A 72,089-nucleotide genomic window follows, 5' to 3' on the forward strand; every position below is an offset into this window, starting at 1 on the left:
ATTGCTTGGGTTTTTTGGTCGCTTGTTTGCCTTCTATGAATATATGGAGTATCAGTGGCTTCAATTCGTGGCTTCTGTCACTTAGGTTGAAAAAAAAATTGGGTTTTTTGCAATGGTCAGGTTTTTCGATGGCTTGTTTACCTTCTGTTAATGTATGGATTATTTGTGGCTTCAATTTGTGGTTTATGTGGCTTAATTGGTGGCTTAGGTTGATTATTTTTGGGGTTAATGCACTGGTTGGGTTTTTCGGTGGCTTGTTTGCCTTTTGAGAATGCATGGAGTATATGTGGCTTCAATTCATGGCTTCTAGTGGCTTATGTGGCTTAGGTTGAAAAAAAAAATTGGGGTTTTAGTACCATAATAATTAGTTTGTATAACAGTCTCTGCATATTCCACTGAGTTGCTCAAGCCAGTCTATGCATAAAAAATCATTTGTATAATAGTCTCCTGAGATTCAAATAAATTATTATGATTGAAGTCTCTTGAGATTTGTTTGTATAACTGATTATTATTACAATCAAATTATTATGCAACTGATTATTATTACAAACAATTTGCAAATTAGTATAACTCTTTGTTGCAACTGATTATTATAACTAAAGTCTCCTGAGATTTGTTTGTATAATTGATGGGGCTTAATTGCTATGAATTCACATTGCTATAATGGCCACCTTCATCTCTCTTTAGCGTTGCAACGAAAACCTTGGGTATTTCTTATTGGAGACGGTTTCTTTCTGATTACTGTTATTGTGTACAGAATCCTGAGCCTTGGCACTCTCAGCATGGATTTTTTGTATGCCTCATATGTATTGTCTCTTTCTTAGGAGTTTAATTGCTATGAATTCACATTGCCCTCATGGATACCTCCATCTCTCTTTAGATTTGCAATGAAAACCTTGACTATTTCTTATTGGAGACAATTTCGTTCTGATTACTGTTGTTGTGTACAGAATCCTGAGCCTTGGCACTCTCAACATGGATTTTTTGTATGCATCATATAATTATGAAAGAGAGACTTATACTGTAGTGGATGAATGAAATTTTACTTTAGGTGGTCTTGCGATTTAGTTATAGATTGAGCCAAAACATGTACTAGTGTTGGGTTCAGCATGCACGAAATATTAATATGTGCACATGCTATACATATCAACAACTTGGAAAAACGTTGAAATAATGTACTTTAGGTTGTACTAATATTTGGTTCCATCTAGCACCAAAAAGCATTTTCACAAGCTTGATAAGGGATGTGATACAAGTGTGTACTATGGGCATAAAGGCACAGTGGTCATGAACCATGACAATTGGGTCTACTAGACTACAACTTATTAAAATCTGCATACCGTAAAGGAATTTTGTTATGTAAATCACAATTACTTACTTATTTAAACCCTCCTTGCATGTGGGAACCCATCCTATTGAAAGTTCTTGCATGTAGGAACCCATCCTACTGAAAATGTTAGGTATGTTACAGGTGGTATCTATTGAAATATATCAACAAGAATATTCCAATTTAATTTGTCCTTGAATTAAATTGTGAATTAAAACCGAATTTAGTCTTAACAGGGACTTGGAAATAATTAATTAATTTATTTTAAATTAATTAGTTGGAGAAATTCAAGTTAGAAGTCTTTCTGAAGTCATGCAAGAGTTATCCCTTAAATTAAGGAGATAAGATTGAGTTATATTTGTGTTGTAATTAGTTAACTCAGTTTACTGAGTTAAGTCCAGTTAAATTAGTTCCAAACTGTTTGAGGAACTAATAGTGAGTTAACAGTCAGTTGATGCATTAATGCACTCAACTAGTGCTACTCCACTTAACTGAAGATTCCCTCATTAGAAACTCATGAATGTCTATTATGAGAAAGACCCAGTTGAGATTAATGTGCAAGGACAGTTTACTATTAGTTGTATGTTTTTTCTCATTGAGAAAACTTATGCATGTAGTCAAGGATTTATCCTTTAGGATTGCGCAGTTTTGAAGGTTTGGTTTTCCACTTGGTAACAAGAAAATCATCCAAAAGGAACAACGCAAGGAAATAGGAGCTTGAAGGGCAGATAGGAAGGTTGGAGAGAAGCCAAGATTGCATGTGAGCATCTGTGAGGATTGTACTAAGAGGTGGCTAGCTGTGAGAGCTAAGGATTTGTATAATTCCTATGTATTTCCACCATGTATGATAATACAATAGTGTGGGGTTTTTAATTGAGGATTTCCCCAAAAGTATTTTCATGTGCATTATGCCATCGATTCTTCTTCTTCTGGTTATATTGTTCAGCTCAATATTTAGTCTTCTACAAACTGATAGTAGAAGTAGGTTATAGTATTATGCTTTGATTTATATTGCATTATCAGGTTAACCTACCATCAGATTTTCTACATGGTATCGGAGCTGTGAACAGTATACTAAGAAGATAATTCGAAGTTTGAAGTTTGAGGTTGCAGGTGCAAATCAAATTCATATCATACTTCAAGGTTGGCCAATGGCACTCTAGGGCTTGAGACTTGAGTATGCCTTGGAAGCTAGCTTGAATTACATAGCATGGAAAGATAGAATGGAGGTTGTATTAGAAGACAATGGCTTGAAGGAATTCATTGATCAAGAAATCCCAAAGCCAGCTTCAGCTAATGCACAAGAGTTGGCTGAGTGAAAGAAGTGTGTGGTGAAGATGAGACAGATCATCCTTGAGGGAGTTCGAGACAATATTGTCTCGAGTCTCCATGGGAAGGATAATCCATTTTCAATGTGAAAGACATTGAAGGACCTCTACCAGAATAGTAGCGACCAGAGGAAATTGGTGCTCAAGGATAAGCTTCAAAGAATCAAGATGGAGAAGGGCGATACTATTTCCACATATCTGAACATGCTCACCACCTGCAGAGATGATCTTGGCAGTGTGGGAATAACTGCTGCCAATGATGATATGGTGAGCCTTGCTCTCCTTGGCCTTCCAAAGAGTTGGAATAGCTACCAGGGCTCTGTGAATGGAAGGGAGAAACTGTCGGATTGGAACAACTGTGGTCAGTTCTTATGCAGGAAGAGATCAGGAGCAGCACACGAGATGGTTCTTCTTCGATGAATGATGATGAAGAAAATTTGGCCTTAGCAAGTAAGGCAAGGAAAGGGAAGGGGAAGGCTTCCCATTTCAAATCGAATTATTCTCATGGAGGGAAGAAGGATGACATGTCTAAAGTAAGATGCTTTAATTGTCACAAGATGGGACATTATGAGACTAATTTCCCATCGAAGAAGTCCAAGAAGGGATCCTTGGAAGGATCATAAGGTGAGGCATTAGCCTCTCAGTTTGAAATGGACTTTACCCTCATCGCATGCATGGTGTCATCGATGATGGGCTGTGTCTGGTATCTTGACAGTGGAGCCTCATTCCACATGACCGGTGATAAAAATTTATTTAGTGTCTTAGAGGAGAAAGACCTCAAGATGTGCATAGAGATGGGTGACGATGGAAGGTATAGTGTTTCAAGGGTGGGCACGGTTTCTTTCCAGAGGGAGCATGGAGCTCCTCTCACCTTGACAAATGTGATGTATGTGCCTAGACCGAAGAAGAACTTGGTATCGGTCGCGATGTTGGAGGAAAAAGGCTACAATTTTATCTTCAGTAAAGGAAAGGTGTTCCTAAGACACATAGACATGGGTTAGACCAAGAGGATAGGGATTCAGGTGAATAACCTCTATAAACTAGAGGTAGATGATTGTGCAACATTAAGTACAAAAGCAGAATTGGTGCAAAGCCAAGACATTGGTGAGTTGTGGCACAGGCGGTTGGGCCATTTGCATCATGGGGATTTGAAGATAATGCAGCAGATATCTATAGGACTTCCCAAAGGTAAAATTGAGCAAGTTGACACATGCAATGGTTGTACCTTGGGAAAGTACACCAAGTCTTCCTTTCATGATCGAGACAGTTGAGCAGAGGCTATCTTAGAGCAAGTTCATACTAATTTCTGTGGACCATTCTCGATGGCATCCAAAATGAAGCAAAGGTATTATGTGATTTTCATTGATGACTATCTCATAAATGCTAGATTTATTTCATGCAGAAGACACAAGGGTATGTTATGGTGTATTGAACGGGGCAAGGGGACACAAGGGTAGCATGGATGGTAGAAGTCAGAGATAAAAGCATGGTTTACTAAGATCTATAATCTAGGGGTCGAGTTCCATCTAAAGAGGCTGAGTTATCCTGGGTTTTTCTGGTCGAGTTGCTTGGTATTTGTGCCGAATCTCCCACTACTAAAGAGACTAAGTTGCTATTTTTAGACAGGTCGAGTTTCTCTTTATTTCTGAGCTGGGAGTGTCATTTCAAGAGCTGAATGTGAGTTCTCTTGCTGGTCAAGTACATATTTCCTTGTTGGAAGAGAGATGATAATAAAAAGGAGGGTCAAGTATTATAACTTTAGAGGATCGAGTCCATTCTTTCATGCTAGAAAAGTGATAGGGAGAGACCACGATACTGTGACTAAGTTTTCCAATTGAAGGTGTAGAGAATCTTACTCGTGTTGTAGTGACCACAAATTACCTACTTTGCTGGTTATGTGAACCAAAGTGAAATTATAGTTAATCTAGAAGCCAGACATGAAAGATGAGGTCAACTTGCTTCCAGGTTAAAGGCTAGTGTACATACAATCTTTGCATGCACTGATATTTCTAGGTGAAAGGGGAACGAGCTAAGCCATCTGGAAACCTATTTCTCTTAGTATTGTATTGTTGGAACCACGTTATAAAGCACTTAATATATTGAAGTTCACATTGTTGAGTTATTACCAAGTTCCTCTACTCCTTTTGCTCACTGTGTATTTATGTGCCATGTTAATGAAATGATATATTATGTTCAAGTTATGGTTATACAAACTTGTATGGGAAATATATGAATTTATGGGTTTAGTCCAAAGAACATAATTTTGCCTTGAAGCATTTCTTTGGCATGTGTTAGCCACTATGTATATCTATTTGAAATTAAAACCAAGATAGTGCATCTATATAGCCAAGTACACATAATCTATTTTAGAAAATGCCACACTGAACACTAAGACCAGACTCAGAAAATTTAATGGAAAATTTAAGATACTTTAGGGAGGGTATCTTACACTTGTCCTACATTCTAATCAAATGAGGAGATACTTATATACATATTGAGTGAGTGCATTCACATAGATTCAATTGCAATAAATCTATCCCAAAGAAAGATTAATTACACCAAGCACTAACTAAATGGGACTCACATGCTTTGAGGAGATAAATACAAATGAATCTAAATTAGAACAACACACCATGCAATCACATTCCAAAAATTATTACAACCATGAATATGGAAATTTCATAAAACTTGCATATACCAGCCAAAATAAAAATAAAAATGTTATATTAGAGAATTGAGAATAAAATAAAAACCTTTATAAGTAAATTTATAAATAAATAAAAATCATTAAAATAAAACATCAACTATGATTATGAATTTAATCTTTAAAAATATAGACCATAAAACCCATTTAACTCATAAAAACTTAAACATACCTTTAAAACTATAGATAATACTTACATATATAATCCAATTTATGTAATGACACTTTAACAATTTAGAAAAATATTTATTTCTACAAATAAAGACTCCATTGTCCTAGAAATAAATAAAAAAAACTCGTTCCCAGTTGTTTAGTGTATCTGTTTGGAGTGTTTTTGGGCATATCCACTAAAGATTTATTGGAATCACAAGTTTGAATTGTGAACTCTCCACATTCTCAACGTCCTAGGAGTTTCGCACGGTAGAATCCATATATAGTAAAAAATGCATTTTAAACAACAAAAAATTCACAATTTGATAAAAAATTATTTCCCCAAATTCTAACAAAACACTTGAAAAATATACAATAATTAGACAATGCCTTATTCAATTTGACAACACACTCCAAAAATAAAAAGATATTGTTCTTTAATATTACATTGTAATTGGCCCAAATCCATACTATAATAAAGGTTAGAGCTACAAATATGGTAAAATACCTCAAGCTATTGTTGGAATTCAAAACAGGGCTACCCTTTGGATTGCAATGCCTTCTTTTCGAAGGTAAGCAAATGGAAGATCTCTTTCTTCTCTCTGTTTATAATATACGTAGGGATGTCACAATTTTCTTGGCTCTTTGACTGTGTGGGGGAGCTTTGGGAAAGCCTTCCTCTTCCCAAGCCTCCTCTTACAAATACGAGGTCTGAAACTAGGATCCCCAAAGTGCAGAGCCACCTTAGAAACATCCCTTGCCCTTGGGCAAGTCGGTTCAAACCCACGTTGCTCCAAGTCCTTTTATAATAGACAAAGATGAGGATGTTCCTTCCATGGAAATCACTCATCCATATATGGATAGAATCTATGAGTTGTTCGTAGGTAATGGCCTCACTTATTGTTTCAATGGACAATGGCCATGTACAACAAACCTTTACCAATGGATCCATTCAACTTGGACCAAGGAATGCAAGGTCCTCTTATGTTCCAAGGGATTATTCATCATCATTTTTGATAAGGATGCAAATTATCAAAATTCTCTTTCTAAGGGGCCTTGGTTTTGGGGAAAAGTTGGTCTCTTCCTGGCCCCTTGGTTTCCACATTTTGACCCCTCCACAACTATGATCACAAAGCTACCCATAATGGTTAGGATCCTAAATTGATTGGCCCATCTATGTCATTCTTCAAGTGTTTATGGGTATTGGAAACACCTTGGGTGGTTTTCTGGCTACAGATCCCTCGCGAGGCTAGTGTGGAGTCTTCACCTATGGCAGGATTTGCATAGAACTCAACATCAACAATGAATTTCATGGAAAAATTAATTTAAAAATAAGTGATTTTCACTGCACCAACAACTGGACTATGAGAACACTACTTTTCTGTGTCAACTTTGCCATAAAACAGGTCATCTTCAAAACTTTTGTTCTCAAAAACCAGTCAAACAGAAGCCCATATCTAAAGTATGGAAGCCATGTAGCCTGCCTCCTCAAGAAGAAGAGGATTCCTCTTCCTTGGATCAGGAAGATGATGAGTCTAATGATGACATGCTCACATCGGACGAGGCCCAAGATTCAGATCTCCAAAAGCCTTGTGAAGGATATCAGGAGATCCAAGTTTTGTTAGCCAAAAGAGAAGAACTTAGTAACAATATTCCGATCGGTGCCATGAAGTGCGCCCGTGAATCAACCTCTTCAGACTCTGACAAATATGCCTCCTTGGATTATCAAAACAATCTTAAGGTGGCTTTGGTAGCCAGACCTCTAGAAGGTTAGATCAAAGTAACAAAGAAGAAAGGAAAGAAAAGACGTAGTGGTGATCAATCCCAATCTGCAAGATTCCAATATCTCTGTTTTTTCATTTCCTATATGTATTATGGACTTTGTTTCATGGCCATCCATAGACCTGTTTTGTCTATGGCCATCTTTAAACTGGTTCTATCATATACTATTAATATAAAACTTTTTATATTAATAAAAATACTTTTGTATTGAATTACCAAAAAAATAACTCAATATAAAATTAATATCAATATAATACACATATTGTATTTTTTTCCAATGGAAAAATCATAATCTTTCATTATGTGGAAAAATTACATGCAATATATGCCCAAGGCATATGCATGTCTGTTGGCCCACGACCATTTCAAAAAAATATTAGTAAATTTGTTGGCGTAAGCCATTCATTGTGAAAATTGTTCAGTAAAATTTATCCTGTACATATTATCCTCGCAGAGGTATTCATTTTGTTGTGCCATATATCATCAAAAAATATACATAGTTTTTTGAGAAAAACCAAACATAAACAATGGAATTGTAATCTTTCATTATGTGGAAAAATTACATGTAGTAGATGCCCAAGGCATATGCATGTTTTTTGGCCCACGACCATTTCAAACAAATATTAGTAAATTTGTTGGTGTATCCATTCATTGTGAAAATTGTTCAGTAAAATTTAGCCTGTACATATTATCCTTGCAGAGGTATTCATTCTATTGTGCCATATATCATAAAAAAATATACATAGTTTTTAGAGAAAAACCAAAGATAAACCAAAAAAAAATTAGGGCCTTTCCACCCTATGATATGCCTGATCTATATAGGGGCGGTGATGGTATTGATAATGTTCGGCTCCCATCTGTTCCAAGATCATCCACAAGCCTCGGGGTAGTAGCGTGCCCTCCTTGGAAATCCTGTTAGCACCTTCGTTATATTCCCTGTATATATGATGACAAGAGATTGAGTTAAAAATTTCTTTGTAGGTGATGACTTCATCCAATATATTTCGAAGTGAAATAGCATGACATTGATTTTTATTGTTGAACTAGTTGATAATGATTTTTGAATCCCCAAGAATCTGAATGGTAGTGCAATCATGAGCTAAAGCAAAGTGCAACAGATGTCTGAGGGTAATTAGCTCGGCATAATTGTTTGTCCCCTCCCCCAATCCCATTTGAACTTTGTAAAAGTGTTGTTCAGAAATATATAAAATGAAGCCCCCTCCACATCCATGGTTTTGAGCTGCTCCGTCGAAAAAAGCCCATGGCCGGGATTTGTCAATCCGTCTAGGGGAGGTAGTTCGGCGAATGTGGGAGTTTTCAACTTCTGGGATATCATGATAGGCTACCACAACCTTGGCTATGATGAGAGGCCATCAGGCAGTTGCTTCATTAAAAATGATGTGGTTCCAGGTGAGCCATATAGTCCAACAGAGGATGAGGGGGAGACATTGTTTTTTAGAGCCCTGGTGCACTGCGGTCCAAGTGTTCCAGGCTTGTAGAATTGAGGGTCCCTGCCATGTATTCTAAATGGAGAGTTGCTGAGTAATAGCTTGCTAGAGCTGGACGACTATAGGACAGAGTAGGAACAGATGCTCATTTGATTCAGAGTCTTGTTTGCACAAGACACACCAATTCAGACCATATATAGATCTGTGCAAGAGGGAGTCTCCTGTGGGAGTTTTATTGCTGAGGACACTCCACATGAATAGTCGAGCCCGCGGGGTGTTTTCAGCTTCCAAATCTATCGCCACCATTCTTTTGTGATCTCTGGTTTGCGATCTGAGAGGAGGGAGATATAACCAAGTTTTGGGGTATATTTACCATGCTCAGCTGGTATCCATACAAGTTCATCTGGGCCATATTTTATACGCACATGAGCCTCAGTCAAGGCATTAAGGTACACTTCCCAGGTCTGTTGCCACTGTATAGGAATACCCACATCTTGAGCTGACCTCCATTTCTGGTTGAAAACAGTACTGTGTTCATGATCAACAATTTGTGTGATCACTTTGATGTTCCTTTGTTGTAAACATTGAATCAGGTCAGGTGGCAGCTGGTAACTGTCCCCTCCCCCAATCCATGGATCAATACCGATGCACACTGAGTTGCCATCATTTATGCGCCAGGCCAGACCAGATTTGATGAAAGGCATTGTTTGTAGAATTGTTTTCCAGACTATAGAGATGCCTGATCGTGGCCAAATTGGTAGGCAAACCCAGTCCAAGATTTGCTACAGCCAGATGTATTTATGGTATGTAATAGTAGTCCAAAGATTCTATGTAGTGAGAAGTGTCCAACTCATCTTGGCTGCAAGGGCTTGTGCAAAAATAGACAGATCCTTTAGTCCCCATCCCCCCCATTTTTTTGGTAGGGAAATTTTCTTCCAGCTCACCCAAGAAAATGTTTTTCCTTCTTTTTGTCCATTCCATAGATATCTGTAGCATATCTGCTGGATACGAGTGATTATTCCCTGAGGAATTCAGGCAAGTGACATCGAGTATACAGGTGTGGCTTCCAACACATATTTTATAAGCACCGGGCGCCCTGCTCTGGATAAAAATCTATGGTTCCAATTTTTCAGTCTCTTCTCGATTTTGATCACTAACCAAATCCAGTCTGCAATCCGGTAGCTATGGGGTTTGATCCAGAACCCCAAGTATTTCAAGCCATTCTCGAGATTATGTAGTTGATAATGGAAGAATTGGAGGGTGATTCTGTCTTCCTGAGGGGAGGTGTGTGTCAGAGTTATAGTTGACTTGGACTGATTTGTGACCATACCAGTGGCTTTTTCAAAGAGAGTAAGGATGTCATGGAAGGTAGTAGAGTCCCTGATGCTACCATCCAGAAAGATCAGGACATCATCAACGAAAAGGAGGTGGGTAAGGTGACAGAGGTCACTCATTTTCAGTCCTTTGAGTCTGCCTTCCCTTTTTGTGGATTCGATGAGCCTACTGAGCCCCTCCATCACGATTAGGAACAGAAGGGGAGAAAGAGGGCATCCTTGTCGAAGACCCCGTTCAACATGGAAGAATTGGGAAGTAGATATGTTTATGAGGACACTGAAGGATGCCGAATTGATGCAACACATGATCCATTCTGTGAAAGCGACAGGGAAACCTAGATGGATCAGAATCATCTTTATGTAGAGCTAGCTAACATGATCGAAAGCCTTTGCAAGGTCAATCTTGAGGATGATGCTTTTCATATTTTTTACTTTGATAGAGTGAATGGCTTCCTATGCAGTTCCTATGGCCTCATAGATCTGTCGGTCTTGAAGGAAAGAAAATTGCTATGGAGAGATATGGTGGGAGAGTATATGACGAAGCCGATTCGTAATGATCTTAACAACAATTTTGTAAAGGGTATTGCAGAGAGAGATTGGCCGAAAGTCATTGAAGGATGAAGGGGAGTTCAATTTAGGTATAAGGGAAATGAAGGTAGAATTGATGGCCTCATACATTTTTCCTATGATCCTGCATTCTTCAACTACATTGAGGAGATCATTCCTGATAAGATCATAAAAGGCTATATAGAATTTGATAGTCCATCCATCTGGGCCAAGACTTTTGTCTTTGTTGAACCATTTTAGAGTCCCTTCAAGTTCATCTACAGTGACAGGTGCAGTTAACTCATCTGCAGATTCCAAGTCTACAAAACTTGGAAAATGCCCTGCTAATTGAATAATATCAGCAAGGTTTGTAGCTGGGGGTTCCTTATAAAGTTGTTTAAAGTGTGATATGCTCAACTGAGAGATTTGATTGAAAGTATTAGCTATACCTCCATCCTGAGTGGACATCTTCCAGATAGTGTTTGAGACTTTCCTCCCCTTGGAAAATTTCTAAAAGTAACTTGCTTTTCTCGTCTCCTGCTTTTAGCCAGAGTGCTCTGCTCTTGAGTCGCCAAGTTTCATCTCTTTCCTTCAGTATTTTGGCCCTTTGATTTTCTAATTTGATAAGATGTAACTTGGCTTCTGCAGATAAGAATCCCCTGCTCCGGTCATCCATAAGGTGGGCCAAAGAAGACTCAATAGTGGCGAGGGTATGGTCATCCTTTTGAGTTTTTTCCTTTGCCCATTTGATAGTTAATTTCTTGAGATGCAGAAGATTATAACAAAATCCTTCAGCTCGGGTGTGACCTCATGTGGGGGGGTTTTCCAGCTAGAAATCTGAGACCAGTTTGGAGTAGGAGGGGTCCTGAAGCCAAGATGAGTTGAATTTGAACGGAGCCTTGGGCTTTATAGATGGGCTGGTGATTTCTAGGTAGATAGGTGAGTGGTTAGAGATACCTCTTGAGCCGACCCATTTCCTATAGTGGGATAAGCATTGTATCAACAAGGTTTTTAGAATGAATCTATCCAGCCTTCTGGCTAGAGCCACCTCCCCAACTCTCCTGTTCCTCCAAGTGGGAAAAGGTCTGTTCATGGGGATATCCATCAGATGTGCCTGATCCAGAAGGTTTTCCATGGTATCAGAGAGTGGGTCGATCTGAGCCAATGAACCCCAAGACTCACTAAATCCAATGGAAAAGTTTAGGTCACCACCCATAATGAGGTTATCTGTCAAGGTAATGGAGAGGTTTAGGAGTTGATTCTAGAAAACCTCCCGCCCCTGGCAAGGCCCATAAAAATTTATGACACGGAGATCCATTTCTAGCTCAGTAGAGAAGATGTCTATCCCAATGAAACCCTTTCCTCCCCAAGCTGATTTTAGGTTGATGGAATGAGGATTATAACCTAGAGCCAGTCCTCCAGACCTCTTGTCTGCATCTAGGGAGAAAAATTCCCATCCTGGCTTCAGACTCCCCATGATACTGTTAATGTGCTTAGGTTCACCAAGGGCTTCTTGAAGAAATATAATGTCAACAGGCTTGGATTTGAAGAGCCTTCGAAGGGCTAGAAAAGATAGTTGAACGCCTTAGAATTCAGCCTCTTTGAGGGGGCAACCTCCTTTACATTACACAAATGAACAATTCTTGGATGATACAAATGAAAAGACCTCCTTTCTATATATAGGAGTCTAAGGGGTCATAATATAATCAGAGCCGACATAACAATAATAATGTAAGGGCACAATAATAACAATAGTGGGCTTCTATGGGGCACAATAGTAATAATATGGGCACTACATGGGTACATCAATATAATAAGGGGGTTGTAGTAATAACAATAAGGGGCTACCCTAGTAGTATAGGGGCCTAACATGCCCCTCTCTTTCAAAAAGTGTTGTCCTCAACAATTGAGTAGTTCTTGATGCTTCTGTATAAAATTCTTGTCCTCCCATGTGGAATCTTCAGCAAGTAAGTTCTTCCACTTGATGAGATACTATGAAATTGATTGATTTCGTAGCTGTCGGGTTCTTGTTTCTGTGACTGCTCCAGGTTCCAATATGATTTTTCCTTCCTCTTCAATTTCTGGCAATATTGTTTGAATTGGGATCTTTTGCAAATTTTGAATAAGTGGCCATACTTCTTCATCCTTCTTCCATTCATCCCTTGCTTCGTTTATCCAATCTGGTTGGATAATAGAAATAGCACAAAACAATGCTTCCACATCCTCATCCTTTCTTGAGAGTGCATCTGCAACAAAATTTTACTTCCTTTTTCTATAGATGATGTCAAAGTCATAACCCATCATATTTGCGACACATTTTTTCTGTTCTTCTAAAGATAATAGTTGTTCTAAAAAGTATTTAAGACTATTATGATCCATTTTTACCTTGAAGTGTCTTCCCATTTAGTAAGGTCGCCATTTCATAAGTGCATGTAGTATTGCCAACATTTCCTTCTCATAAACAGCTTGCTTGAGATGTAGTAGTAAAAATACCCAATCACCTACATCAAAACATTTTTCACTATGATGTTGATCTACCTGTTGTTTCATTCGATTTTGCACCAAAGTGGCGTTATCCTTTAAAAGTTGGAGAACTTGTTGTTGATGCTCGATGTGATCTTTCACTGCTTGAACCTTTTTCTTCTTGATATGTCCTTATATCTTTAGAGTTTGAGGAGTGGTAATTTCTTCCAATCCTTTAAAAGATATGGTCGGATTCATTTCTTGATGCTTGATGTGATCTTTCACTTCTTGAACATTTTTCTTCTTGATATGTCCTTCTATCTTGATAGTTTGAGTGGTAATTCCGACCAATGAATTACAAGATATGGTTGGATTCATTTCTTCTTTCTCGATGTGATCTTTCACTTCTTACACCCTTTTCTTGTTGATATGTCCTTCTATCTTGAGAGTTTGAGGAGTGGTAATTCTTGCCAATGCTTTATAAGATATGGTTTGATTCATTTCTTCTTTCTCTGGGGTTGGGTCTTGGCATATGTCCTCTTCTTTTGATGTTTCTTGATCCTTTTCTTTTTCCTCTTCATACTCTATGTAAAATAATTTCTTCTTAGCACACTTATGACCTTTAGTGCATTTGCTATCACAATTGTAACAAAGCCCTTTTTCTCTTTTTTCTTCCAATTGTTGTGGTGTAACCCTTGTAGGTTGTGGAAGGCTAGGAGGAACAACACTTCCATCTTTATAGTTGTGAGGGGTAGACTTCCTTGTTGCCATAATTTTACTTTCCACTATGTAACAAAGCCCTTTTACTCTTTCCAATTGTTGTGGTGTTTCTCTAAAGAAGGTGTTGCTCTTTGTATCCTCATAATGTGCTATCATTTCCTCCGTGAAAATTGACCATGTAACAAGTTGTTTACGAGAACAAAGCCCTTTACCATAAAAGTTGATCTAGTTCTAAATATGAAGATGTAATACATACCTTTTGTAATAGTGGTACACCATGTAGATCAAAATATTGTTCCATCTAAAGTATCCAATTTACCAGATCCTTGCCATCAAACTTCCTCATATCACCTTTTCTTGATTTTAGGAGCTTTATCTTGAAATGACTATAACTCTATAATTTCGGTTCTTCCAGTTTTGAAATTGCGACCTACAGTAGCCCTCTGTGTCCTCTTTCCAATGCCACCAGTATGATCGAATTTAGATTCCCCAAGGCAGATTTATGCACAATCTCCCAAAATGACCTGATTATAGACCTTTACAGAAGAGCAAAATTGTATGAAGTGCCACGTGTCACTGTTTTGACCTTAGTATCTGAAAATATACACAAGAAACTATAGTCCATCCTCTTTCTGTAACTTCTTATGAAATTTCAATCTGATGCTCAAAACAAAAGTTATGACTATTTTCCCCAGGTCACCTGTTTGGAATGTAATTCAGGAGTCTGCAAAAATACTGACTTCCTCAGATCATATCTCCACAAATATTGCGTGAAAAGCTCTGAAATTTGGACCTGAGGTTCAAGGTAATTTCTTCTCAAATGGGTTTGTTTTTGTAGCATCTGAAACGTCGCAGAAAAAAGTTATAGCGCAAATTCCATGATGATCTGTTTGGAGCAGTAAAAGCCTAGAATTCAAAGCTCTGATACCAAATGTTATGAAACCAGCTCACAAAAATATAGAAAAGATAGTTGAACGCCTTAGAATTTAGCCTCTTTGAGGGGGAAACCTCCTTTACATTACACAAATGAACAATTCTTGGATGATACCAATGAAAAGACCTCCTTTCTATATATAGGAGTCTAAGGGGTCATAATATAATCAGAGCCGACATAACAATAATAATGTAAGGGCACAATAATAACAATAGTGGGCTTCTATGGGGCACAATAGTAACAATATGGGCACTACATGGGTACATAAATATAATAAGGGGGTTGTACTAATAACAATAAGGGGTTACCTTAGTAGTATAGGGGCCTAACATAATGTGCTTAGCTTCACCAAGGGCTTCTTGAAGAAATATAATGTCAACAAGCTCAGATTCGAAGGGCTAGATTTTTTGGCAAGCTAGCCATGTCCTTGCAATTAAATGATAAGCACTTCATGCAGATAACATGTCATGGGTGTTCGCTGTTCTAAGAACCTGATCTAAAGAAGATTGCCTTCTAGAGGCCACCTTAGCTCCTGCCCGAAGTATAGTGTGCAAGAGATAGGATTTGCGACCACGGAGAGGTTTAATGGGGATCGAGGAAAAGGATAGGCCAAGGCCAGAGAGTTTGGAGGGAGAATCAACTGTGAGGGTGCAAGGGTGCAGGTTGTTGGAGTGGGGAGGGGCCAAAGATGGTGGGGATGGATTGGTGGATGCCTCTAGTGGAAGGGACAGGGAAGTTGATCCGAATCGGATCCACAAAAGACTGTCAAGAACCTTGACTGTATCAAATTGAATCTCTAATGAAATCCAAAACAATGATCAAAAATGCCTTGAACCAGTGGCAATGGCCATCAACATGGAACGACGAGGACCTCGGTCAAAGCGCGTTGACCGAGGCCTATGGACACTGCGCAGGAGGTCAAAAACAACTCCTGGGAGCCCCAGATCGGGAAAAGGAGGTGATTTTGATGCGCGATTAGTGCTTAGCGCTAATCGCGCATTGCTAGGCAAAAAGGGCTAAAGTGGAAAAGCCTTAAGCACTCGGTCACGTTGGGAGCCAGAGAACCGCGGGCAGAAAGCAAAAAGCGCTAAAGGACAAAAGGCGGGACCCGCACTCTGGAAAACCAGCAGTATTGATTGGGGCGCCCTTGAACGGTAAGAGGTTTTGGAGGAGAGCAGAGCGATCCCACTCAGCGATCGACGCGTGGCAGCAGAGGTGAGAGAAAAACCATCGTGATCGTGCACTATCGGTCGAGCAAGTCAACCGCGCTCAACGTGCATATGACGTTGGATCTGGAGGAGCCCAGATCGAACGACTGAGATTGAGCTCGATAGAAAGAAGCGGAATTGACACGGAATTAAGCCGCGATTTAGAGGGATTTGGAATCCGTTGACCGCCACAGTGGAGAAAGAACGTATCCATGACATAACAGAAGAAACGAACCGACGAAGCATGCTAACACCAGTTAGATGGAGACACGTGGCCACTTCCCGAGCATTCATGCTGACGCCAAACAAGGAACTCCAAGTGTAGCTACAGAAGGTGGATCGATGCAGGCGGGAGAGGAACCAAACAGGCACAGGGATCGAATGACTAAAGCCATGAACAGAGATGGTCGGAAAAGACAGAGTCGAAGGATTGAGAGGACTCTCAGCGACCAAGAGAGACAGTGAACAGTGAACCCTGAGAGGAGAACTAAACACAGAGAATAGTAAAGCCAAGCAGAGGAGACAGAGGGCCGAGCTGACCACAGGCAGCATCGAGCACCAGAGAGCTTGAAGATTCAAGCCTTCCCATAGAGGAATCTGTCTGGATTGAGCATCACAGTTGGCTCTTTCCACTGTAGACCAAGGGTCACAGAGCTGGTAGGAAGAGAACGAGTCTGTGTACTCCGAGTGGCTTGGGGAATCCAAGAACCACCCTGCCAAGCAAAATCTGCTGTCAGGAGAACTCATATTGAGTCCTTGTATTGTAATTTCTCTGCTGTAAGACACAATAAAACAAGGCCACCACTGAAGCTGGACTGGAGACGTAGCCCTGGAGAATAGGGTGAACTCCTTATTAAAAATTGTTTGTGTCTTTGTGTTGCTTACTGTATTTCTCTGCTATCTTTCCATTTATTTTCTATGTATTGGCAATCTGATCGATCTGTTGTTTCAATAACACAGAACACATACACTAGCACATGAGTCTGTAATACCTTTTGTTTAATAAATCTTCAACTGAGGTCACTCATAGGGTGATTATCAGATCAAGTGGTATCAAAGCTTTAGGCTGTAAGGTTAGACAAGCTTGTGTTGGTTTAGTTGTGAATGCTCACTAGATCAAAGCTCAAATTAGGAGAAGGAGAGTTGGTGGAAACTAATCCTGAAATTGGGAGAGTCTATTCTCGAAAGACAATGTCAGAAGAAGGTTCTATAGGGCCAGACCCTCAATTCATAGAAAGTTTCCTAGCTATAAAGTCTATGGTAGAAGAAATGTATAGGGACTTTAGAAAGCATAAGGATGAAGATTCATCAGGTTCTAAACAAGAAAAAGAAGAAGATGAGTCTCATTCCCATGACCACTCCAAAGGAAAGGGGAAAGAGGAAAGCTTTCTCACACCTCCTAATAGCCCTGTGCATAATAAGAAAGCATCTTTGATTAAGTTGGATGTTAAATTTGATTTGCCTATATATGATGGAGAGCTAAATGCTGAAAAGTTGGACAAATGGATTAGACAAATTGATGTGTATTACAGAGTACAGAGCATCGACTTAGACAAGAGTAAGATTCAGCTGGCAAGCCTACGCCTAGGAGGCACTGCCTTGGTTTGGTGGGAAGGCAGAACCCAAGCTGATATGAAAAGACATGGTAAGACCATCTCTGTCTGGAGTGAATTTGTTGCTACAATCAAAAAGCAGTTCTATCCATTGGCCTACATGCAACAAGCCATGATGAGTTGGCAAACTCTTCGGCAGTTGAAAGGGCAAAGTGTACAAGGGTATACTCAAGAGTTCAGAAAGAGAGCATTGATGTTGGGTATCTCATTAGACTCACCAGAGACTCTTTTGAAGTACATTGGTGGTCTACACAGCTACATGAGGCATACCATCCTCATGTTTAATCCCACTAGTATAGATGAGGTATCTGTACAAGCTACTCATCTAGAAGCTAGAGGAAAGAATGGAAATCCAGAAGTTGGAGAACCATCCCAACCCACTATAAGCAAGAGCAAGGAGAAAAGAAAGTAGAAGTGGAAAGCAAGGAAGGCTAACACTGCACAAAAAGGAAAAGCTTCATGCACTCACTGTAAAAAGGAGGGGCATGATGATGAGCACTATTGGATTCTGCATCTAGAGCTGAGACCTAAGAAGTCTGAGGGCAAGAAGAAGAAGATTGCTGCAGCTATTCAGAAATATTTGGGGTCAGACTCGGGAGATGAAAAAATCATTGCAGCCACAGGTATAAAAGGTAAGAATTCTGAAGCATCTACTAGTAATTCTGCTCAATCTGTTATTGATGAAGAACATGAGAGAAAAAGGCATGAGCTTTTCCATATTCGAGTTATTTCCAAAAATCAAAAGATTGATACCTTGTTTGATAGTGGCTCACAAGTAAATCTGATTTCTGAAGCAATTGTAAAGAAATTGGGATTAGCAACTACACCTCATAAGAAGCCATACCCATTAGGATGGTTGAATGATAAAGCACAACTACAAGTGACTAGACAATGAAAACTCAAGTTTTCTTTTGGGTCAGCATTTGTAGATGAGGTTGAGTTAGATGTAATTCCTTTAGCTATATGTGGAATTGTCTTAGGAAGTCCCTACTTGTATGATAGAAAGGCTATTTTCTATAGAGCTGAGAACAAGTATCTACTTGTCAAAGATGGAATCGAATACTTTGTAAGAGCTCATAAGCTCAAGAATAATTATACTCTCATAAACTCAGGACAGATGAAAAGAATGATAAATTCATGCAAACAGTTCTTACTGATGGTTGTAAAGGAAAAGACACTTGATAAAACCCATGTATTTGAGGGCTGTAATGTTGATCAGCAAGCTGATATAGAAAAGATTGTTTCAGAGTATAATGTCTTATTTCAAGAACCTAAAGGTCTGCCACCCAAAAAGGGAATAGTACATGATATTATTTTGTAGCAAGATGTTCCTTTACCTAACATTGGGATGTACAAGTTATCTGCTTTAGAGAACGCTGAAATCAAGAAGCAGGTACAGCAGTTGCTCGAGAAAGGGTTCATCAGACCTAACACATCACCATGTGGATCACCCATTGTTTTGGTGAGAAAGAAAGATGGCTCGTGGAGAATGTGCATTTACTACCGAGCGCTGAATAAGAGAACAATCAAGAATAGTTATCCCCTTCCTCGCATAGATGATCTTTTAGATCAATTGAAAGAAGCTATTTATTTCACCAAGCTAGATTTGCATAGTGGATACCATCAGGTCAGAGTTGCAGAACAAGATGCATGGAAGACTGCTTTCAAAACAAAGCAGGGATTGTATGAATGGCTGGTTATGCCTTTTGGCTTAACTAATGCTCCTGCTACTTTCATGAGATTAATGAATGATGTACTCAGACATTTTCTTGATGATTTTGTTATTGTGTATCTGGATGACATTCTGATTTTTAGTAAAACGTGGGAAGAACATTTAAAGCATGTTAAGCAGACATTAGATGTTTTGAGAAGAGAAAAAATTTATGTTAAACTCTCCAAATGTGAATTTGGAAAAACCTCTCTAAATTATTTGGGTCATATAGTAGGGGGAGGTGAATTGAAAATAGATCCCTCTAAAGTGGCAGTCATTGTAAACTGGCCTAAACCCAAGTCTGCTATAGAAGTGAGAAGTTTCTTAGGAGTAGCACAATATTTGAGGAAGTTCATTTCAAATTTCTCCTCAATTGCAGCTTCCTTACATGCTTTGACAGGATTGAACAAGGTGTTTCAGTGGGGAGGGAAACAGCAGAAAACCTTCGACACCTTGAAAGAAAAGATTAGTACAGCACCTGTACTAGCACTGCTAGATCTACAAAGACCATTTGAGATCCAAACTGATGCCAGTGACTATGCCATGGGAGCAGTGTTGACACAGCACGGTAAACCCATATGTTATCATTCTGAGACTTTTAATCCTGCAGTAGTTAACTATCCTACCTATGATAAAGAATTGTATGCATTAGTTCAGAGTGTGAAAAAGTGGAAACATTACTTAATGGGCAAAGAGACAATAATACACACTGATCATTAGCCACTTCAATATCTACACTCCCAAACTAAGTTGCAACAATCAAGACATTACAGATGGATGGGTTTTCTACAACAGTTTCATTTAGTCATCAGATATAAAAAGGGCATACATAACAAGGTTGCAGATATGTTATCTAGACCCATTATAAATGCATCTACCATACTTAAGCATAATTCTATGTTGCATGAAAGCTACATAGAATAGTATGCTCAGGACATGGACTTTAAAGATGTATATGCAACTTTGAGTCAAGGCAAAAGAGTAGAAGAATTGGACTATCATGTGAAGGACCGACTCTTATATCATTGTGGGAAACTCTGCATTCCACAAACTGAGAGAGTAAAGATAATTAGGGAAGCACACACTTCTTTGATATCAGGTCACTTTGGGGTAAGTAAAACAGTTGCACAGCTGCAAAGGTTCTACTATTGGCCGAAAATGAATGAGACAGTTTCTAGATATGTGAAGGGATGTGCTATGTGTGCTAAAAGCAAGCCCAGTAACAAAAAACTAGGCTTATACACTCCATTACCAGTTCCTTCTCACCCTTGGGAAAGCATTTTGATGAATTTTGTTGGAGGACTGCCTAAATCTAGGAAAGGTCATGATTATCTGTATGTTATTGTGGATAGGTTCAGCAAAATGTGTATCTTGATACCCTGTAGTAAACAGATTACAACTGAACAAACTGCAAAATTATTCTTTGAACATGTATGGTGTCTAGTCAATTTAATGTCTTAAATTGCTCTACATAAATTATCAATCCGGGTATCGTAAACTGATGAAGTGTGGTGCACTATATGTGCTTAGTTAACCTTTCTCTTACTTCGTTGTTTTATAGTTTATGTTGTTTTTGGGGTTTTGTTCTTGTTGGTTTTCTAAGGTCTTAAGAATAATTTTAAAGGACAAGTATGGATAAAGATTTCAAGACAAGGCCTATGTCCTTAATGGTAACTTCCAAAACTTAGTACTTCAAAAGAACTTAAAACATGTTATTGATGGAGTTAGTATTTAAACAAAAGTGTAAATATACAACTAGTTCAATCAAAATAAAATGCAATAATCAAATAATGAGAGAATGACTATGAGACCCAGTATCCTTGCTGCTTCAGCAAAAGGACAAGATGATTCTATCACGTCATTAGTTCATTAAAAGGCTATGTGCATCACTAATCTACAATCAACTTGAAAGCAATTTATGTACAATAATATACATGTTAAAAAGAAAATAAAATGCAGTAATTCAAACTGTACATTAATATACATGAAAATCAGAAAAAGAAATACAAGAAAATAAAGTAAAGACATCTGTACATTAATATACATGAAATAAGAAAAAGAAATGCAAGAAATTAAAGTGACAACTATACAAGGCAGGGGCCCCCTACTACCTATGAAATCAAAGCAAAATTAAACACACTTGCATGAATTAAAATTGCATGAATGAAAAATCTAATCTACCTTACATTCTACAAAGCAATATTTACAAAATGAAATCTACTCTACCTTACATCCTAATGTGCTCCATGACATCTATTTCACATCTCCTTCCATGTTGAGAACATCAAAGCTTTATTCAAATTCTTCAAAAGTACAAAGTACAACAAAGCTCTCCAAAGCTTTCAAAAGCCATGGGACTAACAAGCTAGAAGGACTAAGAAAAAGACTAGCAAATGAAGGAGAGAGATCTCCTATTTATACAAAAAGATGAGAGCCATCTCATTAATGAGAATCCATGAATCTCTCCCTCTACCTCTAGAGTCCTAATCAAAATAGGAACTGATAAGACACATGTCATTTTAGAGTTACAATACAATTAGGAGATGTGACACATATCCTCATGATCCCATAATTCTTTCCAACCAAATTCGAATTTGGCCTTAGAGTGCCACATAAGGGTCTTCTAGAAGTCTCCTTTCAACCTACACATGTCAACAAACTCAACCCACTTGTTATGTATAAGCATATGCACATTATTTTCTAATGTTTAACCACAAATTCACTTAAAAGGCTTAGAAATAATAATGATTGGAAAAACATAAAGGTGGCCCAATGATAATGAAAGTGGGATGAATGTGGTGACATAGTAGTGAAATGGAGGTGAAATGGAAGTGATATAATGGACATAATAGTGAAAGTGTAATGCAAATGAATGACATTTTCAGGACTCAACATACCCCCCAACTGAAGCTATTGCATGTCCTCATGCAATATATATTACATTAACTCTTTTGATCCTTGAGCTTTGGCTTAACTTTGCATGATATCATTTGATAACTTCATATTTCTGCAAAGTGTTTCACTTGAATTGCAACATGGTTGGTTCTTGTGTTACAACCATTTTTTGTTGCCTTCTATTTTGATCTTTGAACTTTGCATAATGATATTTTAATTATTGTTGCAAAGTATATCTTTATTGGATTGCATAATGGTTGGTTCTTGTGTGACAACCATGATTTTGTTTGTATCCAATTTATCCTTTAAGCACTTTTTCAAAAGCCATTGTATGCTCATAATAGCAATGTAATAATTAATATATGTTGGAAGTATGTGAGCTCTTGAATATGATATGGACATGGCAAGATATGAATATGAATGTATTCCCCCCCCCCCCCAACTGATGGTATTGGCAATTTTATGAAATGAGGAAGAGAAATGTTTTTCCAACAATTATCATTCTAGCTTTTTATGGAATTCTATGGTTAAAAGTTAGAAAATTCCGTACCTTCACTTACCCTTTGGAATGTATGAGTTGTATGTGTGGTGGCTGAAAACTTCTGATCATTTTCTTCTTCAAGTGGCTGATCAAGAGGAGTCATGGATAGAGAGATAAGATGACTTTTTATTGCTTCTACTAAAACTTGCTGAATCTGCTCCAAAATGCTGAAAATAATAGTCTTCATGTCTTCAAAACTCATTGGCACAATTCCTACTATGTGAAAAGATGTTCTGATGTAGAACATAGTAGGAAATTGTTGGCTTAGTGGCCATTAATGGATGCCACTAGTCAACACGAGAACTCTCACCATTGATGACAATGAGAGTCAAGATGCCCAAACACATCTTGCTAGGTACGAATGAATTTGCTGATGTTGAGTCACCTAGAAGATCTAACGAACAAGGGACATTAATGTATTCCCATTGTTTGTCAGCATGAGGACTTGCCATTAAGGCATGCAAGCCTCAAGGTGTTTTTACAAAGAACTTAGACTCAAAGGACTATGGACTCAATAATTTGCATTGAAGCAGGGCTTATTTGCGGAATGAAAATGACAAGGAATGGAAAATGAAAATGGAAAATGGCAATGGCAATAAGCATGTGAATGAGCCTCTTGCTTTTATTTGTGGGTTATGAATGGACAAAAAGAGATGGAAAGTGTATGTGAATGTAAGTGGAAAATATGGAGGAAAATGGGATGAATGGTTTATTATGAGGTATGGATGTGATGGATGGATATGATGGAGACAATAGTATCTGAAAGTTTTTCAAGTGTTTGGATCTGATTTTACATCAGCATATTTCCTCTTTGTTGCTGATCATCCTCTTATGAAACAAATTGGTCTCTTAGAGAGACACCATTCTCTTGTAGTCATTTGTCCTTCCTCCTGAAACCTGCAAAAAAACTAATACTTCTTCTGCAATGGAATGTAAGATTATCAAAGGAGAGAGGTGATCAATCTCTCTAGTTATGATATTTACACACAAAACTAAGAATTTGTATTAATGAAACAAGTTCTCAAAGGAAAAATCAAAAGAATTTATACCTGCTTTGGAATTGGTGTCCAAGTTGAATGTTGCTTCTTTTCAGCAATTTATTTCATTATTTGCCATTTCAAACTCTAATGATATATTTCTCATTGTATAGATCTTGTTGAGATCTTTCCAATGGTACTTAAATCTTCAAAATCTGATTTTGTATGAGAAAGATAGGCTGATTTGAACAATGAGGTTTTTCTGGCTGCGGAATTGGGGAACAGCTCTGTAGCTAAAAATCTTGAATAAAAAGTTAGCCATTCATCTTTCATTATCAGTCCAAAATTAATCAATACCTTCAGAAAAGTGAGAAAATAACTTGTTCATTTCATTGATTCAAAATTATTATTTTTTCTTGACATGTAGCGACTTAGTGTGGCGACTCAGTGTGGCGACTTTGTGATAATACACAATTTGACTTCCCTTTGACCGGGGTCTTTTTCATCAAATTTGACCAAATGAATAGGACACCATCCATGTACTGACATTTCCCTAGCTACCCATGTGACTTGTTTTGCTTGATGACACCTGCAACCTAGAGTTTAACAAAACAGCTGCGGAATCCGGGATTGGCTGCGGAAAGCCTGTGTGAGCTGCGGAAACGCTGTATTGGCTGCGGAAAGCCTGTGTGAGCTGCGGAAACGCTGTATTGGCTGCGGAAAGTGCAGAGTGTAGAAAGTACTATGAAATGGAGTGGCTGTGTGCGTGGAAGAGAAAAAAAATGTGGAGGAGTGAAGGCTGTAACAAATTGCTGTCCAACCTCAATAGATACTTCATATCCAACAAGATCTTGCAATCATTCCAAAACTTGTGATGACTCTGTCTACAAGATCTGGTTTCAACATGCGTATAAACATTGTCTTCTGGCTATAGGCTCTAGCCCCTCCCTGGATATCTTTGCATATGATCCTCAAAATGTATATCGACATATGTAACAAGCAAACAACTGTTGTAAACCTTTCTTGTTGTGATGGTATCGCTAGTCTCATCTCGTCTGGCGGACTTTTTTTATTGTTTGGTGGAAACTTTGTCAACATCGATACCTCATTCGATGTTTTGATGGATGAAATCGCTTGGGATGCCGGGTGAAACTAAGTACACACAGTGTGCTAACTGTTGGTCACATGAGGCTATTGGTAAACGGACTGTAATCAAGGTTTGAAGCACAGCCGTGGAGTTTGCAGCGGGAGTTATGCGGCTGTGAAGAGCCGTATGTAATTGGCTTACGTAACAGAGCCGTCTTCACTTGGATCACTGCTGGTTTTAATGAATTGCAACGGGTGGCATATAGGCAGAGGACGTGGTGGCAAAGAGTCCAGCACATAATCAAATTGGCGTTATCCTTCTTCAGGCACGCGGAATACATCAAACTGTCAGTTAATAACTCAATTTTTTCACGCGGCGGCAAAAAAGAGGCTCCAAAGAACCGAAGATTTCTCCCAGACCGCCACGAATTTTCTCAAACGGTTTCTGGGTTATCTAATTAACCCACCTGGCAAAAAAACCCATGTTTTAGTTTTTTGAAATTCGTCTCCATTTGGGCAAATCGAACGTTTGAAGTTTGACGTTTTTCCTGTGTTTACGCATTTTTCCTGAGTTAACAGTTCTGCATTCGGCTGTGAAATTGATTTTGAATTTTTTTTTTTTATATGGAATACTTGGAGGAGAGGCGGCTGAAGGATCTGATCAAGAAGCATTCCGAGTTCATTAGCTACCCCATTTATTTGTGGACTGAGAAGACCACCGAGAAGGAGGTCAGTGACGACGAAGAGGAGACAGAGGAGAAGAAGGAAGATGAAGGGGATATCCAGGAAGTGGAGGAGGAAAAGGAGAAAGATAAGAAGAAAAAGAAGGTAAAGGAAGTGTCGCATGAATGGAGTCTCATCAACAAGCAAAAGCCCATCTGGATGAGAAAGCCAGAGGAGATTACAAAGGAAGAGTATGCATCGTTCTATAAGAGTCTCACCAATGATTGGGAGGATCACTTGGCCGTGAAGCATTTCTCTGTAGAGGGTCAATTGGAGTTCAAGGCTGTTCTCTTTGTTCCGAAGAGGGCTCCATTCGATCTCTTTGATACAAAGAAGAAGCTCAACAATATTAAGCTTTATGTGAGAAGGGTTTTCATAATGAACAACTGTGAGGAGATTATTCCCGAATACCTAGGGTTTGTGGACTCCGATGATCTGCCCCTGAATATCTCTCGGGAGATGCTGCAGCAGAACAAGATTCTGAAGGTGATCAGGAAGAATTTGGTGAAGAAATGTATTGAGATGTTCAACGAGATTGCCGAGAACAAAGAGGACTATGCCAAGTTTCCGCAGCTAAGTTGCAAAACCTTATTAAAATAGGATACAGTGTTTTGAAGACCACTACAAAGCAAAACCAGACAATTTTGGACAATTTGAACCTATCAAAGTAGTTGAGTTTCATTTTTTCATCATTTTTTTTTTTTTTTTTATTGAATCAATTGAAATGTTGAAGTTTATTTTGTCTCCTATTTTTTTCTTAACAATTCTTTTTCTGATCCTCCAGATCACACAAAGTGCAAGAGGAGAGCATACTCAAGAATTATTAACCCATTTTTTTTACTTAACAATCCTTTTTTTGATCCTCTAGATCACGCAAAGTGCAGGAGGAGAGCATACTCAAGAATTGTTAATAATTTTTTTCAGATGTAAGAAATAAGGTATCCTAATTACACTTCCCCGGCAACGGTGCCAAAATGTCTAGTCAATTTAATGTCTTAAATTGCTCTACATAAATTATCAATCCGGGTATCGTAAACTGATGAAGTGTGGTGCACTATATGTGCTTAGTTAACCTTTCTCTTACTTCGTTGTTTTATAGTTTATGTTGTTTTTGGGGTTTTGTTCTTGTTGGTTTTCTAAGGTCTTAAGAATACTTTTAAAGGACAAGTATGGATAAAGATTTCAAGACAAGGCCTATGTCCTTAATGGTAACTTCCAAAACTTAGTACTTCAAAAGAACTTAAAACATGTTATTGATGGAGTTAGTATTTAAACAAAAGTGTAAATATACAACTAGTTCAATCAAAATAAAATGCAATAATCAAATAATGAGAGAATGACTATGAGACCCAGTATCCTTGCTGCTTCAGCAAAAGGACAAGATGATTCTATCACGTCATTAGTTCATTAAAAGGCTATGTGCATCACTATTCTACAATCAACTTGAAAGCAATTTATGTACAATAATATACATGTTAAAAAGAAAATAAAATGCAGTAATTCAAACTGTACATTAATATACATGAAAATCAGAAAAAGAAATACAAGAAAATAAAGTAAAGACATCTGTACATTAATATACATGAAATAAGAAAAAGAAATGCAAGAAATTAAAGTGACAACTATACAAGGCAGGGGCCCCCTACTACCTATGAAATCAAAGCAAAATTAAACACACTTGCATGAATTAAAATTGCATGAATGAAAAATCTAATCTACCTTACATTCTACAAAGCAATATTTACAAAATGAAATCTACTCTACCTTACATCCTAATGTGCTCCATGACATCTACTTCACATCTCCTTCCATGTTGAGAACATCAAAGCTTTATTCAAATTCTTCAAAAGTACAAAGTACAACAAAGCTCTCCAAAGCTTTCAAAAGCCATGGGACTAACAAGCTAAAAGGACTAAGAAAAAGACTAGCAAATGAAGGAGAGAGATCTCCTATTTATACAAAAAGATGAGAGCCATCTCATTAATGAGAATTCATGAATCTCTCCCTCTACCTCTAGAGTCCTAATCAAAATAGGAACTGATAAGACACATGTCGTTTTAGAGTTACAATACAATTAGGAGATGTGACACATATCCTCATGATCCCATAATTCTTTCCAACCAAAATCGAATTTGGCCTTAGAGTGCCACATAAGGGTCTTCTAGAAGTCTCCTTTCAACCTACACATGTCAACAAACTCAACCCATTTGTTAGGTATAAGCATATGCACATTATTTTCTAATGTTTAACCACAAATTCACTTAAAAGGCTTAGAAATAATAATGATTGGAAAAACATAAAGGTGGCCCAATGATAATGAAAGTGGGATGAATGTGGTGACATAGTAGTGAAATGGAGGTGAAATGGAAATGATATAATGGACATAATAGTGAAAGTGTAATGCAAATGAATGACATTTTCAGGACTCAACATATGGGTTCATTTTGGATTACCCACTTCTATTGTATCTGATCGAGACACCCAATTTGTGGGGAAGTTTTGGTCAAGTCTGTGGGAACTAATTGACACCCAGTTAAAGAAAAGCACAACTTTTCATCCACAAATATATAGCCAGATAGAAGTAGTTAACAGGACAGTGATCCAGTTACTAAGAGGATATTGCAGCAAACATCCTAAGCTTTGGGATGAGCACTTGTGCTATGTGCAACATGCTTACAATAGAGCCAAACACTCTTCTACATAGAGATCTCCTTTTGAAACCTGTTTTGGTTTCATACCAAGGTCTGCTTTGGATTTTTTCTTTGGTAAAGATACCATGGTTGATAGACACAGTGATGTGGACAAGGCAACTAGGTTCATTGAATAGATCCAGGAGATCCACCAGGCAGTACAGGAACAGCTGGAAAAGAGCTAGGCCAACTACAAGGCTAGGCATGATAAGCATCGGATGGAGCATAGTTTTCAAGTTGGAGACCAAGTCTGGCTATATATCAGCAAGGACAGGATGCAAGGTGAAGGTAAAAAGCTAAAACCTATCAGGTATGGACCCTTTAGGATACTTGAGAAGATAGGTGAAAATGCCTTCCACCTTGAGCTACCAGCTTACATGCACATCTACTCAGTCGTAAATGCAAACTGTTTGAGGTTGTTTGAACCTTCAACGATTGAGGACCCTGAAGAGCAGAGTCAATTACCTTCTGTCGATGACCTGCTACCTGAATATCTTAATAAGTTGCAGGAAGATACAGTGCTGGATAGGAAGGTAAGGACGACGCGCAGCGGGCAAGTGGAATACCTCAGGATTGGGCTTAAAAGTTCGAAGCTGAGCAGTGCGAAATGGATTGAGATTGGAAAAGTGAGACAGTAGTTTCCTCACCTAGTCGATGCTTGAAGAAAACCAACTTTTGGTGGTCCAAAAGCTTTTTCAGTAGGGAGGTCGTGATCCGAATCGGATCCACAAAAGACTGTCAAGAACCTTGACTGTATCGAATTGAACAAATCTCTAATGAAATCCAAAACAACGATAAAAAATGCCTTGAACCAGTGGCAATGGCCGTCAACGTGGAACGACGAGGACCTTGGTCAAAGCGCACTGACCGAGGCCCATGGAGACTGTGCAGGAGGTCAAAACAGCCCCTGGGAGGCTTGGATTAGGAAAAGGAGGCGATTTTGATGTGCGATTAGCGCTTAGTGCTAATTGTGCATCACTAGGCAAAAAGGGCTAAAGTGGAAAAGCCTTAAGCACTCGGTCACATTGGGAGCTAGAGAACCGCGGGCGGAAAGCAAAAAGCGCTAAAGGACAAAAGGTGGGACCCGCACTCTGGAAAACCGGCGGTATTGATTGTGGCGCCCTTGAATGGTAAGAGGTTTTGGAGGAGAGTAGAGCAATCCCACTCAGCGATCGATGCGTGGTAGCGGAGGTGAGAGAAAAACTACCGTGATCGCCTGCTATCGGTCGAGCAAGTCAACCGTGCTTGACGTGCGTATGACGTTGGATCTGGAGGAGCCCAGATCGGACGGCTGAGATTGCACCCGATAGAAAGAAGTAGAATTGATAGGGAATTAAGCCGCGATTTAGAGGGATTTGGAATCCGTTGACCACCACGGTGGAGAAAGAACGTATCCATGACATAACGGAAGAAATGAACCGACGAAGAATGCTGGCACTAGTTAGATGGAGACACATGGCCACTTCCTGAGCATTCATGCTGATGCCAAACAAGGAACTCCAAGTGCAGCTGCAGAAGGTGGATCGACGTAGGTGGGAGAGGAACCGAACAGGCACAGGGATCGAATGGCTAAAGCCATGAATAGAGACGGTCAGACAGGACAGAGTCGGAGGATTGAAAGGAGTCCGAGCGACCAAGAGAGACAGTGAATAGTGAACCCTGAGAGGAGGACTGAACACAGAGAATAGTAAAGCCAAGAATAGGAGATAGAGGGCCGAGCTGACCACTGGCAACATTGAGCACCAGAGAGCTTGAAGATTCAAGCCTTCCCATAGAGGAATCTATCTAGATTGAGCATCACAGTTGGCTCTTTCCACTGTAGACCAATGGTCACAAAGCTGGTAGGAAGAGAACGAGTCTGTGTACTTCGAGTGGCTTGGGGAATCCAAGAACCACCCTGCCAAGCAAAATCTGCTGTCAGGAGAACTCATATTGAGTCCCTATATTGTAATTTCTCTGTTGTAAGACACAACAAAACAAGGCCACCACTGATGCTAGACCGGAGACATAGTCCTGGAGAATAGGGTGAACTCCTTATTAAAACCTGTTTGTGTCTTTGTGTTGCTTATTGTATTTCTCTGTTGTCTTTCCATTTATTTTCTATGTATTGGCAATCTGATTGATCCGTTGTTTCAATAACACAGAACACACACACCAGCAAATGAGTCTGTAATACCTTTTGTTTAATAAATCTTCAACTGAGGTCACTCATAGGGTGATTATCAGATCAGAAGTAGTAGAATAAACCAATTGATGGGAGTACAGAGGGCAGGGGATGGGAGGGGGAAAAGTGGCTTGATCTAATACAGATGCATTATGCAGATGGTGTGCAAAATATGCATAAGTAGAAGATGAAATAGGGAGAGGAGGAAGAGAAATACCCGAGGTACACGTCGCTTCAGCTGCTGCCTTAGCTCGAGTCAGTGATGGAGATGGAGGTCACAAGGAGCAACCTAGAGATGGTTGAGCTTGCTGAGATGAGGTCGCTTTCCTTGGTGGTGTGGGTGCTGTTGATGGAGCCTTCCTGGGGGTGTCTGTGAAGGCCCTTCCAATCCTGCCTTCTTTTTCCATAATTGCTTCTGGGAGCTTTTGGACGAGATGGAATTCCTTATACAGATGCCCAACCTTGTGGCAATGGTGACATCTGAATGGCACTCCCTCGTAATCTAGAATTTGAACCCTAGTAAAATTCCACCATTGCAGTGTAATCTTTTCCTCCAAACCCTCCCGAGTATCCAGGTGCACTAGGATGGGCTAGAGTGCGATTCTTGGACTGAATAATGGATTTGTCATAATCCAGAAATGTGCCCAGGGTGTTCCCAATTCGCACAAATACTTCTTCTAACCAGTACTGAAGGGGTAACCCAGGTAATCGCACCCATAGGGGTCTGCCATCGATCTATTCTCTTTCTGGGTCGAAAAGAGGGCTCCATCTTTTGAGCAACACAGGGGCCATTTCAATATGCCAATACCGGGTGAGCGCCATGTTTGTGTATTCTTCAAGGGCAAAGTGGAGCGCAAACCATCCTCATGGGAGGATCTGTACTTCTAGGAGCTATATGAAGATCTTCCCCCAGATTTCTTTGACCCATAACCCCAGACACTCCGCGTAGTAGGTTTGTCCTCGAACCATATCCACCAGGACTTTCCCTGGCTTGTCTGCAACTTTCCCATGGTGAGACCTTCTCCAAATTTGATGGTGTAGTCCTTTCCGAAGGCCTTTATGCACCTTGCTTTCCTTTTTCCTGTTCTCGACACAGATGGATGATCTAGCAATGGGTCCGAGGGGCTCAGAGATTCAGGCTGGGATTGATGAGCCGCTGATCTTACCTTGATTACTGGGGTTTCGAAGCATCCTGAAGGAGGGGCCGGGACCTTTGTCACCGTGCAACTGTTGGGGGTGCCGATATTTGTCATCTGTAGCTCGGCTACCACAGGAATCTCACAACCAGGGAGAGTGGAAGGATTTGTAGAGAAAATATGATCCATAGGGGGCAAGGGATCAAAGGGAGGGGATGAGTAGGCGGCCAGGAGGTTGAGGGTTCCGGGAGATAGCGGGGACAATCTAGGGCAGGTGAGCCAATGGAGAGGGTCTCGATGTGGAGAGTGGAAGCCATAAGCCCAGGGAGGGAGACAACCAGCGATGGGTTCGAGCAGGATGGCGCTGTGGAGGGAACGATTTCCAACTTAGGGCTTGGGTGGTATAAAATGAGTTGCTTCGGATAAGGATCTGGCAAATAATCCACCACATCCAATTCCATTCTTTCCATGCTGAGCCTAGGAATGGTACACTGTAACCGTCAATAGTTGGGAGCAGGTGCAGGCGAGGGCAACAGGCCGCAGAGGGAGCACGGGAAGTTTACAGTGTATGTAGTTAGCCATAATCCGAGTTACGGCTAGGGTAAACCAAAGGAGTGCCATCCTTCCAATACACTTCATGACAACATTTAATTACTTTATCATTGAGAATCATTAATGTTTATGCCACAATCTTTCAGTGATTTAACGTCATCTATTGTGATTCATTGTTCTATACACATATTGTATTACTTTGAAAGACTCTTCCAATACATGGATAATACTTTGAACAAAATTAATATAATACTATTACTTTGGGATGGTTATGTATGTCATCCACCTACCACGGTGCTACCATGAGCAACTATTATTAAATGAAATGTTCATGTTCAAAAGCTCCCACCATAAACTTTTAACTTTCTCATGGGTATTGAAACTTTCCGCATTTAATCCTAAGTGGACTGTTGGATCTAGAGCCATAAATAAGGGGTTAAGTCCAGCTAGATAGAATTTAGATATATCAAGAGTCTCAAGATCGATAGACAAACCCAAATGGGGGACTCAGTAGCGGGAAGGTGGAGTTGGCAGCTCCCCGGATTTGAGAAAATGAAGTCTTTTGAGATGTGTGATGACGAGGACATGGAGAATGATTGGGGTAAATCTGTGCTACCCACTTCATACAGCAAGAGCCCTCCATTGGACAGACTGTATTCCATTTCCACCATGGTGCCTCAGGTTTAGGTTTCCAAACACAGGATGACCAATCTTTCTGCGAAGGTCCAGAAATTGAAGTACCGAGTCTTGGTATGTATTTATTGTCTATTGAAGTTTGTAATTATATTTTGATACGATTAGTGTGAGTGACTTATTATCTATCATTTGAATTAGGGCGTTCGATTTATTAGTATTTTATATATCGAAAAGAGATCAAACTACAACAAGATACTTTTATGGCAGAAGATAATGTCATGGCATGGAACAAGTTGATGGATGTATCATGAATTTCATCACTCTACTCTATTTATAGGTATTCTATCGAGTATATCAGAATCTCATGATTCCAAAAGATATCAAACTTGAATTTAAAAAGAGCAGGCCACACAGATCACTATCAAACTTTCAGAGTTTTCTCTATAAAATGTAAATAAGGGGCACCATATATAGTGCTCAACATAGGATGAATAGTAAACTAAGTGCTCTTGGGGATTGTGACTGCAATCCCCTCAACAAGAGTCCAGACTTGCGTTGCTGTTGGATATTTGCAATGCCTTCTCAATGTCAATTGTTTCTTGTCAACAATGCTTGTTCATTTCTATTACCAAGAAGACTCTTTGAGGAAGGAGCTATCAGAATATCAGAATTTTTTTGGTTGTAGATATCAAACAAAAACATAAAGAAACATCTCAGAATGGACCATTTTCCGAATATCAGGGCCTTTCCTTGAAACCACATTTCTAGAACATGGTGAATACAGGGTACCATATAGATCCCCTAATAAATGTACACCGTAAGCCAACTTGCCTTAGTGATTGAGGCCCAATTCCACAAACATGAGTACACTACGCCTTCAGCTTTTGAACCTATATACTATGCTATGTGGCATCTAGATAGTCATTATATTTGTCAAGGGTGTTTCACCATCATGTGAGCCTAGATGTCTTCACGGTTCAATAGCCTTAGATCTGAATTTTCCAACACAGAGAAATTTGACTGAAAAAATCCATAGATCTTTGGATTTCACCTCAGTGTCATGGTGAAGACATTGTGAGATTGGGGTCAAGCCACAACGTACGATTCCAGCTTCAAATCCACGAGACTAGTCACAAAACCAAGATAGTCATTATACTTTTCAAGGTTATTTCACCATCATGTGAGCCCAGATGTATTTGCGGTTCAATAGCCTCAAATCTGAATTTTCCAACACAGAGAAATCTGACTGAAAACAATCCACAGATCTTCGGATCTCACCTCAGCATCACGGTGAAGACATTGTGAGATTGGGGTCAAGCTGCAGCGTACAAGTCCAACCTCAGATCTACGAGACTAGTCACAAAACATAAATAGTCATTATATTTGTCAAGGGTATTTCACCATCATGTGAGCCTAGATGTCTTCACATTTCAATAGCCTTAGATCTTAATTTTCCAACATAGAGAAATTCACCTAAAAACAATCCATAGATCTTCGGATTTCACCTCAGTGTCACGGTGAAGACATTCTAAGATTGGGGTCAACCCGCAACATACGAGTCCAGCCTCAGATCCATGAGATTAGTCATAAAACCCAACTTTAGTTCACGAATTCAAGCCGCCAATTTTGTCTACTCTAGATCCGGAACACTATTTTAGCTTAGAACCTTCGTAAAGTTGCCATAGAGGGGTTCAAATCTCGTTCAACTTCTATGTGGCATCCAGATAGTCATTATATTTGTCACAACTGATTTAATATTGCTGCTTTAACACACCTTGCCAATTCACAAGAAACATTTGCCAGCTCCATTACAAAATGATGAAGACTTTAGACTTGTACTTGTTAGCACCCAAAGAAACTCTCCTAGGTTGTAAATCGGAGATGCTCAGGAACATTACAAACTCAACAAATTGTTAATATTTTTCTTTGAACTATGGGAATAAAAGATGGTTTGGATCAAGCCAGATAACCATTTCTACTCTGTTTTTACTCAAGACATGCATGAACACCCTCAGCTTTACAAGGCTTTAGACCACTAATGCTCAATAGTTTATAGATTTAATGAATGGATGGAGAATACCTACTGTATTAGCAGATGTATATATAAACACATATGAATGGCCAACTACAGGAAGTAAAAGAAGCTTGCAAATCTAATTTATCAATGCAGAGATAAGATGATAGTTATCTGGCATTAGACGTAGAAAAAACATGAACAACCTGTTCAAGTGCAAACTTGGAACAAAAGAGAAAATGGACATTGAACATATAACAGTAAAAGGAGCTTATATTGCTAGAATGAAGATGAGAAGCTTGAGTAGCAAAGTCTCAATAGTCTCCAGAAGTTGAACCCTTGTTACATGTAGTTTTCTACCTTTTATAGGCCCTTTACAATGCTCTTCAGCTCTCTAGAAGGCTCAGAGTCTTAAAATTGTCTCATCTGTCCCTTAACCGTTTGATTCTCTTAAAAGTCAGGCATGGCTCGGAGGTTTTCTTCTTCTCACAGAGGAATAACCATATTCAGATATTTTGGGTAGCCTGAGGTGATGCCTGGGGGCTCTCTCATGCCAAAGATGCCCCATCATGTTTGTTAGGATGACTACTGGGCTGGCAGGACTGCTAATTCTCCATGATTTCGTTTGATTTGGGTTGCGGCGTGCAGTGGCCCTTCTCCTTCCCTTTCCGGGCTCTGTTTTCCGGCCGCTGTCTCTCTGCCGAATCCTTCTTCTGGTATGTAACATGACTGCAAGACTCCTCTAAGGATGGCTTGCTGCCTGAACCTGCAATGGAGTGGCTATCATGCCTATGAAATCCCTGCACCGGTCCCTTTCAGATGATAGCCATGAATTTTTTTCTATTGTTGTGGTTGTTCGGGTCATAAACAGCGTAAACGCTACTATACTACTAAATCCCTCCCTTTTCTGCCTCTTTCGAACTTCAAAAGTCCTCAAGTATGGTTTAATTTTCTATCGGGTCCGCCCTTGGGTCGCTGTCGCACGTCGCACTTGTTAAATGATTGCTCCGTCCTTCGGGTGTATGATACAGGTCAAAGGCATAAGGACAACATGGCGGATGCATGAGCAGGCCGGGGATTAGACATCAGCCATTGGATCGAGTGAACGGATGGCAGAGATCTCTTGGCAGGAGAAATTGGGCGGATGTGGTAAGCAGAATTGATCGCACCGCTTTTGGGAGGAGAGCGGTAAACGTACAAAGGCTAGCGATCCCATTCAGGCAATGACGCATGGCAGATGTGACAGGAGGAAAACCACTTTCCCCGCGAGTTAACGTGTGGGCAGTTCGCGGGATTGGGAGGAGCGAATGTCGTTGGATCGAATGAATGGACGGAGGGGATTGTTTCGCAGAAGATATCGGGAGATATGAGATCGAGATGGATGAGGGCCGTTGGATCTTATCGAGATTGATTGGACGGCGGAGGAGCGATCGCAATATCGCATCGGCGGAAGTTAGGGGCGTAGCCTTTATACATGGATGTGATTTGCCGATAGCGATGAGACTGCGGACCCGATAAAGGAATTAGCCACACTTAAGACTTTGTCGCATCAACGGAAGTCATGGGATAGGCTTATACACACATATGCAATTTGTCGATTGCGATGAGGAATTAAAGCGCCAAGTCATATGGTTGGGTCTTATGGAAGGCTTGTGCTTTGCGCTTAAGGGTTGGGGCTGAAAAGGGGCTTTGTTGGATTTCAAAGGGATTATTCTGGGAATGGAGAAGTTTAAGGAGGAGAAACAGAGATAGCAAGGCTATGGAGTATAAGGAAAATGAGGGAGAAGGAGGAAAAGACTGCTGCGATCTGCCCTTTTTGCATAAACACATGGCTGAGCTGATATTTGGTCCTCCAAATGCTGAAGTATGTAGCAGAGCTAACACTGGCTCCTTATGGGGATGAGATCCTCCCTGTGAGGTCTCAAGAACTACAGATCATTGCCTTTCCTGTGAAAAACAAATTAGCAAAATTTCCTAGTGTTCCATTGGGCATGGAGTCTACTTTGCTTACACTAAACTGATAAAACAAAATATTTACAACTTTAAGGCCAAAAGACCTTAAACAACATAAATTTTCAGAAAACGCCCATTAACTGGGCCATCAAAAACTGCCTCTCCTCCCATACTTTTCAGGATGAAGGTGTTGTTCCCTTGAATCTGAGAAATGATAAAAGGCCCTATCCAGAAAGCATCAAACTTCCCATGATTGCCTTTCTTTTCCTTTAGTGCATCCCACTTCAGAACCAAGTCTCCAACCTGAAAATTATCTGCTTTTGTCCCTTTGTCAAAAGCTTCCTTGATCTTTTTCTGATGTGCTGTAGCTTTTTCATCCAACTGTTCTCTGATTTGGTGTAACTCAGCTAAATCAGTGATCCTTTTTGCCATGTCTTCTTCCTCATTCTGTTCTTGTTGTAGGAACTTTGCCATAGGGAGAGTTAACTGAATTGGGAACACAACCTTAGTCCCATACACCAGCTTGAATGGAGAATTCCCTGTGGATTTCTTAATGTTCACTCTGTCAGCCCATAGTGCATACTTGAGCTTAGAATCCCAATTCTTTTTGTTGTCCTCCAATAGATTTTTCATTATCCTTATCAGGATTTTGTTAGAGGATTCTGCTAGACCATTGCCTTGAGGGTAGTAGGAGGTGGAATGAACTAGCTTAATGCCCATTGAATGGCACATTTCCACTAATTCTTTTGCCCTGAAGGCTGCTGCATTGTCTGTGACTAATTTATGTGGACAACAAAATCTAGTAAAGATATGTTATGTCAAAAACTTCATGACCACATTATGATCAGCCTTTCTGGTCGGGATTGCTCCAATCCACTTAGTGAAATAATCAGTGGCTACTAATATCCATCTGTGCTGGCCACTGGAATGTGGATTGATTTCTCTAATGAAATCCAAGCCCCACTGCTGAAAAGGTCCTTTTGCATGTATTGGTTTTAAGGGCAGGGACTTCAACTGTTGTTTCCCTTCAAATCCTTGGCACCTGTCACAATATTTAACAAATGAAAAGACATTAGAAAATAAGGTGGGTCAATAGTACCCAGCTCTGAGGATCTTATGGGCAGTGGTTTTCCAATAATGGTGTCCTCTACACATGCGGGAATGAAACTGATGCATAACCTCCATTGACTGTTCTTTGTCCAGACACCTCAAAAGCATTCCAGATGGATCCCTCTAGTAGAGTAGATTTTCATTAATGCAATATTTAGCTGCCCTAAGCTTAATAGTTCTAGCTTGACTTGTGCTTAAGCCTGGAGGGATTTCTAGCTTCAGTAAGAATTTAACTATTGTAGAGTACCAATCACAAGAAGCTAGATTTTCTGCCCTCGACTGCTTTCTCTCTGGTTTAGCTGCTTCCTCTTCTTTTGCTTGACCCTTTTTTGCATCCGTGCTTATGAGATTTATGTCCAATGTTCTGCAATTTTCTTCAGCTAATAGTCTAGCAAGGCCTTGACCTCTGACCAACTTGGTGGGCTTCAGTTCTATATTAAACTCAATCAACTTTGCAATCAATTTAGCCCTTCTTCCATTAGCATCAAGCTGTGTTAAGACATCTTTTATTGCAGCAGAAGGCACATATGCAATTATCTTGGAATGCAGAATATAAATTCTGAAAGCTTTCAAGGACTTCATAAGAGCATATGCTTGTTTTTCAATAATATCATACATCAGCTCAGCATCGCTTAAGGTTTTGCTGAAAAATGCCACCGGATGCTGTAAGCCTTCTTCATCTGCTTGCAATAAAACTGCTGCAACGGTGTCGTTAGAGGCAAAAGAAAACATATGGAACTCCTTGCTGTAATCTAGGTTGATTAAAGTGAGAGCCTCCATAATAGCCTTTTTAATGGACTCAAATGATTTTCTTTTTACATTAGTCCATTTGATCTCTGACCCCTTCTTCAACATGGAGGTAATATGCTTCACATGTTCTGCAAAATTTGGGATAAACCTCCTCACAAAATTAATCTTGCCCAGAAAGGACTGGATGTCCTTCTTTGATCTTGGGACAGACAAAGTCTGTATTGCTCTTACTCTTTCTAGGTCAATTCGGACACCTGCAGCAGAAACAATATGTCCCAACAACTTACCTTCTTCTAAAGCAAACTGTGATTTTTTAGGATTGACTGAAATCCCAAACCTTCTGCACTTCAGGAACACTTTCCTCAAATGTTGTAAATGGTCTTGATGGGTGCTGGAGTATACTGTTATATCATCAAGGTAGATAAGGACAAATTTATCCTTCTCTCCCACAAATGCTATATCCATAGCTCTTTGAAAGGTGGCTCCAACATTCATCAGCCCAAAAGGCATCTTGGAATACATAAAGGTGCCCCAAGGAGTGGTAAATACAGTCTTCTCCTGATCATCTGGATGCACAACAACCTGATTATACCCTAAAAATCCATCCAGGAAAGACATCACTTTGGCTCCTGAGACCTTCTGCAGCAAGTGCTCCATCTTGGGTAGAGGATAATTGTCTTTCTTGGAGCATTTATTTAAGTTTCTGAAATCAACACAAAGTCTGATTTCTCCACTTTTCTTCCTCACCACTATTAGGTTGGCTACCCACTTGGAATATCTGAGAGTGACTATGATTTTGGCAGCCAGAAACTTTTTTATTTCTTTTTCAATCAGAGGGAGGAGCATAGGATTTATTGGTCTCAGCTTCTGTTTGAAAGGTATGGTGCCTTTCTCTAAAGGGATTTTATGCTGGATGATATTCTTATCATATGTTTTCAAGTCACTATATTCCCAGGCGAAGACATCAGCAAATTGCTTCATTAATTTGTAGTATTTAGAACTTTGGTCAGCAGATAGATGAGAAGACAGATTTATGTATCTAGGCTGACTTGGACCCCCTATATCATGCTCACATACTACAGATTGATCTTCTTTTTGGAAAGCCTTATAAGGTACATCGTTTTGGTCAAACAATCTTTCTAGAGGAATTAGACCCTTAGGAATATGATCTCTGGGAAGGTGGACAATGCTATCTTTGCCAATTTTGTTTTTAAGCTGGGATTGAGGGCTTTCTTGCAAGGCTTCATTCTCTTGGTCAATTTGCATTTCAGAAAATTCATCAATGACTTGCAAGAATCTATTCACTTCATCATCATCATCAAAAACCTTCCAATGGTGGACATTATCAGGGAAGGATGGTCTATACTTCATTTGGACTTCATAAACTAGTCTGGGAGGCATGGGAGGGATAAACATGCTAGCAGACACAGCAAGGGAATCGACAAGCTGATTTTTGGCTCTAGCGATATATGAAATACAGAAATTATCAAAAGAATCTTTGAGTCTCCATACCTCATCTCTGTATGCTTTCAGCCTTGGGTGCTTTTCTTGAAATGTTCTATTTACTTGCTGAATGATCAGATCAACATCTCCAAACACCTTTATGCTTATGATTCCTCTATCTTTAGCTGCACTAAGGCCCAATATCAGAGCCTCATACTCTACTATATTGTTAGTGACTTGAAAAGCCAGCTTAAAAGACAGATGTGTGCGTTCTTCTTCTGGAGATATCAGCACCACCCCTACTCCTGCAGTCTCCCTGGAACATGCTCCATCAAAGAACATCTCCCAAATCTGACTTCCTTTCTCCTCTTCGACCTGAACAATTGGTTTCTTGAGCTACAATGAGGCCTTCTGAGACTCTTCAATTTGGAGGATACATGCTCCAAAATCAGTGTCCACCGCATAAATGGGATGATTAGAAGGATTCTTCTCATCACTGATGATATATGCCAGCTGTGCTTCTCTGTACAATCTCCTGCTTTCTCCTCCAAAAACTAGGACAGTGGCATAAGATAGGTCATTCTGCAATGTCCCACCTAGTTTCTTAATCCACCCTCTAGACAATACCATGCCAAATTTAGGAGGGACATCTACTACCACAATATCCATCATTATGCTCTTCATGGGCAGCTAAGTTAGGGTAATGGCTAAATCTTTAATCAATCCCAGACATTTCACCTTTCTTGAATCAAATGAGAATAGGTCATGATATGGTCTGGTGATGTCAAGGCCTAACTCTTCCATGACAGTTTTAGGCATCAGATTGTGACTGGCCCCTATATCTAGCAGGAAGTTATGGAGAATTTTGTCATGAATGGTCAAGGAGACATAAAAAGATGGAGAATTATCATTAGCAGGTTCAGTCATTGGACTTAGCACAACTGCAGGCCTATCGTCTTGCAAATTGACATAGGCAGTGGCGGTTTGTGTGGTTTTCAGCTCAAGAGCTTCAAGCATAGGCTTTCTAAACACTTCACTCTTCACAAGTTCTATTAGAGGCATAGATATTTTTAACTTCTGAACTTCTGATTCAAAGCTGAAAGAGGGAGGTAACTTGTCAGAACCTTTTATCTCTTGAACTGGTGCTTTGAGGATGACTGGATTAGTTGCTGATCTTCTTTGTCTGCTATTCTGTGACTTTGTTTGGACAACAGCTCTTTGGGTAGGATTCTCCTTGACATTATTTGCATTTGACCTCAGATTATATCTTTGCTTCTCCTCAGTTTGTAGAACAGCCTCTCTGTCCCACCTTTGCCTGTCTTGTTCCTGCAGCAAGGATTCTTTGTATGCAACCAATTTCAAAAAGGCAGCACTACCTTTATCTTCCATACAATGGATTTCATTCTCATATTCAATCTGTACCTCCTCCATGACTACATTCTGGAAAGGAGCTTTAACTCTTTGATCCTCGTTAGTTTCTTTACCCTTCTGAATGATTTGTAATTGTTCATTTACTCTTCTGAATGGATTTGGATTTCTTGGAGCAAATGTATTTGGGAGCCTTGCCTTCTCAGAGTTCTGCTCAACCTCTAGCTTGGATATTTTAGTAGCCTTTGACTTCTAGTCACTTTATCAAATTTGGGATCTGAAGATGAAGCAGAGGAAGAAGAAGCCTCACCTCTCTGCCTCCTTCTATCACCATAACTTTTGAGCTTTTCTACAGCCATAATGTTAGATTCTACCTCTAGTGCTACATCCTGCATTTCAGCTAGGGTAGCACATCTTCTTTCTCTCAGCAGCAAACAGAAATCAGAGTCAAAGGCACTGGCATAGGCAAGTTTGGTAGAGGTGGGGGTAGGCTTTACCTCAGCTGGTATCTTACTATACATATGATTGAATCTTTTATTAAAATCAGGCAAGGATTCCCCATTTTCCCTCTTCAGGTTTCCAAACTCCGTATGATAGTATAGAAGGTCCTTCTTATCTTCCCAATGTTTTAGGAATGTATGATATAAAGCTTCAATATCCACTATAGATCTTGGGTCTTGTTCTCTAAACCATTTTCTAGCCTCCCCATCTAGGCTCTGGACAAAGACTCTCATCCACACTTCATCTTCACTAATATCTAGATTATCAGCATAACTATAAAATGACTCAAGGTGTTCTTCAGTAGTGACACCTTCAGTCCCAGTGAACTTAGGCATATACTTCTGATATTCTCTAGTGGGCATAGCATTTAAAGGAGCAGGCAGTATTAGAGGTCCATACCTAGCGGCTATGATTCTTTCCATTTTGGTGGGTGCTTGTGGACCTGCCATGACTGGAGTATGTGGAAGGATATTGGCAGATGTAGTATGAAGCAATGTAATGGATGACAGAGACAAAGGGATATTATGGATTGTATGGGATGCTTTCTTTGGACTTAGATCCAAAGGGGAACTAAATGAGCAAGGAGCTTTATAAATCTCTGCAGCTGATTTTTCACTATCAGTACTAGGTTCTAGATCCTCAAACTGTGTATCTTCAACTAAAAACTTCTCATGCAGAGACAAATAAGATTTCTTGGGCTTACCTGATCCTGATGCTCCTTTCTGTGATGTTTTCTTCGGGTTAACAATCTTCTCAGGGTCAGGCACTAGAACAGCTGGTGATTTCTGAGGATTTCTTCGAGTGTGTCTCACAAACTGCGCCAGAACTATAACGTGGAGTCGCCAAAGGTTTGTCTTCCTCCAGTGGAGTTGCCAGATAGATGATTACAACCAGAGATGGGCCCAGACTTTGTCTATCATCAAAATCTGGAACAGTGCCGTTTTCCTAGGGAAGCTGAGCTTCAATCTCTAATCCCCGGCAATGGCGCCAATTAATGTTAGCACCCCAAGAAACTCTCCTAGGTTGTAAATCGGAGATGCTCAGGAACATTACAAACTCAACAAATTGTTAATATTTTTCTCTGAACTATGGGAATAAAAGATGGTTTGGATCAAGCCAGATAATGATTTCTACTCTGTTTTTACTCAAGACATGCATGAACACCCTCAGCTTTACAAGGCTTTAGACCACTAATGCTCAATAGTTTATAGATTTAATGAATGGATGGAGAATACCTACTGTGTCAGCAGATGTATAGATAGACACATATGAATGGCCAATTACAGGAAGTAAAATAAGCTTGCAAATCTAATTTATCAATGCAGACATAAGATGACAGTTATCTGGCATTAGACGGAGAAGAAACATGAACAACCTATTCAAGTGCAAGCTTGGAATAGAAGAGAAAATGGACATTGAACATGTAAAGTAAAAGGAGCTTATATTGCTAGAATGAAGATGAGAAGCTTGAGTAGCAAATTCTCAATAGTCTCCAGAAGTTGAACCCTTCTTACATGTAGTTTTCTACCTTTTATAGGCCCTTTACAATGCTCCTCAGCTCTCTAGAAGGCTCGGAGTCTTAAACTTGTCTGATCTGTCCCTTAACCATTTGATTCCCTCAATAGGCAGGCATGGCTCGGAGGTTTTCTTCTTCTGACAGAGGAATAACCATATTCAGATATTTTGGGTAGCCTGCTGTGATGCCTGGGAGCTCTCTCGTGCCAAAGATGCCCCATCATGTTTGTTAGGATGACTGCTACACTGGCAGGATTGTTAATGCTCCATGATTTCGTTTGATTTGGGTTGCGGTGTGCAGTGGCCCTTCTCCTTCCCTTTCCGGGCTCTGTTTGTTGGTCACTGTCTCTCTGCCAAATCCTTCTTCTGGTATGTAACATGACTGCAAGACTCCTATAAGGATGGCTTGGTGCCTGAACCTGCAATGGAGTGGCTATCGTGCCTATGAAATCCCTGCACCGGTACCTTTTAGATGATAGCCATGAATGTTTTTATGTTGTTGTGGTTGTTCGGGTCATAAACAGCGAAAACGCTGCTATACTGCTAAATCCCGCCCTTTTCTGCCTCTTTCGGACTTCAAAAGTCCTCAAGTATGGTTTAATTTTCTATCAGGTCCGCCCTAGGGTCGTTGTCGTACATCGCACTTGGTAATTGATTTCTCTGTCCTTTGGGTGTATGATACAGGTCAAAGGCATAAGGACAGCATGGCGGATGCATGAGCAGGCCGGGGATTAGACATTAGCTGTTGGATCGAGTGAACGGATGACAAAGATCTCTTGGCGGGAGAAATCGGGCGGAAGTGGTAAGTGGAATTGATCACACCACTTTTGGGAGGAGAGCAGTAAACGTACAATGGCCAGTGATCCCATTCAGGCGATGACGCGTGGCAGATGTGACAGGAGGAAAACCGCTTTCCCCGTGAGTTAACGTGCGGGCGGTTCGCGGGATCGGGAGGAGCGAATGCCTTTGGATCGAATGAATGGACGGCGGGGATCGTTTCGTGGAAGATATCAGGAGATATGAGATCGGGATGGACGAGGGCCTTGGATCTTATCGGGATTGATTAGATGGCGGAGGAGTGATCGCAATATCGCATCGGTGGAAGTCAGGGGCGTAGCCTTTATACATGGATGCAATTTGCCAATAGTGATGAGACCATGGACCTGATAAAGGAATTAGCCACACTTAAGACTTTGTCGCATCGGCGGAAGTCATGGGATAGGCTTATACACACATATGCGATTTGTCGATTGCAATGAGGAATTAAAGTGCCAAGTCATATGGTTGGGTCTTATGGAAGGCTTGCGCTTCGCGCTTAAGGGCTGGGGTTGAAAAGGGGCTTTGTTGGATTTCAGAGGGATTATTCGAGGAATGGAGAGGTTTGAGGAAAAACAGAGATAGCAGGGCTATGGACTATAAGGAAAATGAGGGAGAAGGAGGAAAAGACTATTGCGATCTGCCCTTTTTGCATAAACACATGGCCGAGCTGATATTTGGTCCTCCAAATGCTGAAGTATGTAGTAGAGCTAACAGTACTGATAACTTTTTCCTCCCATATTATATGTAATTGTTTTTGTCATGATGCCCACCTATATATTATATCACTATCATGCAGGTATTGGATTTATGCCAACCTGATGAAAATAATAGAAACCAATTGATAGAACAATTTGCTAGTGAGACCTTTTCTTCCGCAACATGGTTTACAAATATTATTTGCAAATTCAACCAAATTTGGATGATTCTAAGTGATGAGATTAATCTCCTATATCAGTCACACGGTCTGATTGCACAACGAATGAATGGGATGGGAGCAAGGAAGGAGGTGCCAATGTGGCGTGTGCTCCCTATTGAAGATGATCTTGAAAAATGGACACTCCTCAGAACTTAAAACTTCATCCCTACAAATGGTGGTCGTGATGAGAATTTTAGCCCCCTGCCCTCCATGGTTTATTTCATGTGGAAAAGTATTTTAATTTTGTTTCAAACAAAAAAAATTAAAATCTTTTCTTCAAATCTATATTTTGCACCATTAATTTTTTAACTTTGTTTTCTATACTGATGTTGGATTTTCAGTTGGCTTAGGGTTTGGTAGCTCGTGTAATTAAAGGAATGAAAATAATAGTTTATCAAGTTTTTTTCCATTTTCCTCCTGGGTTTTTATTTTATTACTTGTTTAAATATTTTATATTGAATTGAGGTTTACAAATTGAGGTCATACCCTACAATTCATGAAAAAAATCATTTGGATCCCTAAAAATTCACAATGCACTTCTTGCCTCACTGTGTAGGTTTTCAATACATCAATTTTTGTACATGTGCTTAATATTTATGTATTTTTACTTCAAACATATATCTTTAACACTTCAAAATTATTAAAGTGCACATGAGATTGTCTTAAAAAAATTCACCTATTTTTTGAAGATAAAAATTGCAAGGAGCATGCACATGGTCGTCATTTTTCAACTATGGTTGGACTTGATCATGCAGTAAACATTGTTTTTTGACCACTCATTAAATTCCTAAAGGCGTTTTTTGAAGTACTATCATAATATTTGTAGAATAGATTTCTGATTTCATTGCTTTTCTCAAGTTCACATGGATTAATGGGTATTTTTGGACATTATATAATGAATTTAATTAGATCTGAATCTTTAGGTCAAATATTTAATTACTTTTTTCCCCTCCTCATGATGCACAAGGTTTCAATCATCTTTGGAAAAAGATGAGGATAACATCTCTTCACATAGAGTAATGACAGTTCCTTATATGACATCACATTCAATTGATATACATAACTGCAAGCCCCATTCTTCAGAGTTCCCCAATAAATAACAAAGTAGTAAGCCAAATGAGTAATTTTGCATTGAAAAAGAAGGTGTTGAGTATGATTCTAGCTTGATACAGAACAACGCAACTGCTCCACAACTTCCTCCCAAAATGCCAAACAAGGACACTGAAAGAGTAAATACTTTCCAAAAACTTAGCAGAAAACATGCACCATTCAGATCGTCTTTGAGGGGAGGAGAAGTGAATTATAAGCATTGTACAAAGAATGATGCTCTGTCGAATTCCTTGCCTTCTAGAAGTTCTAATCATGAGAGGTTGAGATGTAAAGGAGAAGTTGGAGAGCTGATAGTCATTTTCCAGATGGTTGGAGGGAAATCTGTAGGCATATCATGTGAATCTTTAAAAAAAGAAAGGGCTATTCTCAGTGAATATCTTTGTTCAGAATCACCCAAAAATGCCTCAGTTGGGTCCCTACAAATTAGTAAATTTGCAGGAATGTTCCAAGGTTCTTTGGGAAATTATGTGGCTGTATCATCCTCCTTCAAGAGAGCAGGGGTTATTTTTCATGAAGATCCTATGTCGGTGTTAGAAGCTCATGGTATGTCACTATCTCAAATGATGAATGAGACAATGACAATTATTTGCAAAGATACTAATTCAGGAGTGCATGAAACATATGGCAGGCATGAACCCAAAGCAATGGGTAAAGCCATCAAAGTGTGTGATGGTGCTACACAAAGTCACCTAGAAATATCACCCTCATATAAAGTCCCCCCTTTGGAAGCAGTAGAATCACATGGTAGGTTTGGGACTCTGTTGTGCTCTACAACAACCCCCCATTTCGTATCAAGTTTATTCTCAATACTATAATATGAAATGGGCCCCTTTTTATTTTAATTGGTATCAACTTAGTATTATTCAAAAAGATCCGAAAACAAAATGAAAACATTACAAAACCTTTTTGATAAACCAATTAATTGGTCTTATAATATATAAATGAGTAATCTTTTATCATTGCGATAAAGCGATCGCAAGATCGCATGTTGCAATGACAAAGGAGGCATAACTTAAAGACCCATTGGTTTTCTCCGACGCGACAACACGCAAAAGGCTATCGGATATCGGCAATAACGAGTTATCATAACAAAACTCCCTTTCGCTCCGATGCGATGCAATATCGCTATCGGCGATCGGAGATGTACCATGCATGCTTTTCAAAGTTCTCAGTTAATACTCTCGATGTGAATTGGCGATATCGCTATCGGCAATCGGGGATTCCAAAAGGAACCAATATAACGATTTAAGTTTTCCCCGACGGCCGATTGCGATAAAGCTAAAAGCGTGAATTTCAAAAAATTGATAAAGCAGGGATATTATGGTTAATTCGTATTAAAGGCCTTATCTTCCCAATAGCGATTCACTTGCGCTCAACCGCCAAAACATCCAAGACACGCTTAAACGAATCATTCGGCCAATAAACGATATGATGGGAATTTAAAGGATTGACAGGTTTTAACGGCCATTTAATGGAATAGTAAGTCTAAAAAATCTTTTCACAGATTGTATCCACGGCCACTTTAAGTTAATCCTTCATCATGCATTGATTAATATATCTCGCTCATATTTGGTTTGCGCTACCAATTCTCTGTATTACGTTCATTTTCACTCCTGTGCAGAGCTCTTCCGAAGCAGTAGATTCAAGTAGAATGGGAAGAAGTCTAAGAAAACTACAATAGCCTCCGCTTCGCCAGCCACAAGACAACTCATCGCTGATCCAGGAACTAAAAGAAAAGGATTGATATTAGACACTACATGTCTAGGACTCGGCAAAACTACTTGGCAAAGTACCTATAATTTGATTGAGGCCGAAGAACCCGAGGTGACAACAGTACAAGCCATAGCAGATACAACTCGAAAAACTGATGCTACTCTAAAGGATTTAGCCGACTCTTTCCTTCATCGGATAGCAGCCCGGGAACAAATTCTCCCATATACGGATGTAGTAAGGTGGGCAATTGAAGAAATCCCAATTACAGACAGAACCTTTTGCATCATGGATGGGAGAATCTTCGGCTCATTTCAACCTAATGATTTGAGGCAAATGTATCATTTGCCTGTATCGGAGAAGAAGTACAACAAGGCATTCCTGGAGAAATTCAGAGAAGAGAACGAAATTGAATCTGAACCCATTCGGGATTGGAGGCAAAATCCAGCAAAACACAAGCATGAGTCTTCGGGTAAGTACTCTGTCGATTCTCTATGTTCTCCTTATTGTTATGCTGGGATAATGATGTGTAGATTGTGGGGGTTACATGATTCCGCTAATTTCACTATAGAAATGGTTCCTTTGATGGAGGCGGCATGTAATAGTGAAATAATGGATTGGGCAACTGTACTGTCGGATAAGCTAGCAACCGCAGTTCTTGATTTTAGAAGCAAAACCCGCATCACTGAAAGGTTTATTCCCCCATTCTACTATAGTGCTTATATCTTGGACACCCTATGTTTTAATTCTGAATTTCCTGTGCTTGGATGGAGGTGGACTCCACAAGACCCCATGCCCATTCATATATACCATCAGAAGTTGTGGAAAACTTACTATAAGCACCATTTATATCAAGTCTGCAATGGTTTTATGTTACCCATTCACTACTCTATTTTTGATAAACCCGCTCCTAAGATTTCCTACCAAGCAGGGGTTGATTTGACATCCATGGGAAGATGGTTCGGAGAGGAAAAATTTACTTATATAAGAATTTTCGGTAGCCAAGCCAAACCTCATGTCCTCCCTTTATACGTACCTGATAAACTGTTGGCTACGGAGATAGCCTATCAGATTATGTCCGAAGGAGTTACACAAACTCTAAAGAACAAAAAGAAGCAGGTTTGGCCCTCTTTTCCTCTAAGATGCGGTGTCTATGCTCTGCATGACTTTAAACATGTAGAGAAAGAAGCTGAAAAAATGAAGGCATTAAGTCTAGCAACTCTTCCTTATAGGCGATTTGATCCAAACAAAGTCGCCTATAATGCACTTGAACAGGCAAAATTGACAAAGTTTGATCATAAAGAAGATATGTTCGATGACCTGTTCTCCTCAGCCGAGTCAATGTCCCAAGTTAAATCGCTGGCCAGAATGGAATATAAAGATGGCGGGTTAGTTGAATTCAATAGACTTAGAGAACAGAGGTTGCAAACTCTGCCTCTAGATCTGTTAGCAACAACCCCAACGACAGAATCAAGCGAGCCTAAGCAGCGACTCACTAAGGAACCTCCTGTTACATAAAATGAACAGGAGGAAGTGCATATGAAAAAACAAGAGGAAACCCAGACAAAAGAGCAGGAACAGAGCAACACAGAGGTGAATGTAGATGCCCAGATTGACCCGAAATTATTCCAGGAATGGTAGCAATTCGACTCAATCATCAACAATCTTGAGTGCTCGAAAGAAGTCGAAACATCAAAAGCGGCTGACACACAGGAAACAACTTCAAAACAGGTTCCAAGTGGAACCAGCGGCCTACCTAGTTCTAAAGAAGTAGAGATAATCCCTAAGGATCCCTCCGATCAGATTATTTTGCAAGTAGAAGAAATTCCTCCCTTAGATGTATTTTACAGCCCAAGACACAAGGCTGTGGTAAAACGACAGCGGAAAAGGAGAAGGACTGATCAACCTTCCCTATTCCCTGAACAAATAGTGACGGGCAACATGGTTTGGAAAGAGGAATTTGATCCCTCTGATGACCTAACAAAACTATCCCAATATGCTGGAGCCTATTCGGCAGCTACAATAGACAAGGCATCAGAGGTGAGTAATTTATTAAAAGGAAAAGACCAGGAGATCTTTTCACTACAAGTACAACTATCGGAGGCACAGCAGAAGGCGGAGCAAGCAGAACGGCAATTGTTTACACAACAACAAATAAATAATCAATTGACTAAACAATTGCAGGAAGAGAAAGAGAGGATTGATTACAGTGCAGCTCAAAAGCAGAAAGAGCTGTCTGAGGCATTGGCACAACTAAAAGCAGCGAATGAACAAATGCTGAAGTCGAAAGATGAGCAAATTGCTCAACTATCAGCCCAGCTAGAGAAAACAAAGAATCTTCCACAGCTAGCTGAATTCAGAGCAGAGGCATAAAGAAGGCATTGATAACACAGATAAAGCTTTTATGTCAACAGATTGCCCAGGCGGAACCTTTATGCGACTTGACAACATCAATAGGTGAAAAATCGGAAAAAGCTAGAACAGACTTGGATCAAGCTGATGAAACACTAACTAATTTTCTTGAGTGGCAAGACACCGATGAGGGACAGGCAGCTAATTTGCCAAAAATCCTAGAATCACATAAGGAGATATTATTTACGGAATGGCAGTCCCAGTTAATGAAAGCAGAGAGAGCAATTTCAAGATGCAAATTAACCACAAGTAATTTGGTTGAATTGGTTAATGATACTCTCTACTTGTCTAACATGATTTCTCAATGTACCCCAGGTAAATTGACAGCGGCTAAAACATTGGAGCAGTCATGTTATCCGGAACTAGAGAAAAATGGGAGATTAATCGCAGGAATTAACAGTTTGACATGGGACACCTATTGGTTCTTCTTAGTCAAACCATACAACTAGAGAGCCGCCCTCAAATGCCTCACAGATGCAATCGGGTATATCATTCCCGATATACAGGATGCCACCTATGCTGCCCAACTCAATTCTCATCTCAACAGACCACCAGAAGTGGAACCAATGCTTGCGATATGCCAGCTCAGGTTTAAAGGCAAATAGCCTAAGTGATGATTCATGCCGCCGACTGCCAGATTGTCGTGAAGGAGATATTCAGAATCAAGTGATACCAATTAAGTAGGATTTTCGTTTCATAGGTAGTTAGCTTAATCAAGTATTTATAGACCCTTTCATGTATTTAGAAAGGGTCGTAAGTTTTGTATATGACTTAAAACCTGAAGTTGCACTACTGTACTTCAGGCATATTCTTTTATAAAACTGGGCCAATCATTCTGATTTTGACAAAGAAGCTTTTATGCAGATGTGCACTACTGTCTTTGTTTGAAAGTATTTCTGAGTCGGAAGAAGAATTTCAAATAGCGATTGATATTGGGAGTGATTAGCAGCTCATATGGTACTATTATCTGTGTCTGAGTTCATTCTTTTTATATGAATTGTTGTTTGATCGCTTTTGCTATTATCGGATATATGCATGTGTTTTTAACAGCATTCTTTATTCCTTCCACTATTGGATGTTTACAGCATGCTTTTCTTTTGATCATATATGTATCGATAATATAAATGATAAGTGTAGCAATATTGTGTTAATCACTTTGTTTAACTATTTAAACAAAGTAATCATTGAATGAATAAATGTCTATGTTTATTAGATAGAGTCATCTATATGCCTGTCAATAAACAAAGATCATCAAGCGCTACATTTCAAAGAATAATAGTTCCCGGGATTAGTAGTAGTTCTTTTATTTTTGCTAATAGATTAAGTTATTCACCTATCGTTAGATTAGATAATCAATCGTTCATCCACCCCTTTTATTCATTATTGGGAAACTGGTCCCATTATACCCAATCGGAGCCACCATTCCAAACAGAAAAGGAGCTGTATTAAGGTCCGGACCGAGTGGTTATCCCCCAATGTTGATACAACGATTTTCGGGGCATCAACAGACTCAAACAATTGATAATACCACATCTGTGCATAATACTGCTACAGGAAATCTTGTAAAGTTGACATCTTCCTCCACACATAAAGTAAAGTTTAGTTCCAGTGAATATTGTACTTCATAGGTTCTAATAGTACCAAATTTGTGCAACCTACTCTTGTAAGCTAATATGTGATGAAGCAATAACCAACCCCAAATTTTATGTTTAAAAGGGACATGACCCTTTCCAATTAACTGACAACACTGCAACTATCTCTCCATTGGATCTCCAAGACCCTACCTTTTTATTAAAGTGGAGCCTGATGTTAGAGGAGTGCTGCACCAACTCATAAATGCCCTTCATATCATAGATATAAATAGGCTCCCACTTCACCATCTCCAATTATCTACATAGGACCTTGCCCCTGCATCTACATTTAATATAAATAATGCTTTGGAATTATACATCAAAAACTTGTTAGAACAATCTTGTAAAAAATAGAAAGCTTAGATTTTACATGTGCCATTATTGAGTGTTTTGTGAGATTGTACATGTTGCTCAGCCATTCTTCTTCATACACTTGTTTACGTTTGGAATAGTGGTGCACTAGAGAATCCACTAGGAACGCACAACAATTAAGTAGGCAACCAGTGTGTGAGGCACATGCATGTGCTATCTTTAGATGAGTAGGGTGTTGTTGTAAGTTTAGTCTTAGACAGAGTGCATGATTTAGGTGAGCTTCTAGATTTATACTTGTCATTATTTCCAAGGTTGGAAGGTGCATGCATATTTACACTTTGTTTTCTCCAGTGGGTATTCTATTCTAGGTAGCGTATTCCATGTGTGAGGGTACTTTCTCCAAGGCACAATAGGGTCACGAAACTTTCCTTAAGATAGGTGGTTTGTTGGTTTTTTCCACATTAATTGTAACCCTTGCTCTCTAGTTCTATAAAGGGAGATAGGGTGCTTCATTATAGACATGTTTTAGGAGTGAAAATTTTTGTTGTGGAAGTCTTTTCCAGTTAAGATATATGTGACTGTGTGCTGCAAATTCCTCTCACTGTCCTAGTTTCCAGAACTTTGTTTTACACAGAATCAAAATTTACATCTGTTGTTTCGAATCTCTATAGCCTGATGTTATGATTTTTAGAGTTATGTGTTAGTAGAACTGGTGCTTAGAATTCCCCTATTTAGATAGTATTCTAAGCAGTCTTAGTTTACTTTCTTTAGGGTTTTAAGTGTAGATCTGCCCACCATGTCGTGAAACTAAAAATTTAACATTGTATCAAACTTGTATGTCTGAAATACATTTGTGGAGAAGGTTGTGGCATGTGAGCTGGAACTATTGGAGGAATTCATTGGGCTCGCCTTATGCCCCTTCCTAATATGTATGACCGAAAACAATGGTGGTCCTCTTTAAGAGAATTTTATATGGGTTAATTTATGCTTGTAATATATTTGTGTGACCACCGTTACTGCTACAGAATCCCTTGGTATTCAGTTTGAGACATTATCCCCTAACCTTGTTTGACTATTCTTTGCACCGTGATGCCACAATCTTCGTGTGCATGTATCATAATTTATATATATGTGTGTGAGTGTATTTTGTATTCTATATTCTATATTACATATGTGTATGTGTATTTCGTATTGTACTATAAAATTGTAAAACCAAAAAGCTTTCATTATCAACCTCAACTATTGCTTTCTGCCCTTATCAAGAGAGAGACATTAATTCCTTTCAATGTAACTTCTTACTTACTAGAATTTGATGCACCATGGTTAGTGACTCAGAGCTTGAGACATTTGGAACCTGCTAGAGAGCAATGTTGACCTATACCATTGCAGAATGAAAATGGGCTCACATATGTAGTAGTAAATAAAATTTAATTGGCCTCAATCACTTCTACTTGCCTTCTTGAATTTGTGGCTTGTCTCGATGTGCAACTACTTTGAGCAATAGATGGTAGGCACATACCATGTTGTTTTATAATCCCTATGCCTCCCTACAAATCCAACTTTCATTACCCTTTATTGTCAACTACCTTTCCTATTGTTCGAAACATTTTCCATCCCTCTGTGAAAACCCACATTAGGAGATTATTGATAAAATGATTTGTACTTATGGATCTAGGGATAGTTTAAATTTTTAGGGATCATCTTCTATACAATCCATCAGTCCTTTCTTCCAAGGTATGCATTATTTTGTACTCTTACCTACAACTTACACAATTGTGTTGAAGCCTGCACTCTTAAAAATTTAACGTAGCTATCTACCATTCTAAAAGTGTTGTTGTATGCCATAAACCTTGCAGCATCTTTATATGTCTTCCTTTTGAGGGGATTTAATGGCTAAATTTGTTTCATATTGGGAAAGTGGATTGAATTGCATTATGAGTATGTTGTAGATAGAGTGCAAAGGATGTATCCCTTAAAAGACAAGACCAATATTTTTATTGAAAACACACTGGAAAACTAGACTGTATTGTATACATGCTTAAGTAGAAATATTTTTATTAATAAATCTCCCTTTTTGGGTTTGCACCAAAGGATGGCAAATATTACTAAAAATAAGATGATACGGTAACGTAGGTGCATAGGTAGGCATTGGGATAATATAACTATAGCATTGGTATATTGCCCAGTTTTCAGTAGTAGGCAAGTAGTGGTGACAGTTGACAGAGGTGTACACTAGTGTTGGATCAACCTTGTACACCATTGAATCAACCTCAGCCACCCTTGCTTCCTGGTGCTCAACTCAATGTGCCATTACTTTGACCAACAAAGGATAGACACATATCTTGTGGTTTTGTGATCCCGACAGAGCAATGCTCCCAAAAAATATAAGTTACATTATTATGTTATTTTCAACCACCTTTTCTATTATCATTTTTATTTTTAGCATCCCCTTTGCCATCCATTGGTAAAAACTCACGAAAGGGCCTATGCAGCATAACCTATCTTTTCAAAATTTAGAGTGTGCCTTATGCACAAGGCACAATGGTCCTTTCTTCAAAGGAACACGTTGTTGTATTCTACCTCACACATACCCAAACACACTTAAAAGTTCAACTTATTCCCAAAATTTGAAACAAAGCCAACCACAATATTCCCTCAAAAGGAAAAATAGAGAAAGATGCTCCAAGCACTTCAATTTTCCTAGGGAAAATGTTCTTTTAACATCTAACCAAAGATTCACATGCAACCAATAATTTGGGAATTGTAAAGAACTATTTTGTTCCTATTATTTGCAACAAATGGCATTCTACCCAAGAACCAATAAATCACCTCTTTTTATAAAGCAGTTAATTATTTTCCTACTATTCCAGTCATTTATCTGGAATCTATTTGAGAAGATAAAAGCTTGGTATCTAACTAATGTCAAGCATTTATAGATTTGTGCCAACATCTACATATATCTTTTTCATTTTCATTTTATGGAAGGAAATTACTCAGCTTGTACTGTGTTTGGATCCTTTGGGGGATAAATTGTCTTCTGTTGGATTTGTGTCCATTACAAGGTGTAGAACGTGCTTCCCCATTTTATGTAATGTTTCTTTTAATCTTAATTTATAGTTTTCCTACTTTTGTATAGCCTTTTAGGTAACAATTGTTCTTGGTTTTACAGGTCCTTGACCGTGGTGAAAAGATAGAACTTTTGGTTGACAAAGTAGAGCATCTTCGATTTCAGGTTTAATCTCGAATCAAACTAGCAATTTAATGGGAGGGGAATATTCCATTATATCTTTGTTTGTGTATTATGTATTATGTATTATGTGTGTTGTATTGTATTATAAAATTTTAAAGCTAGAAAGCTTCTATTATCAACCTCAACAACTGCTTTCTACCCTTATTAAGAGAGACACATTAGTGCCTTTCAATGTAACTTCATACTTACTAGAATTTGATGCACCATTGTTAGTGACTCAGAGCTTGAGACGTTTGGAACCTACTAAAGAGCATTGTTGACCTATAAGATTGCCGAATGAAAATGAGCTCGTATCTACAGTAGGAGACAAAATTGAATTGGCCTCAGTCACCACTACTTTGCTTCTTCAATTTGTGGCATGTCTTGATGTGGAGCTACTCTGACCAATAGATGACAGGAACATACCTTATGGTTTTGTGACCCCTATGCCTCTCTGCAAATCCAACTTGCATTACCTTTTATTGTCAACCACATTTCCTATTGTTGGCAACATTTTTTATCCCTTGGTTAAAGCCCACATTAGGAGATTAAATGATAAAAGACTTTGTACTTATGGATCTAGATACTAGGGATAGTTTCTTTATTCAGAGATCATCTTCTATAAAATCCATTAGTCCTTTCTTCCAAGGGATGAATTATTTTGTACTCTTACCTACAACTTACCCAATTGTGTTGAAGCCTACACTCTTAAAAAATTAACGTAGCTATCTACCATTTTGAAAGTGTTGTTGTATGCCATAAACCTTGCAACATCTTTCTCTGTCTTCCTTTTTAAAGGATTTTGTGGTTGACTTTGTTTCATTTTGGGAAAGTGGACTGAATTGCATTCTAGGTATGTTGTAGATAGAGTACAAAGGATGTATTCCTAAGAAGACAGGACCAATCCTTTTATTGAAAACAAACTGGAAAAATAGGTTGTGTTGTATAGATCCTTAAGTACAAATATTTTTATGAATAAATCTCCTTTGTGGGTTTGCACCAAGGGATGGAAAATATTACTGATGATAAGATGATACTGTAACTTTGATTCATAGTTAGGCATTATGATCTCTTTTACATTCCTTATCATATGCCTTCTCACCATGCCTTTTCCATACTCTTATGTATCTAGTGCCTTGACCAAACCCATCTCCTTGATAGCCATCTTTAGAAGCACACCTCACATTGTCAGTTACATCTACCACATGTTGATAGACCACATTGGGGTCACAGTGAACATCATCAAAAAGTGCCCATAACACCCAACTCCCACTTTAGCCCACACTTTGCATCCAAATGGGTCAATGTGGGAGTGAGTATCCAACTAATGAAACTCTGGCACTGCAACTAGGAGAAGTGAGAAAAGTCATCATCTCCATGGTGCCATATTGTCGCATTCAGAAGGGGATAGAAAAATTTCCTATCAAACATGAACTGCTCATTGTAGTGCTACATGGAAGGAATATTGCACTTCAGCAGACAACGTGTAGTGTTCTTGTAGTCAAACAACTGGAGAAAGTTGCTGACAAAATTTGCATAATTCTTCATGCCTTTGACACTGAAGCCCTTGAGGTTTTTAGGATAGGAATATTAGAGAGGATTGATGATGATCCCATCTGATGAGAAACTAAGGACATTATAGTAAATCTTGTTCACTTAAATCCTTGTAGTATTGTTATAGCATTGAAATTTGAATCCATCCAGCTGATAATGCCTTGAATTGATATAGAAAAGATATGGAATTGAGGCATTCCCACATCTTTCACTGCTTTTGCTTGTGCCCCGAGCTGTGTTAGAAAACACTCTAATCGAGAAGACCTGAGGTGACCCTAAACCCAAAAAGGCTAGAATAACAAGATAGGAAAGCCTAATACTCATTTGTCTTGAAAGTTACCACATCATTTTAAGGTATGCTAAGACAATATATACTTCCCAAAATAACAAAACAAATACCCATGTATATTTTGTGTATCCACTTAGTTTTGAAGCATGCTATGGCAAGAATTTGCACTGGATATGATGGTAGTGTTCATCCTATGCTCATTACCTACTCTAAACATCTCCTTTCAGCTTCACTACTTCAATCGATCGCAAAGTATACAATGGTCCCTATCAAATCAACCCAAAAGTAGGACAATCATGGCTCAAAATATATATGCATTCAATTTATTTGTTCATATATATATATATATATATATCTATATATATATATATATATATATATATATATATATATATATATAATTTTATTTATTTATTTTTATTTATTTTTGGTTCTTTGTTGGTTCTCTACAAGACAAGAGGTTGAATAATTGCTTAGACACTGTAGTAGCCTATATTTCATTGTGTGCTTGATTAGTGCTTCATTGTATGTCCACAACCACTGAGTATTTACTCATATTACATATACATATCTATCCAAATACCAAAAATGACATTTTGGACATGTGGGTTCAAACCTCTTGGATTTGGGTCATGAAGACATGACTAGTGCTTTGTTGTCGAATCCCAACAGCTATTGTGTATACATTTTAATCTACAATATACACATTAGGTATATCACCAAATCCTTGAAATGAAATATTTTTGCATGCGAGCCAAGAGTCCTACTTTTCAGTCACCCATTCACAATATAAAATACGAGGAAACCACCACTTTGATACAAGTGCCACTCTGATAATATGTTTGTTTGCACTAGAACCAAGAAGTAGTTGCACTGAGGCAAATTAATTTCAAGTCCATATCTCTACAATTAGTGCAATAAAACATTTATTTTGCACAGATTTTTACCAATATGCAAAATCTTGCAACGCTTTGACAATAGCCATGAACCATTCCAATAACAAAATACAATATAGACCTGAGGGGGTCTTCATTTTTGTTGAAATAGAAATATTACCAACTTGGTGAAAGTTTTCTTTGAAAAAGCTTGAAGAGACTACAATGATTTTGGATCTTCGTAAACATTCATGGCGACTGTTGTGTGCCAAATTGTAAATTTATAAGTTGTGACAACCTTATGACCTCTTACGTGGATATTTAATAAGAATAAAGCTACGTTTGAGCTTTGAGCAGTTTGAAATAAAATTGAATGTTCGAATATAGAGGCATTTGGTGCTACTTGTGTTGCTGATCCACCCTTTGTTAAACTTGGGGAGAAAAATTTAGAGGGAGACCATTTGTACTGCCTCAATGCATATTCTTAGTGGAATTTTAACAAAAACTTCCCTTGCAAACTGTAATCTCTCACTAGGAATACCACTTCCCTTGCAAACTCATATATGTGCATTGTCATTGGCAGGTTGTAGGTTCAAACTTGAAACCCCACACCAGCTAGTTTTCGCCAGATTGCATGGTCCACCAGTTCAATGTGCATGGTAGTCTTCAAATCAAGTGGCTTCCCATTTTGACTTGAGTTCACTTCTGATAGTGTGTACATGGACTTTCCTACCCTACTTCAAAGTTTCTAAATAGACACATGAACTTAAAACACTAACGAAGGTGACCCAATCTGTCTTCATTCTCTCCAACAACATTTCTCTAAAAATATGTAGGGCTTTCTCACCATACCCAACTTGGGCATATGTTGCCATCATTGCATTCCAAGAAACTACATTCCTTGTAGGCATTGTATCAAATAATTGGTGTGCACTATCTAAGGTGCCAAGCTCGTAATGATTGATGTCCATGAAATGTCATCTCGCGTAACCATTTTATCAAACAGAAGGTGTGCATCATCTATACTCCAACACATTTAGTATACATGTCCACAAGGGAACTCTCGAAAAAGACATCCAATTCAAGTTCAATTATGATTATCAAGCCATGCAGATGTATTCCTTTCTTAATGGAGTGTAAGGTAACAAGCATTGAGGTCACTAGTGAAGGTAATATAATTCATCCTCATGCTATACCTATGCATTTCACAGAACTGTTGGAGGGATTCCTCACTATACCCATGTTGGGTGTATATCCCAATCAATGTAATCCAAGGTAACACATCCCTCTCATGAATCATATCAAACAATCACCTTGCATGCTCTAACCTACCGCATTGGGCATATCCAACAACCAAATAATTCCATGTTAAAACATTAGGCACGTAGATGTAATCAAACACTTGGATTGCATCCTCCATTTTATCACACAAATTTCAATAAGAGCAAGCTCCGAAAAGGCATTTGATTCAAGTCCCACTTTGATTACCTCAGCGTGAACTTGCGCTCCATACTGTAGAGATAGTAAGTTGGCGCACAAATTTAGACCACTTGCCAATGTAAATTGGTCTGGCCTGAAATCTACAAGCTTCATTTGAAAGTAAAGCTTCAAAGCCTCCTTATTGTGGCCTTGTTGGGCACGAGCTGAAATGATTGGCCTGAAATCTGCAGGCTTCATCTGAAAATAAAGCTTCAGAGCCTCCTTATTGTGGCCTTGCTAGGTACAAGATGAAATGTTTGTTTTCCAAGACACAGAATCCCATTCAAGCATTTTGTCAACGAGTTCAACTACATCTTCAACATTTCCCTTTGACAGCCCGGGGTGGAGATATTTCCTTAGATTCTTAATTGTTTTCATTCTTGAGCAACCTCCTTATGCCTTGGAATCTAGCTTGAGGGTGATTGGGCCGGAGGAAAGACCATAATGCTGGCCAATCTATGGTTGGGTGGGTAAGCCTAGTCCCTAACTTAATTGCCAATTTTATCTGAGGTAAGCACTTATGATTGAAATGTGCATTAAACTCTAGGTTGGATTCAAGGTATGAGGCATAATATTTTATAAGGAAATGTATATCACTGATGATACTGCTTGATAGTACATGAATTAATTTGATGGTTGTAATAATTCAACTACAGGCCTATGAGTTAGGTCCTGAAGCATATGTCGGTATAGTTTGTGATTTATATATACATTGTTTCTTGTCACCTTACAAGCATTATCACTATGTATTGATAATTGTACCAGCACTTTGTTGCAATAAGTAATGGAAATTTGTAATGTATCCTTGTTTATTTCTATCCTAACTATGACATACAATAGTTGCAGCTACTGTATATCCCGAGGTTTGCCAGAAAATACAAATTTGGTAGAAAATTTTTGGGGATTATCATCTTTTGTTCTGCGGTTGGTATTTTTAATCTCTTTATCGAACATTGATTTTTGTTATTGAATGGTTTCATCTACCAGCCATCAACCACTGTAAGAAATACATCTGGTTGATGACATCTTAAATTTAAATTCAGCGTTTATGACTCTTTAAATGGAACAAGTGTCCCTAAAGTGAATTTGTAAGTTTTACACCTTAACCAATTCTGAATGATTAATCATTCAGTTATGGACTTGAGGAAACAATGTCGGCTGCTAATTGTCAAATTGTAGTATGTCACCTGAGATTGCCTGCTAAATTTTTTTAGCTTGAAAGTGTTTCATGCACCTTAATATAAATGAAACTTATGTTACATATAAGTGTATCTTCTTATGTGTTTGTTTGCTAGATCCCCTTGACCTGTAGATGAATTCACTTTACCCTTAGCATGAAAGGAACTTATATTAGTTATGAATTGCGGTCATAGTTTTAAAGAGGTCTTAGTTGTTTGATTCGTTCCTATCAACAATAAAAATGTATAGCCATAGGCCATTTCTTTTGATTCCCAATTTAGTCAGTAAAAAATTCCTTATTCATATGTTATGTCAGATGAAAGAAATTCCTAAAAGGCACTCAATATGATGCATCATACTTCATACCATTCTCTGTTGCATTCTTCATCTGTTGAAATGGTATTTGATGCTAAATGCAATGGGGAAATCCATGAAAATCTAAGCTTTGAACTTACAATGGCCTTTCTGGGTTCTGGGATTCCAGAAGAGACAACTGCCAAGTTTATCCATGGTAAATTGATTCTATAGGAGTTCTTGTCAAGTCATACCATTTTGTGTATCTTTCAGCAGTTTCATACTTTCTTGCTACATTATTTGCTCTCATAGCAGTACCTTTTATTACCCCTTATTTCAGTTATTTTTCCATTGATTTTTGTAGTCTGAAAGCCATCTCTCAAGATGTCTGTGGAAAGTGGTTTGAAATTCTTCTAAGTGAAGAATTTTTGAAGAAATAGCAGAAAAATGAGAACACATTGAGAAATAAATGTGGGAATAAAGCTACTGGTTGTAAAGGGGAAGAAAAAGTGACAATCTATTGAAATGGTATTTGATGCCAGATGCAATGGGGAAATCCATCAAAATATAAGCTCTAAACTTACAATGGATTTTCTGGGTTTTGGGATTCCAGAAGAGACAACTACCAAGTTTATCCATGGTACATTGATTCTATATGAGTTCTCCTTGTCAAGTCATATGGGTTACACTGGGTACTACCTATAATCCACTTAAAATGGATAGTTGGAGCATTGGCCATCATTGAAATTTTAGCTTACAGGTGACACTAAATTCTCTCTGTTTTTCTTTGTGAAGAAGTATTTCCTTAAAATCCTTGTAGTGATAGTGCTTGTCTATTCTGAGGGAAAATCCATCATATTCCTCCCCTACCCCATGATGTTCCTTTAGAGTACCATATTCTCCTCCCATTGTAGTTGTGTGCCAATTTGCAGCTTATCGAAGTTCTCAGTTTGTCGATTGCTCTGCTTCTATGGCCATTCATCTACTTGTACCTTTCTCTGCATTCTTATTTGATTTATTTGGCACGACCCATCTACAGTGCTTTGAGGGTTGATGACAGTACCGATTTGTCTCTCTGTATGCAAGTAGGAATGATTCTTTGAGCAATTTTTATGAGATATAGTTGTACCAAATCACAATCGAAGCATAATCTTTAGCATTAGGGTCAACTAGTCACATGATACTTACAAATTAAGGTTTCAACCAATTTCATGTTGAGGCTAAATTGTAGCTATCTTTTTGCATTTTCAAAATTGCATCACAAATTTGAAAAACATGGTGCAAACTGAGGGGAGAAATAATTTCTCCCCTCTAAATATTTTTGAAAAATTGACCATAAAATTTTCTGTTTGAGCTCAAGGCCAAACTTAGCCAAAGCCATCCTTCACATAAACTAATTCGTGTTTCTTTTTCCCATTAAAACCTTTGGCTAGCTATGTTTACTAGGAAATATGGGATATCAAATAGCTAAACTAATTTCTAATAGTGTGTCCACCTTTCAAGCTACTTTTGAAGTGTAAAACCTTCTATGCTTATCACTGAGCATTGCAATATTTGCATCTAAACAAAATTTGAAAGTTTGTTTTTTTTTTTGTTTCCCAGCATGCAAGAGCCTAAAATGAAAAGAGAAAACAGAGTTGGGAGGTTGAAGTCAGGTCATTTTAGTAGTGGTGATTCAATGGTGTTTGATCTTTCCAGTAACTCCACTATATTTATCTTGTTTTAATTAAGGTACCTCCAATCTTCCTTATCTAGGGGCTGTCAGTTTCACTGCATCACTTATTCTGAGTTCTTTTTAGCTTATGGAACTACAACAGGTGGGTTGGCACTTCAGGATTCATTTGTGCTTGGGCAGGTTGCCTCAATTTTTTTCTAATTCCTACCATTAGACCTTGACTTGTCACATCTTTTCTTGTTCAAGACGGAGTAGTGGCAACATCATTCCTCCTTACAGTGTGTTGGCCTCTCTTTCTCCTCACAGTTGGAACTTGGGATAAGTGGCTCCTCCATGTGATGTTTGTTTCTCTCTTCCCTCTTTTCAATAATTTCATTCTTCTCTCTGCTATGCTGGGGATCTCTAATTCTGTATCTATTGCCACATGACGTACACCAAGTCACAAATTGCTAGTTTCCCAATTATGTTGAATGTATAGAGGCCATAAATGCTTGATCTTTATAAATCAATATTACTTTCAAGCTACTTTATTTCTCATTAGTAGTTTTGTTCGACCCCCTCTTGTTTGTCATCTCAACAAACATTATTGTATTTTTCATAACAGAAAGAGGCAAGGTTTTGTAATTTGTTAAGGTGATTCCCAAACTCATTGTTAATACTTATTAAATTTCTTACTTCTTGAACATTGTTTCTATTGAGGACATGTAGATTTAGGATAAACTTTTCCTTCTCAACAAGTTTCTCTTGAAGTTGAGAAATGGTATTTTGCTTCATGGCATCAATAGTTTGCAATATAGTAATTTCATTAAAAGTAGAAACAAATAAAGAATATATTAATGTCCACGAATGACCAAGTTAGGTCAATGAGAATTTAAATTACATCCAAAAAAAAAATCTTCTAAACCCCACTCTCACAATTGCACCTTGAGTCTTGGGTTAGCTTAGAAACCACTTCTAGTTAAGTAAGGGAGTGTGTTACATGGGAGGACATAGTTATCATTGAGAGGTAGAGAGTTCTTTCCTTGTATCAATGCAATTGCATATTTGGATATTCAAGGTCTAATTTTTTAAAGTCTAATTCTTTAAAGGGTGCTAGCTCAATGGAAGAGCACCTACATTACAAGCAGGAGGTTGGTGGTTCGATTCCATCATGCCCTGATATTCATATGGAATGACGACCAACTTTTGGTGACTATAATGCCCCACTTAATCTTATCAGGCAAATTTTATTAATGTTTAAATTACTAGAAAATATTGACTTATCAAGAAATATTGGTGAATACCTTCATTTGGGAAACTGTAAATTTTATTTACTGATATAAAATTTATTATTGTTATTATTCAATTCCCAACTTGTCTTCTCAAATTTAATCTTGGATATGATATGGTCTCCTTCCATTATTCCAATTTAAATATCCCCAAAATGCCCTCTCATAATATCCTTGGGAGAAGACATGGTCCTCTCCAATTAATTACCCAATTTTATATTCATATCATATCCCCAAAATGTCCTCTCATATTTACTTGGGAGAAGACATGGTCCTCTCCAATTAGTTACCAATTTATATATTCATCTCTCATCCCCAAAATATTTACTTAGGAGAAGACATGGTCCACTCTAATTAATTACCCAATTTTATATTCATATCACATCTCAAAAATGTACTCTCATATTTTCTTGGGAGAAGACATAGTCCTATCCAATTAATTACCAATTTATATATTCATCTCTCATCCCCAAAATATTTACTTGGGATAAGACATGGTCCTCTCCAATTAATTACCCAATTTTATATTCATATCACATCCCCAAATGTCCTCTCATGTTTATTTGGAGGAAGAGAAATGAAATGTAAGGATGAGGGAGTAGTTATGACATTAATGAGAGGTGGTTGAGGTGGAGAGGAGAAGGGGGAGCATAAAAGGGGACTGATGAGGGAAGGAGGGGAGGTCCATGGGTCTTTCTTTTGGTTTTGATTTGGCTGTGGTTTTGGAGGAATTGTTTGAGGGAGTATTGTTTTACCTTGGACACACTACATCTGGTTGGACTTGGGCTTAGAGGGCTAGGGAACCTGGGGAGGTTTCCTGGGCTAGGAATACTTCCTAGTTGGCTGGGAGGTAAATCTAGTTGGTAGTCAAGAGGAGCGTTCTAGCAGGATCAGTAGCTTAAGGGAATCTCCACCGGGCTATCGGTACATGTATTCTTCTATGCATATATTACTAATGTAAGTGATTGAAATGAAATGTTCACTATTTAAATTGTAGGAATTAGATTTAAATGGTAAATTATCATCGTTTAAATCTTGTAAGAAAATAAATTATTGCCCTTTTATTGCATTTAAAATTAGAGAATATAGATCTGATAAAGGACCCTAGGATGGAGTCTTACACGTGGTATCAGAGCCCAGATTCAAAATATGGACCTTAAAGGCAACCTAATAGAAAAAAAAAATATTTCAAACAAATTTAATTATATTAAAAACCAAAATAAAGTGAATTATTAAATTATTAAATGAAATAAACCTTCTATTGATTTTAGAATAGTCCCATTTATTTCCATTCCTGGAGGAGCTGGATATTTTGCCACATGGGGTCTTTGTAAGCATAATAGTCTGCAACCTGAGATGTAGCCATGGTTGCCCCTAAATATCACACTTGTTTGTACCTGTAACATATTTTACTGAAAACAATGGGTGGCTTTGTTTGTCTAAGATGACCATATTTACTTGCTGCCTGGGAATTGTGTCTTCGTTAGAGATTCCATTCTTCGGCGTCTATGGAAAAATCATAGTAGATAGCATTTTTTAATGGAGGTTCTGCTCTTATTATTGAAAAAAACAATATTCTTGCATTCACACGCCTTCTCTGGGCAGACTCATATTGTCTGCATTTCTGCAACTAGGGCTTTTGGGGCGGATTCTTTGTTAGTGTCGACTCTGGTCAGCCCATATATCTCCTCTCAACAGTGAATCCATTCGGTGCTGATTCCATTTCTTATTTATTATTTCTTGTTCTCGTGCTACCCTCAAGTGGGATTATTATATCCCTTGTCTAACGTCTCGGTTGTGGCTCCTGTTGGGTGGATTTCTTCAAAAAGTTCTGTAAAAGCCTATTTCTGCGCTAACTGAACTCTAAATTATGTTTATGGAATATGTGAATGTTTCATGGAGACTTACATTACATACCGGTGGTTGGGTTTGTTGTCAAGGTTAATTATAATTATAGTCTTGCAATGGAAGGAGATGGCTGTGTTGATAATGTTTCAAGTCCCTGGCAGACAACTTACTCTGGAACTAGGTTATCATGTGATTTAGATTGTGCCAAAGAATCTGTGGATCCTCACACCTCCGATGAAGCTGAAGGATCATTAACAGTCCACTGATTAGAATCGAAATTTAATGATAGTTGTTCCAGGTGGGTCAATCCTTTGAGATCCCTTAACTGCAAGGCCTTGGCATTTTTGGATTCCAATTGAATGCCTTTCAACGTCTACAAAGAGATGAGCTTCGATATACCTACGGGCAACCATTTCAAATTTTTTTTTTTGAACTCTCGACATTCAGATGTAGCATAGACTAGTGCTTACCTATCCCTGGATGCAACATTTTTAGCTCGTTGCGATTACTGACATCTAAAAGAGTAGGCGCGTAAGATTTTTCAATGAATGAGGCAGCTTCTCAATATTTGTACTGGACAAATTCAAAAAAAAATTAGATGATTTAATTTCCCAATAGATTTAGGCAATGACTTGATAGAAGTCATACTTAAATCTAATACATTGAGATAACTCAAATGCTTAACAAACCTTGTAGAAATGGATGTAAGATTCACATTGTAAGATAGCAACAAAGTACGGATCCTTTGATCCCTGAAGGCATCCTTGAATTCCAATATATTGTTTTTCATCAATGAAATTATATACACTTTCCGAAACTGTTGCACTGGTAGTTTAACCAAATTTCCTCCTGGCTTGAAGAAACATGTAGGTTGATGGATGGAATCAACTAATTCATGCAAAAAAATCATGTATTTTGCAACTCTTTACTTGCCCATTCCCACTAAATTCTGAGCCTTCGATTAAACATTGATCAATAAGTTCATTTAAGTAGGAATGACCTACAACATATGCATCTTTGCTAGTTGAAACAAATCCTTCACTAATCCAGGCATACACTAAATTCTCTACTTGAATTTAGTATTTTTAGGAAAGGCTGAAAAATACAGAAACGATATGGAAAAGCTTTGTGACTCAACATCAAACAAGGAATAATTCCACTCGTGGCATTTGATTGTAGATACTTTGTTTCTAAATGCTTCAATGTCAATTCCCAGTCATTATGAATCATCCTCCATTCCTTATCATCAGAAATTGTCTTTCTAGATATCACCATATAACATCCTACTGTTTTAGGGCCAGTGGTACTCCACAACATTTTTCTTTAATTTTTTGAGTGACTACCTTAAGCTGCATTGTTGGAGGGCTATGATTTTGTGTGTCTGGGAAGGCATGATAGCAAAACAGTTTCTAGCTGTTTTCATCAGATAATCGATTCAACATGTGCACATAACCGTAACTTGCGGCCACACTGCGATGACATGTAGTGATCACAATCTTATTTTCGCTGGACAAGGTCAATCTAGTCTTTTCCAAAACAAAATCCTCCCACACATCATCGATATCAAATATAAAATATTTTCCCTTTAAATGTTTTTCAATCGCTGCTTTGAGCTCACTTTCATTCGATTTCTTCCTTCCAGAATCTTGGTCTTGATCGAAGAGTTTGACCTTCTTGCATATTTCTGAGAGCAGCGATGGATATTCAAATTTATGAGATACTGACAACCAGACTTGATAATCGAACCCTTCTTGATTGACCTTTTCATTCCTGAAAACATGTTGTAGTAGAAGAGTTTTGCCTGACCCTCCAATGCCCACAATGGCAATGATTTGAGGATTGCCTTTCTGCAATACAAGATTAGTAATTTCACTAGTATCTTTTTCCATCCCTACGGTGTATGTCTCTATAACACGATCCATGGATGTACCTTGTCTTCTAATTTACTGGATTTCTTAGGATGATCATTCATAACGAGCACGGACTCAAAATTCTTGAATTTATTGCAACTCCATTCCATGTTACTTATTTTCTCCTTTAATCCCCTAATCTTGTTGCCTATTGTATAGCGGAAAATGGGGTTACGAAATTTGCAATTTGTAGCAGCAACACATTCCTCCACAATGTACTCGACTTTAATGAGAACCTTCTAAACTTTGCGTAACCAATTTGACATTGAACTATAGATCTGTCCCTCTTGGAAATCCTTCAATAGCTCAATGTCTGTCAATGCAATTTTAAGAGTATTAAGCTCATCACAAAGAGATTGAAAATCGTCTCCAAAAGCAGTAACCAACAATACCTCTTGGAAGATTTTGCCAACGAATATATAAGTGAATTTGTCTGTAAGCGTGCAACCATCGTTGCTTGTGCCATGTTTCCTTTCTTTTCGTTTCTTTCGCTGCTGCCACTCGCTTTACTCTGGAGTTCTTCAAAAATCTAGCAATCACCCAAGGAACTTTTGATCTTCGAGTATGAGTTATCCACCAAGCTGAGAAAGTAATATAACCTTCATTGCTTAGTAAGATGGTAAGGAATGTTCCTTACCCAAGGTGAAAGTAGTATAATTTTTATTATTTAGTGAGGAGGTAATGAATGCTCCTTATTTTAGAAAGAAGACATAATTTACATTGTGTAGTGAGGAGGTAATGAATGCTCCCTATTTTAGAAAGAAGATGAAAGAATGTTTCTTTTTCTAGTGTCACCTGATTTCTCAACAACATCAATAAATTTCATTGTGTTAACTGAACTAACAAACAAATTTGAAGAAACTGTTAGAACTTGTTCCTGCTTTCCTAATCCATTTCCTTTATCACTCTCAGGAGATCCCTCTTGAGGTGATGAATGGTCCTGATCTTGATTTTGATTTCTAATGGGTTTCTTGTCTTTTGGCTTATGTTGATTTTCTTTCTCCAAGTGTTCAATCATATTTTCTATTACACCAAACACAATTGTTACCGCCATTTGAGTTGAATCATCCAACCCAGATAATGCTTCAAAGCTTCTTTAACAATAATCGTAGGAGGTTGAACAGAAAATAGACCACTTTGGGGTGTTGAGTCATCAATTTTAGCGTCAAAACTTTGCTTATTCTAATCTCCTTGACAATTCATGCTCTTTTCATCATTCCATTTTTAATCAAAAATCCCTTCTCTTTTGATGTCTTCTCAACTATAGATTTTGCATCCAGTTTTGTGTTTTCTTTCCCTTTATTATGCTCAGTATGCACACTATCTTTTATCTCCTATAGTTTCAACATCCCTAACTATGCATCAACTCCAGATTTGGATTGCATAGCTACCACTGTATTCATTCACAACTTATGTGCCTGAAAGTGACATAATCTGGAGAATCTCCTTGGATTCTGGGATTGTACCTGATCCAACAAATATTGAAACCCTAGATTTATGAAAGTTATAGTGGCACACATCCAATCAGTGATAAGTTTGGAATCTCCCAAAACCTGTAATCTGTCTAAATAACCATCCATTGCCAATATGAGAAGTAGATCCAACACTTGAAGTTTAGCCCAGTTGTTGGTTCCACGCATTTCGATGGATTACATAAGATTGGTTGATGTGGAAATCCCAAACAATTAATGTATTTGTTAAGTGGGGTGCAGTTAAAAAAAATTGAATTATTTAAGGATTTCAAAATGTCAAAGTAAAAAAAAAAAAAAAGTTTGTTAAATTAACTAGGTTATGCTAGAAGGGCAATGTGGATGGGTATACCTGTGAATGGTATTTCGGTAACATGAATACTTGGTTTAAAATTTGAGCAATTGAAACAATGAAACATGCTTGAACTAAAGTAATATATAAGGAAAAAAATAGAGATGCATAACATTATCTTCATAGATGATGCTAGAAAGGAAGCGAAGTTAGAAACAAAGTGATGAATCAATGACCAAGGTACTGTGAGGCTATTGAAAGAGGCTACAACAAGCAACACCAACACTACTATAATGAGAGTGAGAAAAACCATGCAAAATGACACCATTTTCTAGATGAAGAAAAGTTTGGATTCATCCCACCACATCAAATTTAGAACAATAGACATCGGAAGTTTCATAGATAACAAGCTGCTAGCTAATATAACACGGTTCTCACCCAAAAAAAAAAACATAAATAATAATAATAATAATAATAATAATAATGATGATGATGATGATCAAATATTCAGAGACTTTGTATGACAATTCAGACAAGAGATTGGACGAGACTTGTAATAATGAAGCAAGAGAGCTGACTTGCTACATGCCACATTGATTGGCTTTTCCCTTATAGTGTGAAGATATTTTCAAGAAGGTTGAGATGGGCATGAAGATCATATTAGTTTGCAAACATGAAAAAAATTGTGAGGTAGTTTAAGGTTGGCCTTAGGAAAATAAATCGTTTGAAAGGCGAGGCAGACACGCAATGAGTAGGAATGACTATGACTAGTCATCATAATGTATAATTAATTGAGCAGTTCATGATGTCATGACTATAGAGGAAGGGGTTGTATGCCATGATATATTGAACAACTATATATTATGGTAGAGGGGACCTCAATTAAGAAAGTGCATCCTTTGTCCTTGTCCTTGTCCTCGTTAGATCAAGATAAGAATAGATAGTGATTTGAGGTGGTAATAATGGATCATCTTATCTTGAGTGAAGAACACAAACAATTAACATGATGTCTTCCAGTGGAGGTAGCACAAACTCGATTCCTTCTAATCATGTACAAAAGAAAATACATAGATGAAGGTTTGCACAACAAACATATGGCAGTTTATGGAGGGGGGGGCTATCAGATGCCAAGCCAGTGCAAATGTTCTCATCTCTGGCCTTCAAGGCCTCGAGGTTTAAATGGTCAATGATGTGCTACTAGCGGGAGCGGAATCAGTGACTTTGCATGACCAATCAAATGTTGAAAGGTAGGAATTGTATGCCAATTTTCTATTTTACTGAACCTGATATTGGCAAAAACGAGGCAGTTGCTTGCTGTAATAAGTTGCAGAAATTAAATGCTGGTGTTGTAGTTTCAATTTCTGCTAAATCTAAGATATGACAACAACACCTCTTTTGTTGCCAGGCAATTTCGTTGATGCCTAATTTCCTAGGAAATGATGGAACTTCCAAGTGGTAATGGATTCCATGTTCCGTGCAATTGCAGGGGACAATGTTCAGAGACATAGGTGTCGAGAAAGTAGTTGAATACAAATGATTTCTATCATAATCATAAACCGTCAATTACTCTAATCAAATCCAATGTTCGGGGACTATTTGGTAGTATGTTTTGCGACCTTGGGACAGAGCTTAATGTGGTTGATGTGGATGTCATGGAAGCACAGATGGGCATCATTTCTTCTGTTCTAACTACAATCCTACTCTTATGTCATGTGTGGTTGATGATGAAAGGCTGCATTTCAAGGATGGTGATTTTGTTGTTTTCTCTGAAGTTAAAGTTATGAATGAATACAATGATGGGAAGCCAAGAAAGGTGGAGAATGGAAGACCATATTATTTCCACATCCATGAAGATACCACTAAATTTTGGATGCTATGAGATGGGTGGCATAATTGCTCAGGAAAAGAAATCCAAGTGTTGGGCTAATTTATTAACATAAATTAACACAAGTATTTAATTATCAATCCGGGTTTGTAAAACTTGGAGGCAAATCCACAGTATATGGACATCAGATATAATCAAGTTTTGAAGATAAAATTTGAAGAATTAAGGAAGTACATATTACAAATATAAACCTATTTTAACAAGTTCTAATTCACTTATGTAATATGTGAGGGAAGAGGCTCCTAACTTAGGAGAACTAGGTTTTCCTTCCCTACAATACTACTTTCATGAAGATAAATCTAAGAGAACTAATCAACAATGGTTTATGATGAAAAATATGTAAAAGAAGTGGCTCCTAACTAAGGAGGTCCAGATTGTCCTTCTCCACAATCCTACTATATCACAATCACCATTGCTTCAAACTAGAAATGCATAAATAACTTCAAATAAGAAAAGGAGAATGAAATTCAGTTTTAGTTCAAGATCAAATAGAAGGGGAATTTAACTTAAATTCCTGTGTGTCCCTTCATATGTAGATTAGAATTAAACCAATATTCATTCAACAATCATCACACATCTAAATACATTTGAAACAAGAACTAATCTATGAA

At 38.5% G+C, this 72,089-nt stretch overlaps 1 protein-coding gene across 1 annotated transcript; it reads left to right on the forward strand.

Moving 5' to 3' along the window:
• The first annotated feature begins 25,391 nt into the window (after window positions 1-25,391).
• On the forward strand, window positions 25,392-44,057 carry LOC149254051 (heat shock protein 90-1-like). The gene is made up of 4 exons (XM_089454667.1): window positions 25,392-26,067; window positions 43,624-43,691; window positions 43,847-43,912; window positions 44,007-44,057. Exons 1-4 carry the CDS (start codon window positions 25,392-25,394, stop codon window positions 44,055-44,057), a joined length of 861 nt encoding a protein of 286 aa, XP_089310793.1.
• Window positions 44,058-72,089: the final 28,032 nt, after the last annotated feature.

This window comes from Pinus tabuliformis, chromosome 7 (genome assembly GCF_031772625.1).
Source record: "Pinus tabuliformis cultivar Carrire ecotype Pingquan chromosome 7, CPIR1, whole genome shotgun sequence".
Classification (NCBI taxonomy): Eukaryota; Viridiplantae; Streptophyta; class Pinopsida; order Pinales; family Pinaceae; genus Pinus; species Pinus tabuliformis.

What these genes read in the sequence shown, in the direction of transcription:
- LOC149254051 (XM_089454667.1), top strand. Translation starts at nt 25,392, where the DNA reads ATGGAATACTTGGAGGAGAGGCGGCTGAAGGATCTGATCAAGAAGCAT. An exon ending in TCTGCCAAATCCTTCTTCTG is followed by an intron (nt 43,692 to 43,846) that starts GTATGTAACATG and finishes GGTCATAAACAG; the next exon opens with CGAAAACGCTGCTATACTGC. An exon ending in CGGACTTCAAAAGTCCTCAA is followed by an intron (nt 43,913 to 44,006) that starts GTATGGTTTAAT and finishes TGTATGATACAG; the next exon opens with GTCAAAGGCATAAGGACAGC.